Genomic DNA, 72,089 nt, shown 5'->3' with positions numbered 1-72,089 from the left:
TGTGCTATTAATGTACAAACAAGACAAATAGATTAACAATAATTTTCTAAAGTTACATATTTTATCTAAACATGTGATAGAAACTAATATATGTATGAGAATACAACTCCATGTTTATCTAATAGCAAAGACCTTTAAAATAATATACTAATTTAATTTTGTATACAATAAATAAATACGATGCTTAGCTTGATAGCGAGTTCTTATCCCATAATTAAAAGTATAAAGTAATTAAGCTTAAGTAAGATAAAGTATATCTTAAGAACAAAAATACTAAGTTATATCTCATACACAAATAATTTAATTATATAGACATAAAGCAAGATTAATTAAATAATATAATAAAATTAAATAATTGAAACTTTTCATATTAATATTACAATTAAAAAAAACTAAGATAATGAATATTCATTTATATGTTGTGATAAATCCAATTTAATAGTACCAATGATAACTCTTCATCTTCTAATTTAATAATACTAATGGAAACTTTTTATTTTCCCAATGAGAAAACATAAAAGAAATTCAAGTGGGGTTTTAAATTGATCGAACAATAAATATTCATAGTTGTAATGAAACTCACATCATATCAAACCGATCAAAATAACACAATAATAAAGACAATGAAAAGTGAAATATATATGCATTTAACCTTAATCTAATTCTAGAAACAAAGAGGTGTACCCATGTTGAAAGAGAAAAAAAACATACACACACTCTTAACCTTGATGATATTCAAAAGCAAATTGCATAACAGGAAAGAAAAGTTGCATACATAGATGACAGACTACTGGTTCATGTTTATAGGTTATAAATAAATGTTAAAATTTTGTATAAACCTAACGCGACCTCTATTAAATAAAACTTCGACTCCCTTCCCATAATCAAGTTCCGGTTTCTAATTTAAATCTAAATTATGCTTGCTTAAAATGTTGTATTGAATTATACACAGAGATAAAATCTCAAAGTATAAAATAGTTATGGCAACCAATTTATATTTATTTGTTAAACATTCAATAAAAAGAAACTTAATTGATAAATATCATGGTTGTTTAAATGGGCATTAATTCATGAAAAAAAAAATTGTGGAGGAGAACTAGTCGCCCAAGACCAGATTGTAAATCAAATTGAAAACAATTTTTGTTTAATATATTGTCCAGTTTCCCATCAAATCTTACATAATGATAAAAAAAATTACGATTTGGTGAATCATACAAAATTTATAAACGTATTAGAATTTTATAAATCTTAATTTAACCCAATATTATATGAGTTACAATATATATAAATTAGTTTGGTAGATTTAATAGATAAACAAAACAAATCTCTAACACAACCCAAAATGGTATGAATTACAATATGGTTTGTGTTTAAAATCATAAATAATAAGTTGATTAGACAATATCCACTTACCTTATGATGATGCGATTCGACTCCAAAGCAATTCGTGCTGATAACGTGTTGTGAATCAACAGCCTACTAGCGACTAGTATATGAACTAAAGAGTAAATATCAAAGGACCATAGAGAGAAAGATAGAATAGAGAATTGTTATTCATTGAGATCCCTACAACATATACAAATGCCACTATATATAGGCATATACATTAATACAAAAAACTTAAAGACATGGGAGTTATAGGAATTGTGTATGTGGAAAGTCACCTTATAAATGATGCATTTATAACACTTTCAAACTTATTTTCTTTGTTTTCCTTCTATATTTTTTTTCCAATAAACCTTTTAACTTAAATATTAGAGTAAATTACTTTTTGAGTCACTGTCTTTTAGTGGTTTTAACCATTTGAGCCTAAAATCAAAAAGTTTAACGTTCTGAATCCCTAACCACTCGTTTTTATAACGTTTTGAGTCCATTTTTTTTAACATTTGTACTTTTGATTTTGGACTATAGTGGTTAAAACTACTAAAACACAGGGACTCAAAATGTTACAAAATGATCAGTTAGGGACTCAGGGCGTTAAACTTTTTGATTTTGGCCTCAAATGGTTAAAACCATTAAAACATAGGGACTTAAAATGTAATTTACTCCAAATATTATACTTGTTTTCATTTTAAAATGACAACTTTTTAATCTATTTCTTTTATATTAAAAACAATTTAAACACAATTACATAAAAGTTATTAGGGTAAATTACAATTTTCGTCCTTTATGTTTGTATCGAATTGCAATGGATACCCTTGAACTTCAATAATTACAGTCACAATCCTTTATTTGTAAAACCCATTACGTCCTACGTCCTTTTCATTAACGGTTGTTAGATTTTCCAGTTAAATCAGGTCATGTGCAAAGCACATGAGGGTAGTTTTGTAATTTTACCCATTTATACATATCTTCAACACTCTCAACTCTCTCTCTCTCTCTCTCTCTCTCTCTCTTAACACTCTTTCTCTCTCAACTCATCTTCAACAACAGAAGTTTCTGGTCAGAATATTGTTGTTGATGCAAGAATAAAATCGGAACAAAACTTTATCAGATCAAAGCCAAAACTTATTGCAATCGACAGTGTGAAATTCGGAATCAAAATTCCAACATCAACATCAGTGTTAATTGAGAATCATGAATGTGAATAAAAAATGAAAATTGTTCTTTAAACTTGTTCTCTGTAATCATCATCGTTTCTACAAGTAACATCAATATAAATAAAAACATTAACAAGTGCATTCACATTCTCTGTAATCATCATCATCGTTTCTACAAGTAACATTAAAATAAATGAAAACATTAACAAGTGCGTTCACATTACATATAAAAACCTAATCTCCAAAGCGTAAAGTGAAAACTAGAATTAACATGAAATTAATGGATAACTTAAGTAAAACCGCACCAGTGTAGGTGAAGACAACAAGCGACTTTACAGGCTCCGACATCACCGGCGGCACCGACGGAGATGAACGGTTCAGATCTACCAAAAAAAAGCAACAGCTAGATCAGCTGCTAAAATCACGAACAATGCTCACAAACTAACTTTAACACTGTTGAAAATTTTATAAATAATATTATATTACGAGTTAATATAATGATTATTTAATAAATAAGCCAAGATTAATAAGAGATCTTGAGCATTAAGTTTGTGTGTTGGAACCATAAATATGTGGAAAATTGAGCTTGTCTCACATAGGTGGAGAGACAAATCTTTTGTGGATTTATAATTACATTTCTTTACACGAATGTATTCTTGTATGGTAACTCACACCCAATGGTAGCCAGGAGGGTGCGAAACACCCGACACGCGCACGCACCCACGCTCGGGCCCAGGGCGAGGGTGATGGGCGCTGTCACACCACAACCGATGGCGGAATCATCGGGGCGCGGCACTGAGCGAAACAGATTGTTCAGAAGTTTCCATAACAACTATTTTTATAATCCAGTTAAAGATACGTCCCATACCGTATCCCGAATAAACAAACATGTCATTACAGATAATCATCCAAACAAGAAATTCTGTTCCGACAACTCAGATTTTTATTACAGACAATTATTTATTGTTTCTAGACCTCCCTAGCCTCGATTTCATCACCATGCACCTAAGCATCCTAGCAACTTAAGCACCTGTCACATACGTTAAGATAAAGTCAATACATAAAATGTAAAGGTGAGCATACAAGTTTGATAATAGCATATAGAGTTCGAATAGTTTACGCATAACCAGCACGTACACAGAGGAAAACGAAGCATATTAATTATCGACATGGACCTATCGATACCAATGACTGCGGGTTGACCTTCCGAGACGGTTCGCAATACATGATTACCACCGTAATCCATGCAAGTAATTGTCCTTAACAACCCCCGTGTGAACGGGTGCTGAGTCCAAACTATAGTACTATGTCGTTAAGGCAGGTAGACAGCATTCCACGAGTAAACACAATCAACAAGCATTCATTAAGTCACGTAATACATGCATATTGGTTAGCGTTCAAATAGTTTGAGTAGTGTGATCGTTTGTGTTTTGATATAAGCAACGTATGTAACACCCAAAAGTGCTAAAAGGAAAAAGGGATCGAGTATACTCACAGTGATTGATTATGGATTGAAGGGAGTGCTGAGAGTAGGGTTAGCCTGAATAGTTCGATAGCACAACAATGAGTAACGTGGAAAATCAGACAAGTTTGAATGGATCGAATGGACTGGTCGATCGAACTGCAGGTTCGATCGAACGGGCTGTTCGGTCGGCTGGTATGTCCGGTTGGACAGTCCTGTTCGATCGGCCGGTAGGCTCGATCGGCTGGGCCATTCGAGTGGATTGTTTCTTCCTCTGGTGTGTTTGTGTTTGAGGATTTGAACTTTTGAAGTTTTCGTTGCAGCATTTGAGAACACTGAAGTGTTCCTACCTTTCAAGTCGGTCGATCGAACGGTATGTTCGATCGGCCGGCTTAGCCGATCGGTTAGGACTTCAGAAGTAGCTCTCTGTGGGATGTCACTCGATCGAACGGCCTGTTCGATCGGCTGGCACACCATACTACGAACGAGTTGCAAAAAAAATGATTGAGTGTTGAAGTATAGTATCTCATGATCCGAAGAGTAATGTTTACGAATCGAGTAGCGTATTCGATCGAACATCACTTCGTCAATAACATACTTCATGAAATTTGAAAAGTGTGGGGCCATGTGCTAGCCGATCGGCTGGCCCGGCTGTAAGACCCAGTTTATAACACTAGATTTAATGACATAAGACCTTGCATTATATGCTAAATTTGTAGTTTACAAAAACTTTCACGATAATAACCTACGAAACCATATTCAAGACAGAATCTACAATTGTTTTCATAGTTTTAAAACAAAAGAACAAGTGCGGAAGCGTTGGGTTGAGTGTTCGGTTTGGATATTATGCTTGATCATCATCCTTCTACTTGAATATCTGAAAAAAAACTGAATGTTTTAGACAAAAGTAAGTATTAAAGTCTTTGGACAATAATACAATCGAAACGATGTTTATAAACAATCTAGAGTAACCAAGAATAACGAAATTTCAGCTTTTGGAACTGGGTGCTACCGTAACTTACGGTAGCCACCGTAAGTTACGGTGGCCCCTGGAAGTTTGTGATCTGCCGTAAGGCAGGAAGTTCCCATCGTAGCAATTTGTTTGCTACCGTAAGTTACGGTATCACCGTAACTTACGGTAGACTCTGCACATGTTTTCTTGCTTTGTTGTTTTTGTCATTCTAATTCCATTTTGCAGTGGTTTAACCTTGAACATGTTTATCACCTACCCAAGGTTAATTACCCATATTCGGATTATTACCCACTATCATGTTTCGCTTTCCCATGAGGGATCACTTACGCAATAATCTACATGTTTAAATCCAAGACTTCGTGTTTGTCAACTATACTACTAGACATGTTTACCAATTCAGAACCTTAACTCCTGTATTAGGAGTTTAACTTCGCAACTAATTTAGCGTGTCCAACATACAACTTACACAATAATTATAACCATGCTTTATGTAATGGTGTCTAACTTCATGTTATTTACAAAACTTGTTTTGACCCGTTTGGGTACTGATTTAAGCACCTTACGGACATTCAATTTCCATGTTTATTACTTGTTTTAGACTTTAGTCGAGTTCATGACATAATGGTAACTCTCGATCATCATGTTTTGAATAATGACATAAGACTAACAATAAGTATAATGTAATGAAACGATAAATTTCATACCTTTAGAGCACGCCTTTTCCCCGTGAATTCTCTCCGGCTTGTCCGCTTGATGATCCGGACTCTTTGCCTAGAAAATTCAGTTTTTAACTTGTTTAGAATTCTTTTCATGACCATATTCACATCATTTATGAGACATGATCAAAATCTGCGTTTCCATCAAATTTAACATAACAATCCTCACTTAGGCATTTCAACAAACACCTAATGGGTCAGATTCTACTACGATCATTTCCAAGTTCATGACTTGCAATTTAACCTCAAATTTCACTTTAATTAGTAAACCTTACACATATCTTAGCATCAATATTACAGGAATTACTTCCTATGATTAAATTATACTAGAATTATCATTCAAAATCCTAGTGTTCATCATCATCTTATAGAACCCATAACCTAGCTTCAATGGGTTCATGGAATTTCCTGAATTTGGGCATGAATTCACATGTAGTTGTCTAGGTTTTACTCCTAGACACTATATCATCATTAATCTAACTAAATTACTATCATGCATCAACGAATTTCAGATTTCTTAAATTCATGAGGATTTCAAGTAGAGAATTCTCATCAAATTTTACATACCTCTTAACCCTCTTGCGATGAGGATCACAATTCTAAGCTCGAATTTCGTTTTGGATTGGATTTGCACCTCCAATTTAAGAGATTTGTGGATATTAGGGTTTGAAAGTGGGGAAGCTTTCCCCTGCTTGTTCTTGATCGACCAGGACCCCCAAAATGGGGTGTTTGGTTTTGTTTTTGTTACTATTAGTAACATAAGATTCATTTTTAACAACTTTGGTCCCTCCACTTTTGTTTAACACTTAGTTTTGGTTCTTTAACCCTATTTCAAGTTATTGTTAGCCTTGTAGTTAACTAGGTTAAATTTTTCCTAGTTAACTAGTTCTTGTTTATTTATGCTTTATAATTCTAATATAAAGTTTTATATTTTCGGGGTGTTACAAGTCCACCCCCTTAAAAAGGGTTTCGTCCCCGAAACCGAAGTACGTACCAAATAGTGTAGGGTGGAGACGTCGCATCTCCTCTTCGGACTCCCACGTAGTGTCTGACCCTTTTCTGTGCTCCCATTTGACCTTGACTTGATTAATCACCTTGTTCCTCAAACTTTTCTCTTTACGATCTAAAATCGCAATTGGTTTTACTGCATAGTTGAGGCTGTTATCCACCTCGATATCAGCGTAGTGGATATGAGCAGTTTCATCGGCCAAACATTTTCGGAGATGTGACACGTGGAATGTGCTATGAATCCCACCAACTCTTCGGGTAATTCAAGACGATAGGCTACTTTACCAACCCGTTCAGTGATTCTAAATGGCCCAATAAATCTTGGGCTTAGTTTTCCCCTTTTTCTGAATCTAATAATACCCTTCCATGGGGAAACTTTTAGCATAACCATGTCGCCAACCTGAAATTCAATTGGCCTATTCCTTTTATCCGCATAAGCCTTTTGCCGGTCTTGAGCCGCTTTCAAGTGTGCCCGAACTAAGTCGATTTTCTCATTCGTAGTTCGGATTATATCGGTAGGTGCTAGCCCTCGTGGACCCACTTCTCCCCAACATACCGGAGTTCGACACTTTCTGCCATATAACAGTTCATACGGGGCCATCTTAATACTCGTGTGATAGCTATTGTTATATGCAAATTCGACCAAGGGTAGATGGACGTCCCAACTACCTCCAAAGTCAATAATGCAAGCCCGCAACATATCTACCAACGTTTGTATTGTTCTTTCACTCTGCCCATCCGTTTGTGGATGGTAAGCAGTGCTAAGGAACAATTTAGTCCCCATTTGTTCTTGGAATTCACGCCAAAATTTCGAAGTAAACCGAGTATCTCTGTCTGACACAATGGATATCGGTACCCCATGCCGTGCTATGATTTCATTGGTGTACACTTTCGACATCTTCTCAGAAGTATAGGTCTCACGAATCGGGATGAAGTGAGCACTCTTAGTCAACCTATCCACGACTACCCATATAGCATCAAAACCACGGCTTGTTTTAGGCAGTTTGGTCAATAGGTCCATTGTAATTTGTTCCCATTTCCAAACCGGGATTTCTAACGGTTGGAGTTTACCGTATGGCTTTTGGTGTTCCGCCTTGACTTGTAGGCATGTCAAACACTTTTCCACGTATCTCGTGGTGTCTCGCTTCATTCCGGGCCACCAATAGTTTTGTTTCAAGTCATTATACATCTTGGTCGCTCCCGGATGAATGGAATAACAGGATTTATGAGCTTCATCAAGTAGAAGCTTGTTAACTCCACATGTGTTAGGGACCCAAATTCTATTGAAACGAGTCTTCAAGCCGTGACTGCCTATCTCGAGGTCTTTAACTTGGCCGATAATCCTTTCCTTTTTCAAATTTTCCGTCTTTACAGTTTCATTTGTGCTTCTCGAATTCGTTCTAGTAAGCTCGAAGTCACAATGAGTTGCAAGGATCGTACCCGTATCGGGGTATAATCTGCTTTGCGGCTCAACGCATCAGCCACTACATTGGCCTTCCCGGGGTGGTAATGTATTTCACAGTCAAAATCCTTGACCGTTTCCAACCACCGCCTTTGCCTCATGTTTAATTCCTTCTGATCGAAGAAATATTTCTAGCTTTTATGGTCGGTAAAAATCGTAAATTTTACCCCATACAAGTAATGCCTCCATATCTTTAAGGCAAACACCACCGCCGCCAATTCCAAGTCGTGAACCGGGTATTTCTTTTCATGAATCTTTAATTGCCTCGAGGCGTAGGCGATGACCTTGCCTCGTTGCATCAAAACACACTCGAGCCCCGAATGAGAAGCATCCGAGTAAACCACCATGTCATCAGTCCCTTCCGGTAATGTTAACACCGGAGCGTGGGTCAACCTTTCTTTGAGCGTTTGGAAGGCTTCCTCTTGCTTAACGCCCCATACAAACTTTTCCTCCTTGCGAGTCAATTTGGTCAATGGCAAGGCAATTTTGGAGAAATCCTGTATGAATCTCCGATAATATCCCGCGAGCCCTAAAAAGCTTCGGATTTCCTAGGGGCTTCTTGGAGGGTTCCATTTTGACACAGCTTCTACCTTTGACGGATCCACTAGTACCCCATCGGCACTAATGATATGCCCAAGAAACTGCACCTCTCGTAACCAGAAGGCGCACTTAGAGAATTTTGCATACAACTTTTCTCGTCTGAGTGTCTCTAATATTTCTTGCAAATGACACACGTGCTCAGCTTCATTCTTGGAGTATACTAATATGTCATCGATAAATACAATTACCGATTTATCTAGCATGGGTTTGTAAACCCGGTTCATGAGATCCATGAAGGCCGCGGGTGCATTAGTCAACCCAAAGGGCATTACAAGGAATTCATAATGCCCGTATCGCGTACGAAATGCTGTCTTCGGTACGTCTTCCTCTTTGACTTTCAATTGATGATAACCCGACCTAAGATCTATCTTGGAAAAACAACTTGCCCCCTGTAGCTGGTCGAACAAATCATCAATTCTTGGGAGTGGGTATCGATTCTTCACCGTGAGTTTGTTTAACTCTCGGTAATCGATACACATGCGCATACTGCCATCCTTCTTTTTCACGAATAAGACTGGTGCGCCCCACGGAGACATACTCGGTCGGATAAATCCCTTGTCGAGAAATTCCTGGATTTGAGACATCAATTCTTGTAACTCCGACGGCGCAAGTCGATACGGTGCCTTGACCATGGGTTTTGCGCCCGGAATCAACTCGATTCCGAACTCTACCTCTCGTTCTGGTGGTATCCCCGGTAGTTCTTCAGGGAACACATCTTCATAATCACGTACCACTTGTACGTTTCCAATTTTGAGGGGTTCTTTTTCCGTTTCGCTTGCATATACCATATAAGCCTTGCATCCATGTTTCATAAGTTTATGGGCTTCTAGCATTGAGCATATCACCGGGTTACCTCCTTTTTCACCGTATATCGTAACTTGCTTTCCGCTAGGAGACGTCAGTTTTATTTCCTTTCGGAAACAAACCACCTTCGTGTGGTAACGGGATAACCAATCCATCCCCACTATCACTTGGAATTCTCCCATCGACATGGGAATCAAGTCTATTGTGTATACTTCATCATCAATGTTCATTTTACAGTTTTCACATACATCACAAACAATAAAGCTTTTGTTATTACCTATCTCTACTTCTAAAGGCATAGGTAATTTTGTTAGAACAAATGAAGGATGCCGAATAAATCCATATGAAACAAAGGATTTATTCGCACCCGTATCAAATAACACACGTGCAGGAATTGAGTTTACAGTAAATATACCTGAGACTACGTCAGGTTCGACCTTTGCTTCAGCAGCGGTCAATTGGAAAGATCTTGCTTTTGCCTTCGGGGTTTCACCTTTCGAGTCTTGCCCATCTTTCTTTCCAACCAGTTCTGGGCATTCCGATCTTTTGTGACCCGTTCGATAACAGTTGTAACAGACAGTCACTTTCTCCAGACATGATATTGCCATGTGTCCCGTTTTTCGGCATATGGGACAAGGCTTATCTTTAAAGCGACATTCGCCCTTATGATTCTTCCCACAAATTTTACAACTTGGTGTACTACCTTTTGTATCCGATTTCTTCGCTGTTTCATTCATTCGTGCCTTCTTGTTAGGGCTTGGATTCACATCTTGTGCCCTTCGTTCACCCCGTTCTATGCTCTTTTTCAGTTCGATCTCCCTTTCCCGAGCAGCATTGACGATCTCGGTAAGGGTCTCGTACTTTAAAGGGGTTATAAATTCTCTATACTCCGCACTCAGCATGTTATGGTAGTAGTAGACCTTTTGTTCTTCATTTGTTATCAAATCATCACAGAACTTCATCTTATCCATAAACATCCCCGTGATCTTGTCTATGGATTCACCCTTGTGTCTGAGTTGCATGAACTCTTCCTTGATTTTACTTAGGACCGCTTTGGGACTATGGTGTTTAAGAAACGGCGTCTTAAACTCCTCCCATGTCATGGCCTTAGCCGCTTCACTTCCAATCTCCTTCTTTTTGTTATCCCACCAGTCTTTCGCTTGACCTCTTAATTGACCCGTACCATAAGCTACGTAGTCATTTTCATCACAATGAGTTCTCTCGAATACTCCTTCGATATCGCTTATCCATCGTTGGCACACAATTGGATCAACATCTCCATTATATATGGGTGGTTTACATGCCATGAATTCCTTGTATGAACAAGGCTTTCGTCCTCCAGATTTTTCCTTTGCTAGATTTGAATTATCCTCTAGCTTCTTGATTCTCTCGTCTACTATTTATAAAACCGTGTTTTGAATTTTATCAATGAAGTTCGACAGACTGTTTTCGATCGCCTTTCCAACCTCTTCGGCAATCACTACCCTCATTTGTTCGGTGACTCTTGGCACCGCATCATCGTCACCTCCGTCCGCCATCTTTAATACTGAAATGTTTACATATATTGTTAAACATTCCATTTATAACACATGTTTTACTTGTTTTGATTTAATCAAGTTCATGACTTGATTCAATCATTCTTGTTTCATGCCTTTCTTATGTTTGAGTGTGTTTACACACTCTTGATTCTATCGTTCTTGTTTCATGCTTTTCTTGTGTTTGAGTGTGTTTACACACTCTTTTCCATGCATATTTGTTCGTGATTTATTTCTATTTTATCAAAATTTACTTACACAATTAATTCTTACCGGATGCTTGATCAAGCTTGAACCGAACACTTATTGACAACCTTGAGCTCTGATTACCAACTTGTAAGACCCAGTTTATAACACTAGATTTAATGACATAAGACCTTGCATTATATGCTAAATTTGTAGTTTACAAAAACTTTCACGATAATAACCTACGAAACCATATTCAAGACAGAATCTACAATTGTTTTCATAGTTTTAAAACAAAAGAACAAGTGCGGAAGCGTTGGGTTGAGTGTTCGGTTCGGATATTATGCTTGATCATCATCCTTCTACTTGAATATCTGAAAAAACTGGACATTTTAGACAAAAGTTAGTATTAAAGTCTTTGGACAATAATACAATCGAAACGATGTTTATAAACAATCTAGAGTAACCAAGAATAACGAAATTTCAGCTTTTGGAACTGGGTGCTACCGTAACTTACGGTAGCCACCGTAAGTTACGGTGGCCCGTGGAAGTTTATGATCTGCCGTAAGGCAGGAAGTTCCCATCATAGCAATTTGTTTGCTACCGTAAGTTACGGTAGACTCTGCACATGTTTTCTTGCTTTGTTGTTTTTGTCATTCTAATTCCATTTTGCAGTGGTTTAACCTTGAACATGTTTATCACCTACCCAAGGTTAATTACCCATATTCGGATTATTACCCACTATCATGTTTCGCTTTCCCATGAGGGATCGCTTACGCAATAATCTACTTGTTTAAATCCAAGACTTCGTGTTTGTCAACTATACTACTAGACATGTTTACCAATTCAGAACCTTAACTCCTGTATTAGGAGTTTAACTTCGCAACTAATTTAGCGTGTCCAACATACAACTTACACAATAATTATAACCATGCTTTATGTAATGGTGTCTAACTTCATGTTATTTACAAAACTTGTTTTGACCCGTTTGGGTACTGATTTAAGCACCTTACGGACATTCAATTTCCATGTTTATTACTTGTTTTAGACTTTAGTCGAGTTCATGACATAAGGGTAACTCTCGATCATCATGTTTTGAATAATGACATAAGACTAACAATAAGTATAATGTAATGAAACGATAAATTTCATACCTTTAGAGCACGCCTTTTCCCAGTGAATTCTCTCCGGCTTGTCCGCTTGATGATCCGGACTCTTTGCCTAGAAAATTCAGTTTTTAACTTGTTTAGAATTCTTTTCATGACCATATTCACATCATTTATGAGACATGATCAAAATCTGTGTTTCCATCAAATTTAACATAAAAATCCTCACTTAGGCATTTCAACAAACACCTAATGGGTCAGATTTTTCTACAATCATTTCCAAGTTCATGACTTGCAATTTAACCTCAAATTTCACTTTAATTAGTAAACCTTACACATATCTTAACATCAATATTACAGGAATTACTTCCTATGATTAAATTATACTAGAATTATCATTCAAAATCCTAGTGTTCATCATCATCTTATATAACCCATAACCTAGCTTCAATGGGTTCATGGAATTTCCTGAATTTGGGCATGAATTCACATGTAGTTGTCTAGGTTTTACTCCTAGACACTATATCATCATTAATGTAACTAAATTACTATCATGCATCAACGAATTTCAGATTTCTTAAATTCATGAGGCTTTCAAGTAGAGAATTCTCATCAAATTTTACATACCTCTTAACCCTCTTGCGATGAGGATCACAATTCTAAGCTCGGATTTCGTTTTGGATTGGATTTGCACCTCCAATTTAAGAGATTTGTGGATATTAGGGTTTGAAAGTGGGGAAGCTTTCCCCTGCTTTTTCTTGATCGACCAGGACCCCCAAATGGGGTGTTTGGTTTTGTTTTTGTTACTATTAGTAACATAAGATTCATTTTTAACAACTTTGGTCCCTCCACTTTTGTTTAACACTTAGTTTTGGTTCTTTAACCCTATTTCAAGTTATTGTTAGCCTTGTAGTTAACTAGGTTAAATTTTTCCTAGTTAACTAGTTCCTATTTATTTATGCTTTATAATTCTAATATAAAGTTTTATATTTTCGGGGTGTTACACCGGCCGATCGGCTGGTATGTTCGATCGGCTGGGCTGTTTGTTTGAACAGCCTAGCCGTTCGGCCAGCATCTCTGACCTGGTCGGCCTTTCGTCTAACACTTGACTGCTTGATTTGATATGATTTAGAGGTATGTTGATAACGAGTTGAACCATAAAGCACGGGTTCTTACTTGTTTCACTAGTTCGGACAGGAATCACCCAAGTCCGGCCGGTGAACTGTTCGGAACGTTGGTTTAACGTTTAACCCGAAATCGATGAACCTCGTGGGTAGAATCCGAATCTTGAACCTCTTGACTGTTAGAATGGCTAGCCAGTTGGGTCAAGCTTCGTTTCTATCGGTTTTAAGGCATTGAGTGTAAAAGAGTTGAAAGAAAGTCGGGAAAGTCCTTCCTTCAATCCTTTCCACAGTGAGATATGTTAAGATTCCAGGGCATCCTAGTTTGTTTATGTGGAAATCGGTTAGATCTAAGCCATTCATGGTTGAATGATGCCAAAACATGATGTTCTTGAAGAACACCATGATGACATCACCCAAGAACACCTAGATCTTGGTGATTTCACGGTTAGAATCCAAGATTTGAAAGATAGAAAGGTGTAGAATCATGCAACGATAAAAAACGTACAAGAATTAGAGTGGAAACTTACCGGAGTTGAGAGATATCTGAGAGAAGGTGAAGGATAGGAGCTGGCCGGTCAGAACTTTCCGAAAGTGGAAATGAAGACAAGGACAGCCCTATTTATAGGCTTCCAAAAGGGGAAAGTGGCAGCCGATCGGCCAGGAGCTCCGATCGAATGGGCTGCTCGATCGGCTAGGAAGATGCTAGCCGATCGGCTGGCCTGTTCGATCAGGATGTCTCCTGTTCGATCTGCAACCCACTTTGAGTATTTCGCGACGATTTTCGATGTTTCGATTTCGATGGACGATGGTACGAATACGGTAGAGTTCCTAGTCAAATTACTTTCAGTCTCAACTACTATATCTAACATACAATCATCTATAAGCCGCGTTTCGATGTCGGTTTTAATTGAGTTTGATTGCTTTTCGAGTTTCGATTGATTCGCTTGAATACCACACCAAACATATAAGTAAACACACACAAGTAACACATAAGGCACACACACGTATAACAATACCAGAGTTCACATAGTTCGAGTCTCGAGTTCGATTGATGAGTCGATTAGCTTGATTATTGATTGATTAACTTTATCGCGTTGTTACTTCCTACCATGCACAGTCGTAAATCGGTCGCATTCGATCATTTCATTTAGACAACACTTACTCCACATAATACAAAAAGTAAAGAGAAACATTAACAGTCAAAGAAGTCAAAGTTGACTTGGACTTTGACTTTGACTTTGACATTCGAGAACACGGGGTGTTACAGCCTCCCCTTGTTTAGGGAATTTCGTCCCGAAATTAGGTCGAAGGCTACACAACGCCGTGATTTACCAATTTGATGCTTCAGATCTATTTATTTAAACAACTGCGGGTACTTGGCCTTCATGTCGCTTTCGAGTTCCCAAGTGAACTCCGTGCCTCGTTTGCCTTCCCATCGGACCTTCACGATCGGGATGTGAGAGCGTCTGAGTTGCTTGGTTTGGCGATCCATGATTTCGACAGGTTTTTCCACGAAGTGTAACGTTTCGTTGACCTGAAGATCGTCGAGCGGTACTATTAGATCATGATCAGCAAGGCATTTTCGGAGGTTAGAGACGTGGAAAGTCGGGTGGACGTTACTGAGTTCCTCCGGTAGTTCGAGTCTGTAGGCGACTTTTCCGATTCTTTCCAGAATCCTAAAAGGTCCCACATATCGAGGCGCGAGTTTCCCTTTCTTGCCGAATCGGACTACACCCTTCCAAGGTGATACCTTTAGGAGTACGTAGTCACCAACTTCAAATTCCAGGGGCTTGCGTCTTCTATCGGCTTAACTTTTCTGTCTGTTCCGAGCTTTTACCAAGTTGTCTCGAATCTGGTGGATTTTGTCAGTCGTTTCTTGTAGAATCTCGGGACCGGTTAGTTGCGAGTGACCGATCTCGTGCCATACAATAGGCGATCGACATCTTCTACCATACAAAGCCTCGAAAGGTGCCATTTGAATGCTGGCATGATAACTGTTATTATACGAGAATTCCACCAATGGCAGGTGTTTGTTCCAACTACCACCAAAATCTATGACACACGCTCGGAGCATGTCTTCAAGAGTACGGATCGTTCTTTTAGTCTGTCCGTCGGTTTGAGGATGGAATGCAGTACTTAGATTAAGCGACGTACCAAGGGCCGCTTGAAATGTTTCCCACAATCGCGAAGTAAAACGAGCGTCACAATCTGAAATGATGTCACGAGGCGTACCATGATTACGAATGATCTCGTCGGTGTAGATTTGGGCTAGTCGCTCCACCTTGTAGTCTTCTCGTATCGGCAAAAAGTGAGCTGATTTCGTTAGACGATCGACTATAACCCAAATACTGTCGTGACCTGATGGCGTGGGCGGGAGTTTTGTTATGAAATCCATAGCTATACTCTCCCACTTCCATATGGGTATCGGCGGTTGTTCGAGTAAGCCAGAAGGTCTTTGATGTTCAGCCTTGACTCTTGCGCAAGTTAAGCAACTTTCAACATAGAGAGCGATATCCCGTTTCATGCCCGGCCACCAGTACTTGTAGCGTAGGTCCTGGTACATCTTATCTGCGCCGGGATGAATAGAATACCGGGACTTGTGGGCTTCATTCATGATAATCTTTCGCAATTCGGTCCGCTTAGGGATCCAAATTCGGTCCAGATAATAGAATATCCCATCGGATTTGCTTACCAACTGAGCTCCATCGTGATAGATTCTCTCTTTCTTCAATGTACACTCGTTAAAGCAAGCATGTTGAGCTTCACGAATAAGGGTTTCGAGGTTGTGCTGGGCTTGGATGTTTCGGGTACTGAGCACGTAACTCTTTCTGCTGAGCGCGTTGGCAACCACATTTGCCTTGCCTGGGTGATAACGAATCTCACAGTCGTAATCGTTGAGAAGTTCTACCCATCGGCGTTGACGCATATTAAGCTCTCTCTGATTAAAGATGTGTTGTAAACTCCTGTGATCAGTGTAGATCGTACACCTAGTGCCATACAGGTAGTGTCGCCAAATCTTCAATGCAAGACATGAGCTTGAGACCTTTCGGCGTCGTTTCACCGTACACACACAATAGGTCACCATTCGCGAGCGAGAATCGAATCATCTTTTCGAAGCACACAACTTCGGCATGGTTTTCACGAAGAAAGTCCATGCCTATTATGACGTCAAAGCTTCCGAGTTGCATTGGAATAAGGTCGATTGGAAAAATGTGATTGTTGAGTTCTAGAGTGCAATCACGAAGAACAGAGTTAACTGCGACGGTTCTTCCAGTAGCGACTTCGACTTCGAATGACGAGGACAGATAAGAGAGCTTACGACTAAGGAGCTTCTCGAACTCAAACGACACAAAGCAGTTATCGGCTCCAGTATCAAACAAACATGATGCATAAATACCATTCACGAGGAACGTACCATTAACCACGTTGTTATCCGCCTGAGCCTGACAGGCATTGATGTTCAAGGTTCGGGCATGGGCTGCTTGCTGCTGTTGCTGAGGCTGCTGTTGTGGTTGTTGCTGCTGGGGCTCTTGCTTAACCACCCTGTTTGGGCACCTGTTTGCAAAGTGGTTAGGGTCACCACATTCAAAACAGACTCGAGCATTGGCTGCTGGTGCTTGAGCTGCTTGTTGGCCTTGAGGGGCGGGAAGTAGAGCTTGGTTGACAGTAGCTTGAACCGGGGCTTGACGGGGACCATAGCGACAGTTCGTAGTGAAATGCCCGTAGAGGTTGCAGTGAGCGCAGAAACAACAAGCCAGACCCACTGGATGGTGATAAGAGCATGTCGGGCAGAGTGGGTGAGGGCCTGTGTATGCACGCTTTGCTGGCGGTGCATTGATCACTGGAGCTGAGCGGTGGTGTTGCTGCTGCTGAGCTGGTAGAGCTTGTAGAGGAGCAGCAGCTGTTGCGGCAGCACAGCTCTTGTTGCTGGAGCTGTTGTTCTTCTTCTTCCTTCTTGAGGACCTTGAGGATTAAGCAGAGGTGGTGTCGGTGGGTGCTGTTGTGGCTTGGTGCAGAGACTTGGTTTGCTTATCCCAGAAGCCAGACTTCACTCGCTTGTCATTAATCTCAACGGCGAGTAGGTAGGTTTCTTCGATCGTTGCTGGTTTGGAGGCGTGAACAAAATCTGCTACACAGTCTGGCAGAGCTCGGATATACTTCTTGATGGTCATCTCTGGAGTCTTGACTTGATCGGGACAGATGATACTAAGCTGCTTGAAGCGAGCAGTGAGAGCAGCGTTGTCTCCGTCTTTCTGCTTAATGACCCAAAATTCATCCTCCAGCTTTTGGCGTTCATGAGGAGGGCATAATTCATCGATCATAATTGCCTTCAGTTCTTCCCATGTCAGCTCGTAAGCTGCATCATTCCCATGCTTGTTTGTTCAGCAGTCCACCAGTCTAGAGCACGGGACTGGAAGACGCCAGTAGCATTGAGAGTGCGGAGATTTTCGGGGCATCCGCTTTATCGCAGAGTGACTTCAACTGAGTCGAACCAATGAAACATGGCGGTAGGGCCATCCTCACCGGTGAACTCCTTCGGTCCGCATGCTTTAAACTGCTTGAAGCTAAAAGCAGTCTTGCTTGAATCCTTAGGGTTCTTAGCTCGGGATTCTTCAGACGTTTTGCTGGCATTTTCATACACCTCACTCACGGCTTTCGCCACTTGTTTGGAGATGATAGCAGCGAGGCGTCTGTCTCTCTTTTCTTGGCAAGTCAGACGGTGACGGGATCCAGACGACGACATGGTCTACAATAGACATCGTCACAGGACTCAACACAACGTAATCGAATCTCACCTCACACGTTTACTACTATCTAAAGCTTAGAATCACGTCGAAACACACGTCACGAAATCTCATAGACACAAAAGCACAGAATTCACATAGTCACAAAAGCACATAAGCAAGTAGAGCACAGAAGCACATAGTCACGAAAGGCACATACGCACTTAAGCACAGAGGTAGTCAGAAAACAGAAACCTATCCTTCAAAGTTCGCGTGTCGTTCGTATTGCATATCGAGTAGCATCGTATAGTATAGCCTAACTTTAGTCGCACAACATCATATAGTATGATATCATCTAGAGTTGCGACACTGGATGTCGAATTGAGATAGAACAGCGAATGCGAGTCGTGTGTGTTGATTGAAATGGCAATAAAATATAAACACGTAAACAGGTAAAGCACACAGGAACACATAAAATCAACGAGTCATCCGAGTACGCGACTGCGGTTCTCAGAATTGAAACACATAAAATCGAGAGATAGATTGTCTGCGGCTACTAGACATCGACTGCCCTAGGCAACTCGACTATACACAGTAGACTTGTCATCACTTTCGACTCTAGAGGTCGTGTTTCTGCCTCGATTCTTGGGCATTCCACACGCGTTCCCTAGGTCATACTTGTGAGTTCAGGTCGTTGGAGTCCGTCGAGGCCTTGGTGAGATAAATAAAGTCCAGAACAAACTGCCAAGGTTAGGGTTTCACCCCTTGGCTTAGCAATCTCTTCCTTGTTTTAAGAAAATTCAAGGAGAAATTTCGTCAAAATGGGGGTTTCACACCTGTTTTGGTATAATTCTCCTCGTTTATTGGCGAAAATGTCGAGATGAAGGAGTAAAATCCCCATAAGCCAGTCAACTTAGTCGGGAGTTTGCGGTTTTCACACCTATTCCTGACTGAATCATCTAACTTTAATTGAAAACTCGAGTGCAGTGATAGTGAAGAATTGCAGAATAAGGCACATAAACTGGGTCTGTTGGTTCCTAACTATAGTCTAGGTCTCTAAGACAAAGACCCGGACTAGGTCGTGTCTAACCTAATTCCCTATAGTTATGGCTCTGATACCAATCTGTCACACCCCAACCGATGGCGGAATCATCGGGGCGCGGCACTGAGCGAAACAGATTGTTCAGAAGTTTCCATAACAACTATTTTTATAATCCAGTTAAAGATACGTCCCATACCGTATCCCGAATAAACAAACATGTCATTACAAATAATCATCCAAACAAGAAATTCCGTTCCGACAACTCAGATTTTTATTACAGACAATTGTTTATTGTTTCTAGACCTCCCTAGCCTCGATTTCATCACCATGCACCTACGCATCCTAGCAACTTAAGCACCTGTCACATACGTTAAGATAAAAATACATAAAATGTAAAGGTGAGCATACAAGTTTGATAATAGCATATAGAGTTCGAATAGTTTACGCATAACCAGCACGTACACAGAGGAAAACGAAGCATGTTAATTATCGACATGGACCTAGCGATACCAATGACTGCGGGTTGACCGTCCGAGACGGTTCGCAATACATGATTACCACCGTAATCCATGCAAGTAATTGTCCTTAACAACCCCCGTGTGAACGGATGCTGAGTCCAAACTATAGTACTACATCGTTAAGGCAGGTAGACAGCATTCCACGTGTAAACACAATCAACAAGCATTCATCAAGTCACGTATACATGCATATTGGTTAGCGTTCAAATAGTTTGAGTAGTGTGATCGTTTGTGTTTTGATATAAGCAACGTATATAACACTCAAAAGTGCTAAAAGCAAAAAGGGATCGAGTATACTCACAGTGATTGATTATGGATTGAAGGGAGCGCTGAGAGTAGGGTTAGCCTGAATAGTTCGATAGCACAACAATGAGTAACGTGGAAAATAAGACAAGTGTGAATGGATCGAATGGACTGGTCGATCGAACGGCAGGTTCGATCGAACGGGCTGTTCGGTCGGCTGGTATGTCCGGTTGGACATTCCTGTTCGATCGGCCGGTAGGCTCGATCGGCTGGGCCATTCGAGTGGATTGTTTCTTCCTCTGGTGTGTTTGTGTTTGAGGATTTGAACTTTTGAAGTTTTCGTTGCAGCATTTGAGAACACTAAAGTGTTCCTACCTTTCAAGTCGGTCGATCCAACGGTCTGTTCGATCGGCCGGCTTAGCCGATCGGTGAGGACTTCAGAAGTAGCTCTCTGTCGGATGTCACTCGATCGAACGGCCTGTTCGATCAGCTGGCACACCATACTACGAACGAGTTGCAAAAAAAACGATTGAGTGTTGAAGTATAGTATCTCATGATCCGAAGAGTAATGTTTACGAATCGAGTAGCGTATTCGATCGAACATCACTTCGTCAATAACATACTTCATGACACTTGAAAAGTGTGGGGCCATGTGCTAGCCAATCGGCTGGCCCGGCCGATCGGCTGGTATGTTCGATCGGCTGGGCTGTTTGTTTGAACAGCCTAGCCGTTCGGCCAGCATCTCTGACCTGGTCGGCCTTTCGTCTAACACTTGACTGCTTGATTTGATATGATTTTGAGGTATGTTGATAACGAGTTGAACCATAGAACACGGGTTCTTACTTGTTTCACTAGTTCGGACAGGAATCACCCAAGTCCGGCCGGTGAACTGTTCGGAACGTTGGTTTAACGTTTAACCCGAAATCGATGAACCTCGTGGGTAGAATCCGAATCTTGAACCTCTTGACTGTTAGAATGGCTAGCCAGTTGGGTCAAGCTTCGTTTCTATCGGTTTTAAGGCATTGAGTGTAAAAGAGTTGAAAGAAAGTCGGGAAAGTCCTTCCTTCAATCCTTTCCACAGTGAGATATGTTAAGATTCCAGCGAATCCTAGTTTGTTTATGTGGAAATCGGTTAGATCTAAGCCATTCATGGTTGAATGATGCCAAAACATGATGTTCTTGAAGAACACCATGATGACATCACCCAAGAACACCTAGATCTTGGTGATTTCACGGTTAGAATCCAAGATTTGAAAGATAGAAAGGTGTAGAATCATGAAACGATCAAAAACGTACAAGAATTAGAGTGGAAACTTACCGGAGTTGAGAGAAATCTGAGAAAATGTGAAGGATAGGAGCTGGTCGGTCAGAACTTTCCGAGAGTGGAAATGAAGACAAGGACAGCCCTATTTATAGGCTTCCAAAAGGGAAAGTGGCAGCCGATCGGTCAGGAGCTCCGATCGAATGGGTTGCTCGATCGGCTAGGAAGATGCTAGCCGATCGGCTGGCCTGTTCGATCAGGATGTCTCCTGTTCGATCCGCGACCCACTTTGAGTATTTCGCGACGATTTTCGATGTTTCGATTTCGATGGACGATGGTACGAATACGGTAGAGTTCCTAGTCAAATTACTTTCAGTCTCAACTACTATATCTAACATACAATCATCTATGAGCCACGTTTCGATGTCGGTTTCGATTGAGTTTGATTGCTTTTCGAGTTTCGATTTGATTTTCGATTGATTCGCTTGAATACCACACCAAACATATAAGTAAACACACACAAGTAACACATAAGGCACACACACACGTATAACAATACCAGAGTTCACATAGTTCGAGTCTCGAGTTCGATTGATGAGTCGATTAGCTTGATTATTGATTGATTAACTTTATCGCGTTGTTAGTTCCTACCATTCACAGTCGTAAATCGGTAGTATTCGATCATTTCATTTAGACAACACTTACTCCACATAATACAAAAAGTAAAGAGAAACATTAACAGTCAAAGAAGTCAAAGTTGACTTGGACTTTGACTTTGACTTTGACATTCGAGAACACGGGGTGTTACAGGCGTACTTTGCACTTCGCATCGCCGCAAGCCGCTTGGAGACGCCTTTAGTATTTTTTTAGTAATACACGGGGTTTTAAGGATATTTTTTTATTATTTGGTAGATTTTTCAACCCGACTATACATAAGTTTTTAAAAGTTACGACGTTTTTAGTATTTAATATATAAAATTACATTTATTTAATCTGTGTAGTACACATGGTTTTTAAAGATATAACTTTTTTTAGATCTATTTAACACGTGTAATATATGGGGTTTTTAAGAAAGTAATTTTTTTTTATTATTTGGTAGATTTATTCAACCCGATTATACACGGGTTTTTAAAGATACGCCGTTTTTAGTATTTAGTATACAGAATTGCATTTATTTAATCTGTGTAATACACATGGTTTTTAAAGATATAACTTTTTTTTATTATTTGATATATAAAATTACATTTATTTAACCCGTACAATACACGGGGTTCATAAAGATCTAACTTTTTATTGTTTAATATATAAAATTATGTTTATTCAACCCGTGTAATACACGGGGTTCTAACCTAGTGAGTCATTTAAAAAAAAATATACCAAAAGGGATATGTCTTTTATATTTAACTAGTTGATGCCCCGCTCGCGTTGCGGGGCGATGGCCGAGTAGTTCTCAATCAATAAAAAAAACACTACTATAATTTTGCTAGGAAAAAAAAAACTAAAACGATATTTTTCGGATCAGGGCAAAACTGTAATTTTCCAGGACTAATGAGCGAGTGTTAGGCAGCTCCTTGACACGGAAAAAAATTAAATCGAGTCAACCAATTAAAAAAACGTTTTCTACTTTTGCTAAAAAAAATCAAAACGATTGGGAAAACGTAATTTTTAACTGAGGGCGAAATCATAATTTTAATTCCGGGATAAAATCGTAAATTAAATGGACCAATGGGGGAGTGTCAGGAATCTGTCGGCATGACTGTAATTTTACATTGGGGGCAAAATTGTAGTTTCACCAGGAAAACAAACAAAAACGATGGAGAAAATGTAAATATAAGTTGAGGGCAAAATCGTAACTTAGCTGTGAGAAAAAAACTAATGGCAAAACTATAAATTTACACGGGGCAAAATGGTAATTTTGAACCGAGGGCAAAATTGGATTTTTTAGCTGGGAGCAAAAGCGTTAATTTATTTTTAAGTGGGGGTAAAAAACATAACTTTGAACTGATGGCAAAATCGTAATTATAAGGGGAAAAAACTAATGACAAAACTGTAAATTGAAACGGGGCAAAGTCGTAATTTTTAACCGGGGTAAATTGAAATTTTTAACCGAGAGTAAAAACGTAAATTTATATTTAAGTGTGGGGAAAAAGCAATTTAAGCCAATTGAAGGCAATCACTGTTGCCGCTCATGGTTTTTGTAGAGATTGAATTATTATCGGAATACATGGATATATAATAACAAAATATTAAAAGAATAATACACACTGATTATTATACACATATTTATTTTGTAATATACAGGTTTCCCGCTGCATCTCCACATAGTCATACAGAAAACACCATTAGCTTCAAAGGAAACTGTCATACAAACCTGGGACTTGAATATCAACCAAAACTCAGATTCTCAATCACAAGATCAAAATATATATAAAATAAAAAGAAAAAAATATTGGTGCAATATCGATGATCTTTCATCTATAAAGCAATCTCAATCAAAAGAAGTATGGAGCACCAACAAGAAGATTAAAATTTCCATATGGAGAATTATATGGAACATGTAAAGGGAGTCGAACCGCAAAATGAAGGATTGAAGAAATTGATGTGATGAAGATAGACAAGAAGGTGGTGATTGGTGCCATTGTTGAGAGCTTGATGATCAAGTTTGTGTTTAGTGATTGGATTTTATATTTAAATTGGATGGTTCGGCTTTAACTAAAACATAAGGGGGAAAAGAACCTGTGGGGTTTGCTTTTAGTTTGGTATTTATGTGAAAGTTGTTGTTTAATTTATGAAGATGTGACATTGATTAAAGTTTGCATAGTTGCAAAGTCGTTTCCATTAAACTAAAATGGCGGTACGTATTGAATTATATTTTTCCTAAAGTATGATGTAAAGATTAGAGTGACTTACACGTTATTTATGGTTTGGGACGTATCACAAATTGCTTTTGTTCATTGTCTCTCACTGGGTTTAACGTGGTTTGTTAAATTTGAAGGTATATTGCTAGCGAGTTTGAACAGGAGCTTTGTTGAAAGGTTGTCAGTCACGATGTATTATTTAGAAATGTAAGTATGTAAATGTAACTGAAACGTGTAGTAGAAGCTCAAACAATCAAACAATGTAACATGGTGTAACCTTTAATATTATTTAATCGGGTCCAAATGGTTTGGGGTGACCGGTTTTCGGTCCTAACCATGTCTAGTTGTTGTAACACGTCTCTTTGCTTGTTAGCGTGGAGTTAATACTAACAAGTAAAGAGACGTGATGGTGGTTTCGTTTTAGAATAGAGATTAAAGTATATTTAATTTTTTATTACTTGAATGCAGTGGAAGAAACTTGAAGGGTTGCTGTGAGCCTGTGACCAAACGTTGAAAGTGAATGCCATTGATGCGTCAAATGTCAGAAAGCAGTTGAGAACTAATTTTTAAACTTTAAAGTATGCATTTTAATTTATTTTGGGCTTTAATTATTAAACTTTAAAGTACGTATTTTAATTAGTTTTTGGGGCTTTTATTTAAAATATCGTTTTAGTTTTTTTTTTATATTTTTTAATATATAATACTTTATATAACTTTAATATTGTTGTTACGATTTGATTATTTTTATTTATATTTTGATATAAGATATATGAAAACAAAACCATATAAAATTTATTGAGAAAATAAAATTATATTTAAAATAAAAACACATAAAATAATTAAAACTTAAGACCATCTGTTATAGTCTTACGAGTCACGCCTCTTTGACACGTTGGACTTCCAACGCCCCTTCTTTGTAAGACTGTGTGTTGTGGCTCAAGCTAGCTCCTGGATTTATCTTGTAATATTGTTCCATTTAGCGCTAACTGAAAGTTGACTAGGCATTAGAAAAAGCCCTTGCTGAAGTCACTTGACCATGTTGTGGCTCAAGTGAGCTGGTGCTTCAGCGAATTTCAATTTTTTTTTTAATTTTATGTTTATTTTTTCTAAATTTGTTAACTAATAATCTAATTATATAAATATTAAAGATGAATGTCGGTGGCATATGCCATTGACAAAACACCCACTCAAATTTCCAGAAATTACAATATTGCCATTAGCCTGTCTTTTAGATTTGACAAAAATCACCCTTAACTTTTTCAAATATACAAAATTCACTGCTCAAATTTCTAACTTAATAAAAATGACTCTCCTACTTTCCAACTTGACAAAAAGGCCCCCATACATTCTAACTTCTCTTTAACCCTCAAACTTTTAATATATAACCCATTCTACCCCCAAACGTTGCTATAATGTCAGAGGTAACCCTCCTAACTTTGAAAATGTCATTTTGACCCCCTCATATTTCTAAAGTTTCAAGCTTACCCTAAAACTAATTTCTTAAGTTTTTTATGGACATGTCGGTATAAAATTCGAGTGCGTCTACGCGTTAGCATAATTTTAATCTAAAAATGAGCCAGGTCAATTATAAAATGTTTTTATGTATGTTTTGAATTGGACTACGATTTGACGAAAATTCTATTTGGAAATAAATCGGGTCAAATGTAATACGTTTTGATTCGAAGGTATAAATTTGAGTTATCATACGACTTGACATTGACATAAATTTAGTTTGAAAACGAGTCTGGTTGATTGTAGTCTATATGTTTTCATTTCGCATATGACGCCGCCGCAACGCGCGGCGGGTAAAAGAACTAGTATTAATAGAAAACTAACACTAATAGAAAATATCACATTAAAATAAAAATACTACAGCCAACAAATAATACTAGTCTAATACAATAATCAGATCATCTTCTTCACAAGAATCAGATGAAGAAAATGTATTCATTTCCATTTTTTGTGAGTACGGATTATTTACATTTAGAGAGGTAAGAAGGCATTTAAAAAAAAATAGGGGAGAAATTTGGGTTGAAGTTGGTTATTTATAGAATTTTGGTATTTTTTTAATTTCAAACAATCAACACACTAATCAATGCGCCCCAACGGTCATCTCCAGCCGCGAGGGTGGTCACGCCACCTCGCTAGACCAAGTTGCGGTGTTCACGAGCCACGGTGGTAGCTGCGTGGCTGACGCCCACCGCTCACGGCACCACAACACTCAGTCTAAGACTATACGGAGTGGGGGGCTTGAAAAGTGGGCGTTGTGCGACATGTGGACGCCATGTCAGCACGCGTCAGAAAAGTGGTGTGTGCAAAAACAGAAGGAGTGAGACGGGGCGTGAAAGGGTGGCTTTCTTCGACAGGTGGCACACATTTTTTATTATTTTTAAAGAACTTACTGTTGACACACAACGGCTACTACCTACGTCCACTTACAACGTACCACATCGCCCTACATATGTTCTCCACGCCGATGAAAATCCTACCGCCTCAAACTCGACACCGCCCTCCACACCGTATCTGTAACTCACAACCACCAGCACAACACAACTTTGTGAGGCGTGAGCCCCTACACGTTGCAATGCAAAAAGAAGCTTCTTAGACCATGCGTCTACCCTTGGGCGTTTTCCGCCATGTGACAGTCCAGTAAGCAAGGGGGCATTATTGGACGTTTTTACAAAAAAAAGGCGTAGTGGGATAATGCTCAATAATGCCCCGTCAATCATTACACAATTATTAAATTTTTTTATTAAAACTAATTAAATTTCATTTAAATAAAAAACATTACTGATGACCCGTCAATCATTACACAATTATTAAATATTTTAATTAAAACTAATTAAATTCATTTAAATAAAAAACATTACATTCTTAAAAAAAAATTCAAAATTTAAATAGAAAACATTACATATCTAAACCACAAGGACCAAAATTCAAAAGTTTAAAAGTTAAATTTAAAACCATATCTAAACCACAGGGACCAAAGTTGTCAAAACTAAACTTTTAAAACCTTTTCTGCATTCCGTCGTCTTCTTCGTTTTTTATACAGGTTTTCCAGCGACACTTCCGGCCAACCACAAAACCATTCCGCCTCGAATTCGTCCCATTCCGGCACAAATTCTAGCTATCTCCATCTGATTGGCCAAAAAATTTGCCCTTTTGACGTGATTCAAAGCACGCCGGTAGGGTTTTTTTTTGCGAAAAACGCCGGATCACGCCGGAGGGGGTGGGGGAGGGCATTTTCAGGCGTGATTGGGAGAAAAACGGCTCAGGATCTAGTCCACTACGCATGGTCTTACTATTGTAGGAATTAATATAACCACCCAATGAAATACACGTCACCACTTTATCACAACTTTGTTTCCATTTCCTTTACAACTTAATTAATTTATTACTTTGTTTCCATTTCTTTTTTACTTAATTTATAAATTATTTTAATAGATAGTGTAAGTGAAACCAATGCACTCAAAAGTGAAAAATAAACAAGTAATAGTTCATGTCAACGTGACAATGATCTGGCAGAACATTTTTTGACGTGATAGTAAAACCATAACAGATAATCTCTGTCTCACAAACCAAAGATACAAAAGACAATTTTGAGCCAAACTGCTCTAAATGAGACAGGAAACCAAAACACTACTAACTTCAAAGCTACGGCTCATGCTAATTGCTAATTAAACAAGGACACCTATACAAAACAACTTTAACTAAAACAGATACTTCAACAACGTTGTAAAGCATATGTGGGGTTTGAAGCTCATCCCACATATACAATTCCGGTTGCTATATTTGGCGTACACTAACCTGATCATCACGTAGAACACGAAAAACTCAGTCGAAATGAAAATAGATATTACCATGAGGAGTAAAGGTAAGACGCAAAGGGTGTTGGCGAGCAAAGTGATAGAATGAAGACACTAAGGAGATGGTGATGAACAAGAAGTTGGTGATCGGTGTCATTTTGAACAATTGATGTGAGTGTGTCTGTCTGTTGATTCTTGAAATTGGTTATAAAGGAAGTGTTATAAGAATTAGTGGGTCCAATCTACTGCAACGTTGCCTTTCATAAAAAATGAGTTAGGTGAATAGGGTCCATGTATGTGTTTTCATTAGGATATTTATGGGAACAAATTAATTTTTCAAAAAAAAAAAAAAAAAATTAGTTAGTCATTATAACTACACTAAATGATCTTTCAAATTTGTTGTTACTAGTTAAGATGCATATAACAATTTTAATCCATTTGTTGTATCATAGATTATATATTTGCTCTCTTTGATTCATCATAGATTTTAATCCAAAAGTTTTTAAGTGTTATTTTCGACTTTAAATTCTCTATGTATCCATTCAGTTTTGCTAATGCGTCAAATGTATACTTTCTACAACGTGAAGGAATAGATAACCCTCATGATACGACAACCATACCTGGTAAAATCCCACTAATAGCAAAGTTACTGGTAGTGTTTAGGGAGGGTGAGATGCAGTGGCATCTCTGAGAATTCACGTACCCTGTTCGAGCTCGAAAAATGGGCCCATATGCTTTAACGATAAACAATATAATTACGAAAATGACAAAAAAAGCTTGTTTAGGAGCCATTAACGCCTAAAAATACGACAACACTTAATCAATACGACAATGTACGATACGGGTTCTGATGTTCATCAAACTTTCAAACTTTCAATATATCAAAGTTCGAACAGATTCAAAGTTTCAGATTATCAAACTTTCAATATATCAAAGTTCGATCAGATTCAAAGTTTCAGATTATCAGTATCAAATTATCAGAAATCAAACTTTCAGAATCAATATATCAATAGGATGTTCAATCGGAAATTCAGATTAAACTTTCAATTCAAAGTTTCAATTCAAAGTTTCAGATTATCAGTATATCAATCGGAAATTCAGAATCAATATATCAATCGGAAATTCAGAATCAAAGTTTCAATATATCAATCGGAAATTCAGAAACAAAGTTTCAATATATCAATCGGAAATTCAAAGTTTCAATCGGAAATTCACTTGATGTTCGGAATCGTCTCCTGCTGTTCGTCCGTTCAGTTTCCTGCGTGGCTAGCCGCTGCGTAATTCTTTTTTTTAATCATATTAGTATTGGATTGGGCCCAATAAACCTATTGTTAAGTTGGGTAAATTATAAAGAATACAAATGTATTTGATAATGGGCCTCTATATTAGATTTGTTACGTGTGTACAAATTTTTTTTAAATAACATATATATATCGAATTTTTTAAAAAAATCCCGTGCCCCTCAAAAAAACGGGCCTTGTGCGGAAGTCCTCCCCGCACACCTAAAGAGCCGCCCATGGTGAGATGTAAGCAAACCATACCTCTATCCTAGCGGATGGATAGAAGAGCCTTATGATGAATTGAGATATTTAGTTTAAAATTACCAATTAACTCATCAAGCTTCTTTTGACCAAATTTATTAAACCCTTCAGCAAAACACAATTTACCAACTGCAAATATTTATCAAGAAATTGATATTGATCTAGTCATTTATACATTCATTAGAAGTGGATAATCATCAGCATTCGCGTCTAACCATCAATGATCAACCCAATTACATACACTGCTATTTCATCTATGAAATCTGTTTTTTTTTTCTTTCAAAGCTGTGACCATGAGCAGCAGCTGCTAATCACCATATCCCTAATCAACACAAGCTGCAAGCAAAAGCTTACATGTTACAGATCACAAAATCATAGCTCAATTATAAGCAACTCCTTCACTATGCTAACCACATTATTCATAGTTACATACAAAACCAAGCCTGGCAAAACAGGCGGGTCGGGTTGAAACATGTTTGGGTCAAAACAGGTTGTTTCAGAAAGGTATCTATAAGGTCCTCTATTAACTCTCAATCGGCCACTTAGGTTATAGCCTAGTGGTCAAGAGGAATTATCTCTTGTGGGGAGACCAAGGTTCAATCCTTGGGAGGTGTAAGTATTTAAGGGGAAAAAAATTAGTCGTACAAAAAAAAAAAAAAACTCTCAATCAAAACGGGTTCTAACCAAAATAGGTCGCTTTATTCCAAAACGTATAAGAGTATTCAATGGCTTGGTTTTATAATGCGTGCAGCGATCCAATGCGTTTTGATCCCAAAATCCGATGCATGATGCGCAATGTGTAAAGCACACACATCACGTATGCGAGGTGTTCTTTATTCAAATATACCAAAAAAAATAGGCAAATTGGAAATAAATGATCCCACCTAACTCAATTTGGCCGATAATAATCCCAAGTCAGTTATTTGTCGATAATAATCCGAACTGGTCAATTTTTTTTAAAAATAGTCCGCCGTTAAAATAGCTTAACGGAGTTAAGTTTTTTTCCGAATTACAAACCGATGTTTAAGGGCTTTTGATCAGAACAAGGATACGAGTCGATTGATGTAAAACTTACCTTGAAATACTGCCCCAACCCACGAAAACGGTGCTTGAATTCATGTGTTTAAACTTCCAATTAACAAAAACCAAGTCATTTCGAGCACAATTTCGAGGTAAGTTTTACATCAATCGACTCGTATCCTCGTTTTGATCAAAAACCCTAAAACATCGGTTTGTAATTCGAAAAAAAACTTAACTCCGTTAAGCTATTTTAACGACGGACTATTTTCCAAAAAAAATGACCAATTCGGATTATTATCGGTCAATAACTGACTTGGGATTATTATCGGCCAAATTGAGTTAGGTGGGATTATTTATTTCCAATTTGCCAAAAATATATATAGCTAATAATTTAACTTGTGAACCTTTAAACACTAAAATATAATATATTCTCATCATCTATAGTCAGATTTGTTCAACTAAAGATATAATTTGTTCAAATACCAGTCAACTACATATAAAGCATTAGACCACATCATGTGATGCGCGCATCATGGAACCGCAACACGCGATGCGATCTCATCATGGCATCATGTGATGCACGCATTATGCGCTTCTGAAGCGCGCATTTTAAAACCAAGTTCCACGGTCATGTTTTTTTGTTTTTAAATATGAAGTCCGGTCAGTTTGTAGGTTAATTTGATTGAATAGGTTTGTGAAGTTTGATTGTTAACCCGGACCGGTAAGGGTACAAAACTAGTTATACAAGTGATCTATCTATCTTCAATAACTGCAGATTAATCTTCAGTGGTCCCTTAGTTAAATGATAAGAACCCTAGGTCTCCTCCTATCTACTTCCAGTCTATTTGCTCCTAATCAAACATTATTATCATCAATCAAAATGAGAGAAACTAAGTCATAAACCAAAATTACCTCCACAGCAGAAGCAACATGAGAAAATCATGAGAAGATCTCTAGCAACAGCAACGACACAACCGATAAAACGATTCTTTTTATTACAATTCTGAGCATCTGTTGTATCATCCCCCAATAATTTGTCCTCGTTACTGCTCTCTGCAGATTGATTCTTATTGTTTTTGGCAGTTTTCATCCTCCGCAAGTTCCATTCAAGATTGTTCAAGTAGCCCAGCTTGAACGAATCCCTTAATCTCTCCGATGGCCATAGATGCATCTCTGTACAAGATAGATAGATAGATGACGTTCTACTTCTATTACATTATTATTGATGATTACTGATTAGGCTGGCTGGGTTCACAAATTACATTATTGGTCCCTTCATTTTGTGATATTGTTTGTTTTGGTTTTTACTAAAGTTGGATATCCGCTTATTTTGTTTGATCTGGTTTTGAGCCATAACCATAACTAACACTAAGGTGGTGTTTGTTTTTTGGCCATAAGCACTTCTGGCCACTTATGTCTGCGCCGCGCAGACGCGCGCAGAGGTTTGGAGTCCGCAACTTGTTTGTTTTCTCGCAGACCTTTCATTAAAAAAGGTCTGCGAGACCTCTTCACCACACAGACATTCACCCATGTCTTCTTAGGTCTGCACAATCTGTTCTCCTGCACATTTTGAAAACACAGAGAACCCACACAAACCCTCCACCTTCTCCTCCACCCTTCTCCTCCTCCCACCCCCGCCAACCTCCACAGACCACTGACGAGCCTCCTCCACTCTCCACAGACCGCCGACGAGCCTCCTCCACTCTCCACAGACCACCGACAAGCCTCCTCCACGTCCCAGTGGATGTTGTTCTTGGTGACGGTAGAGTTTACGGCGGAGATGTTCAGTTCCGGCGACGGACTCGGAGATGTTCAGTTCCGGCGAGAGAAAGTGAAGAGATTGAAGTGAATCGGACATGATTGGGTGATTTTAGGTGTCGATTTTGTGTTTAAGAGAGAGAAAGTGAAGAGATTGAAGTGAATCGGACATGATTGGGTGATTTTAGGGGTGTGCAAAAAACCGAATTAACCGAACCATAACCGAATTAACCGACAAAACCGAACCGAAAAAACCGAACCAAATAAAAAACCGATCGGTCAGTTAATGGTTTTTTGAAAACCGAAAGTAGCGGGTCGGTTATGGTTATCATTTTTCCATACCCACCATAACCGAATCGAACCGACATGTAATAAATTTTTGTAGCATTTAGGGCATATCACCGTATTTTTAATATTTGATGTTGTTTATTGAAGATTTTTAGTATTTATAGGTTCTTCATATCATTTCGTGTTTTGGTTGGATGCATATTTGAAGTTATGGAATGTATAATATCACTCTATTTCAATATTCGATAATAACTGGTATTAATATTATAGATTATATGTAGTTTTTATACTATGTAATATACTAATATATACAAATATGCAATAACAATTTATTCCATGTTAAAAAAAATTAAGCTATTTTTAGCTAAGCTAAATACACGGTCAACCACCCATAACCGACCCGCTAAAACCATCAAAACCAAATAACCATAACCACCATAACCGATCGGTTGTTGTTATGGTTATCCATTAACCGACATCGCGGTTATGGTTATGATTTTAGGTCAAAACCGGCCCAAACCGACCCATACACACCCCTATGATTATTAATGATCGACTCCTAAACCAAGAAAATCATGACTAAATAGGCTAAAAGGCCAATCAGTGCAGCTAAATTTGAGTTACTCCTTTATTTATAAGAGTTTTCTTTGGTAATGTTTCTTAAAGCAAGTGATGTGGGACAAAAGGGTAATTACACCCTGATTTTAAGACGCTAAACTCTCTTAAATTTCTTAAAAATGCGGTAAAACACATTTTTTACCCATATCCTTAGTGATTTAGTGGTATGACGTTTGCCTCTACGAAAGTAGTGTTGGTTTAAAAATTTACAATTATAAGATTAGATGATATTTAGATGTAAAGAATTGCCGTTTAAAAATAAGAATATAAATATTTTTAGTTTTTATTTACTTCTTGAAAGTCATATTCGTTAATGTATATAAATTTGAAGGCCAGTAGCCTTTTGTTTCAATGACACCGTCTATGTATTGGTAGTAAAGTGGTACGGCTTCAAGTCCTATAAAATAGACGTTAGGAAATTTTAGAGTTGTATTCGTGGTTACAAAAGTATACATTTAGAGGGTTGTTAATTAATTAATTTTTAAATACTTATTAAAAGATAGTGAGAGATGTGATTGATGCAAATGACATCATTTATGTACAATAAAAGCTAATTATTTCATGGTTGACTAAGAAAAAAATAAAAGAAAGCTTTAACGTTCACTAAATATTAAAATTAGTTTATCTAATACATATGAGTAGTGAATATTAGTTCATATGTTATCATAGCTACGTCTTCTGTGGGTCTTGTTAATAGTTTTGGGCTAAATTACATGGGTTCAAGTCCATCAATTAGAAATAGTTGGAATTATTTAAATCTAGAGTAAACTGCCATTTTGGTCCCTGTGATTTGGACAGTTTTGCCATTTTAGTCCAAATCTCAAACTTTTTAAATCTGTGTTCCTGTGGTTTGCATTTTGTTGTCATTTTGGTCCAAATTTCAAAAACCCACTTTTTTTACTGTTCCAACCTGCCTATTTTGTCTTTTTGTGCAAGGGGATTTTTGTCCATCTAATTTTAATATAACATATTAATAATTAATAAACTAAATTAATATACCATAAACATCTGCATCTGCATATACCATTGCAGACCAGAGAACTCTCTGATGGACCACCACCTGCCACACCCCTCTCACACCACCACCCCCACCACCCTCTCGCACCAGCACCACCACCTGCCGCCACCCTCTCGCACCACCACCCCACACAATCTTTTAACAAATTCATAGATCTCGTTTGCGATAACAGATGACAACTGATTTATTTAGTGACATCGCTGCATAAATCAGATAAATTGCTGCTTAAATCAGATAAATCACCACCGGAAGACAGGAGACAACTGATAAAAGAGAGAGAGAGAGAAAGCCACCGGAAGACATGAGACAACAGCCACAGCCACCGGTGATAACGTAAATCGCTACATAAATTAGATAAATCACATAAATCACCATACTTTATACAACTTTATACGAATTTCTGCTTTCTCTCTCTCTCTCTAACACCACCGGAAGACAGGAGACCGTTAGGAATCACCGGTCGCTATAGCTTCAAAGAGAGAGAGAGAGTGATCGGAAGAGAGAGAGAGAGAGAGAGAGAGATCGGAAGAGAGAGGGAGAGAGTGACGGTGACAGTGACGTGGTGGTGAGAAGGAGATGGTGGTTGTGGTGAGAAGGAGGTGGTGGTAGCGGCTGTGGTGAGGAGGTAGTGGTGGCGGTGGTGAGAAGGGATGAGGAGGTGGCGGTGGTGGAGATCTCTGCATTTGTGGAATTAGGGTTTGGGTTTTTGCTTTGCATTTAGGGAAGATGACAACTGATTTATTTAGGAGGGTTTTTTAATTAAGAAAATGTTTTAATGAAATATGCTTGGACAAAACTACCCCTGCACAAAAAGACAAAAAAGACATGTTGGAACAGTAAAAAATAAGAGTTTTTGAGATTTGGACTAAAATGACAACAAAATGCAAACCACAGGGACCCAGATTTAGAAAGTTTGAGATTTGGATTAAAATGGCAAAACTGCCCAAACCACAAGGACCAAAGTGGCAGTTTACTCTTAAATCTATTAGTCCTTTTCCAAAACATAATATTCTTAGATACCAATATTTTTTAGACTAAAATCAAAAGTTGACACAGCTCTACCGGTCAGCATACGGTTGAGAACTTGGCACGGGTTCAAGTCCTTGCCCTGTCATTTTGTTCATTGGCCTGTTTTTTGACCCCTTTTATTTTTCATTTTTCTTATATCTTTGAAGCCTAAACAAATTATGTTTTTCTAAATTAATAGGACGTGATCTCGATAATTCAAACTGTGTTTACATATACCGTAAATAATTTGATCATTTAAATCGAATTCTTCCCTACTACTTTTCAGTTTAATTCTATAGTCCCTTGCTAAAGCACACACAATAAATAATATATTGTTTTTCCATAAAAGCTTGGAAAAGTAACCGTGTGATTAATAGTCGCAATGTTTTCATGATCTTAGAGAAGGGGATCCGTTATCTCCTTTTCTCATTGTGCTTGCCATGGAGTTTTTTTATAGGAATTATGAAACAAGCGTGTTTTCACGTTTTGTTGGCTTGTATCATGGCTTTTCATGTTTCGTGTCAGGTTCCGTAGGGCTGCAAACGAACCAAACATTCGGCGAACAGTTCGTGAACCATTCGGAAAGAAGTTCGTTTGTGTTCATTCGTTTACTAAACACACGAACATGAACAAGAAATTTCGTTCGTTTAGTTAAATGAACAGACATGAACAGAGGATACGTTCGTTCATTTATGTTCGTGAACGTTCGGTAACATGTTCGATGGTTCATAAGTGTTTTTAGCTCCAAAAGTCCTTTTGAGAAGGAGAAGGAATCCCAAACACCATATGAGAAGCGATTTTGAAGACAAAAGGAATCCCAAACACCATGAAAGTTCTTTTGAAGCCAAATTATGCCTTTAAAAAGAAGAAAATGAGAAGTTGAAAAGGAATTCCAAACATGCCCATTGTCAAGGGGCGTGGTCGGGTTTTTTGCCTAAAATATACAATAATTTTTTTTCAATGGGTACGGTCGCCCATCTTGGCCAAAGGGTGGGTCCACCCCTGATTAAAATGCAAATCAAACCAGTTGATTCTGTTTGGCAATTTATTTTGTGAATCCAAAGCTTCTTGAACCAACAAGATTCTGAAGACTATTTGGCGAAGAAGTAGATAAGATATTTACGGGGTGTTTGTTTTTTCTTCAAACATCTTCAAGGGGGCTGATGTCTGCAGGCGCGCAGACGTTATCCTTAAAGACTGTTTGATTTTTTTTTAAACAGATCTGAACTCAGCTTTTTTCATCTTAAAAAATAAGCTATGGACCCCTTTCTTAAAACATCTTCACACCTCTCTCTTCTCCTCCCTCAAACATCAGCCCCTCCCACCGCCGCTCCTCCTCCTTCTCCGACATCCCTCTTCTCCTCCGGCGACCTACCTCCTCCTCCGGCGACCTCCCTCTTCTCCTCCGGTGACCTACCTCCTCCGGCGACCTACCTCTTCTCCGACCTCCCTCCTCCTCCGGCGACCTCCTTCCTCCTCCGGTGACCAGCTCCTTCTCCGACCTCCCTCTTCTCCTCCACTGGATCGAAGCTGAATGTGAATGTTTCGTCTTTGTTTGATGCGCTTCAGACCGGTATCAACTTATAAAAACAAACAGTCTTATATTTTCAGCTTGCAGATCTTCAGACCACATCTTCAGTTGCAGACATAAAAACAGATGAAATCAGCTTGCAGACAATTTATGTCTGCAAAAACAAACAACACCTTACTCTACTAGAGTAATTATCCTACCTTTTTCTTCTTCTTCGTCTATGTAATAACGATGCATATATAAGTAGTGTAATTAATAATAGTATAGACTAATTATATTTACCATTACGCCATCACCCATTTTCTTGTTTTTACCCACTTCTCACATTTAGCATGAATATGATAAGTCCATTTATACAATTACCCACCACGATTTATATATTTCACCCTTGATCTATTACTAAAGCTCTATATGTAAAATCTGTTAGGTGAGAGAGACATGGTCAGATGCAAACCTTTGTTAGGTGAAACAAGAATAAACTAAGGTAGCGTTCGTTTCATGGAATGGAATGGAATGGAATTAGGAAGTTTTTCTTTATAAAATTGATCTTGGTTGGTGGAGGGAGGAATTTGAAATCCCATGAATTTCTTTAATCAATGAAATTTGTGACAATTTCAACATTCCATTCCATTCCTTCATTTGAGTGAAGGATTTCTAAGGAATGTTGAAATAGTCACAAATTTCATTGATTAAAGAAATTCATGGGATTTCAAATTCCTTCCTCCCCCAACCAAGATCAATTTTACAAAGAAAAACTTCCTAATTCCATTCCATTCCATTCCATGAAACGAACGCTACCTAAGGTGAAAACTTATATACAAAGTAACACAAAAGAAAAATTCAATGATCCCTAGTTACATTACAATTACAAACATTAATAATTACAAAACCCTAGCAATCATATATCTCTATACAATATAAAATCTTTCAATCTACAATAATAGAACATATTAGAAAGTTGATAATTATCTCCAGCAAACGATCATCTCAATAAACAACTCTTGATTAAAGACCGAAAGCATCAAGAGCGAGGGTGTAGCGTATGCGTCCGTCAAATTAAGGTACATTTCACACATAAAACATCATTAGATTCAAATGAAACTACCTGGGATTTGTAGGTCAACCCAAACTTTGGTTCTCAATCATTGAGACATAAAATAAAATAAAAGAAATTGATTGATCCAAGATTGTAGGCGTATAAACTCAAAAATAGTGTACCGCACCCATATGAAGATAGTAATTTCCAGGTGGATTATATGCTGCACCATGTGAAGGGCGTCGAAAAGCGAAATGAATGAATGAAGAAATTGAGGTGATGATGAAGAACAAGAAGGTGGTGATTGGTACCATTATAGAGAGCTTGATGATCAAGTTTGTGTTGTTGTGTGTGTGTATGAATTGATGATTATTACGGGTAGGTTTTTAAATTTGAATCGGATAGCTATGCTTTAGCTAAAATAATTAAACAAAAAGGAGTGGGGTTTGCTTTGAAGTTGGTATTGTTCAAGTTGGTGTTTTGAATTATGAAGATGTTGACATCAACGTACAAAGTCGTTGCCATTAAACGTAAAATGACGACACGTATTGTGAATTGTACTTTTTCCTAAAATATAATACCATGAAAAGATAAGAACAGTGTGTTTTTTTAATATATATTTTTTATCCTAAAATATAATACCATGAAAAGACAAAGAGCAGTGTGTTTTTTTATATGTATATTTTTTAATTTTCTGCAAGCTCAATCATAGGCTTTCCCACTCTTTGAACTTGATCTTTTAGTTTGGGCCTGCTTCTGCATTTTCATTGGGCTCGACAATTCTCTTTAGTCTTTACATATTTTCTTGAGTTCAATGCCAAAATCGTCCCTGATCTTTGTGCACGTTTGTCATTTTCATCCAAAATGATACTTTTGTACTAAATTGCCCCCAACGTTTGTAACTTTTTGCCATTTTCATCCAAATCACTAACTTAGTTTATTTTTTCTATTAAGTTGAGGATATTTGGATGAAACTGGCAAATATAAAACCACAGAGACGATTTTGGCAATTTACTCAAACCTTTTTTAATTTCTTTTTTTAATTGTTTTTGTTACATATATAATAAAAAAGAATATACATGGAGTTTTTAGAAAAACAAATTAATAGTTCTGTCACATAATTTTCATAAATTTTCATCCAAATCACTAACCCAGTTTATTTTTTCTATTAAAGTGAAGGATGTTTTAAATTTTATAAATAAAGACAGAAATTAATTTACAACTTCTTTATATAAATCAGTTTTATAAAGAGAAAACGTCATTGGTGTGCAACACATAACAATCGATTACAACTTTTAGTATTTATCAGTTGTAGAGATAGAAAAAAATTGTAAAACGTTACATATTTTTTAAATGTGTTGAGCACCTAGGAAATATTTTGGTAGAAATAAAATATTTATATAATTAAGATTATGAGGGTAACTAACTAATACTTATTCTGAGTGACTTGAGTAAAGAAACTTTTGGTTCATAGCATTATAATTACAATTTGGTGGATAATTTGAAGGTTAGGTAATGATACGTTGTTTGATAGAGGGGGGAGGGGGGCACTGACTTCTGTTTTTCTTTAGGAGCGAATTTAAAAGAGTAGAAGATGAGTTACAAACTTGGTACATATGATAAGATTTTTTATTTGACCTTTTTCAATAAGGTCACCAGCATTTTAGTTTTATAAAATTTAGAGGTTTAAGTAGATTTTATTTTTATAAAACTGATCTATATAAAAAATTAGGAATTAGTTTCTGTCTTAGTTTATAAACATCCTTCGCCTTGATAGAAAAAATAACTTAGTTAGTGGTTGGATGAAAATTTATAAAAATTATGTGACAAAGCTATTATTTTTTTCATATAAAAATTGCATGTATATTCATTTTTATTATATATGTAACAAAATTAATTAAATAAAATAAATTTAAAAGAGTTTGATTAAATTGCCAAAATTGTCCCTGTGGTTTTATATTTGCCAGTTTCATCCAAATATCCTCAACTTAACTGAAAAAATAAACTAAGTTAGTGGTTTGGATGAAAATGGCAAACCTGCCCAAACCTCAGGGACGATTTTGGCAGTTAACTCTATTTTCTTAAATATAAATGATACTAGGTTAGTTCCCGTATGTTACACGGGTTAAACAATTTAAATTATATAATAAATATTTCCTGTAAATGCAAAAACAAAGAAAGAGACATTTATATACCAGATTAACATAATGAACTGATATAAATGTAATGTTATATGATTAATAATAAAAATAATTGTTTTTAAAAATATATGCATTGCACGGTTGAGTATAGTGAAGGGGGGCGTTGACATGGTATGTGATTATTGGGTAGAGAAAATTCAAACACCCTAACTCACCTCAACCATACCGTCCACCCTTATATGTATAGATAGATATAAAGAGGAGAAAAACAGTTTGCGGAAACTAGCTGGACCGACTTGAATCAGTTCCGTTTCAGAACCTGTACAAGCCGAACCATCACATCAGATACATACACATCACATTAATAAAAAAATTATAAAAATTAATAAAAGTTTGGTTTTATAAAAAAAGAACAAATTGTCTTTTTTTAAATGTATGTACAAGAACTACTTTATGAACCAAAAACAGCATTTCAAACCGGTAGTAAAACCGATCCACCCGGGGTGGAAAACATGTTTGACTTGGAACCAATCAAAGTCAAAACCGGTTCCAAACCGGTTTGAGTTCAGAAAAAAAAAACGGCTTTTGCATCTCTATATATAAACATTTTCTAGTTTGGTTTACAATTGTTATTCTTCAATCCACATTTTTTTATATCAATCATATCATATGTGTGTGAATATGTCTAACCCCTTTTAGTTAACGGGTTGCATTTTATTTTCCATTAAAAATAAACAACTCAATTCGTAGAAATTAGAATAAACTTATATCTGTGTATATATAGTTTTTTTTTTTTTTTTGAAAGGCTAACTTCATTAAAACAAACACCGGGCTATCTCCAAGCCGGAGATAACCACAAACCAAAAACATCAAGTTACATCAAAAATACACCATTTGTTCCAATCTACCTTATCCTGTTTCGATCTACTATTAAACCAAAGAAAGCTAATAGCCTTAACATCCGCTATTAACTTAGAAACGTTAGCCTTTCCTTGTCTGAAGATTATCTCGTTCCGGTTCACCCATATCTTCCAACACATAATGATCAAAATGCCATAGATTATCTCCTTCCTACTAGTAGATATCGGCAAATCCTCCACACTTCGAAGAATGTCTTGGACAGAAAACAAAAGCAGAGGCGGGATCTTCATCCAAGCAACCAAGCCACTCCATAACCCATTCGCATACAAGCATGCCGTGAAGATGTGTTCTGTTGACTCCTCCATTTCCCCGCAAAAACGACACGACCCCTCTCCTATATTAATATTCCTACGCGCCAAGTTAGACGCCGTAGGTATTCTATCCAAGTTAGTTCGCCACATAAAAACGTTACATTTAGACGGAATCCACTTACACCACTTGTATATATCGCCACTCGAACTACCTTGATCACTGCAGAGCCACCTTCTGACTTCCTTGACTGTGTACATAACATTAGACCCCGAATTCCATCTCCACGAATCGTCTCTTTGTTGAAGCTGAATGGCCGAGACCATGCGATGGCAATCTATTAATTCCCGTGTCTCGTCAGACGTAGCCGGATACCGCTTCCATTCCCACTGAATAATACCACTACCATTATCATTGCCAAGCCGATCAACCACTTTGCACCACTTGTTTTTCTCAAGGCGGAACAAACTCGGAAAAATATCTTTTAAAGGTTCATCACTTACCCACGTATCTATCCAGAACCGTATATCCCACCCATTCCCAATCGACCCGCGAATCATGTTAATGAACCTTGTGCCCTGAATCTGAGTCGCATAAGCTGCCTTGACAATCTTGCTCCACGGACCACTAGATTGTTTGTTCCACGGAACCAAATCCCACCTACGATTGGAAGCATGGAGCGCCTCAATGAACCGTTTCCATAACACATTTCCTTCCACTTTATATCGCCATATCCACTTAAACATCAAAGAATAATTGCAATCCATTAACCGGTTCACACCCAAACCACCATGCGCCTTGGAGCGCACAACCTTGTCCCAAGCCACCCAATGTATTTTACCGATCTCATCTGTCCCCCCCCCCCCCACAAAAAGCGCTTGATAAGGCCTTCTAGATTATTAATGACCGTAACCGGGGCTTTGTACAAGGAGAAAAAATACGTAGGAATACTCTCCAATACCGATTTAACCAACACCAATCTACCTCCCATCGATAAGATACGAGCCTTCCATAAAGAAAGCCGTTTTTTAAAAACTTGGATCACCGGGTCCCAGCTATTTATTCTCGACATATTACCACCAACTAGAATACCCAAGTATTTAAACGGCACCTCACCATATCGACACCCTAGCCAGGTCGCTTTATCTTGAACCTCCATAATCGGCTTCCCAATCCCATACAACATGGATTTATTAATATTTATTCTAAGCCCAGAACACAAACGAAAAACCCACAATAACCTACGAAGGGAACGAAAGTTAGCTTGTGTCCATTCTCCCATAACCATCGCATCATCCGCATACAATAAATGAGACAACATCGGACCACTATTAGGCAAGCGAACCCCTTCGAACATACCCATACGACATGCACGGCGAATGATACTAGACAACGCTTCCATGACAATAATAAAGAGAAAAGGGGAGATCGGGTCACCTTGCCTAATACCTTTAGAACACGAAAACTCAAAGGTAGGGGATCCATTCACCAGAACAGACGAAGCAGCCGAAGCTAACACTCCACGGATCCAATGACACCACCTATCCGGGAATCGCATTTGCTTCATAATAGACATAAGAAACCCCCAATGCACATTATCATACGCTTTTTCGAAGTCAATCTTGAACAAAAATAATTCTTTACCCCTCCTTTTTGCCCAAGACATAACCTCACTAATAATTAAAGGCCCATCCAGAATATACCTTCCAGACAGAAAGGCTGACTGCGTCTCGTAAGTAACTGACTCCATCACCGTCTTCAATCTATTCGTCAAAACCTTCGATATCACCTTGCTGATTACCCCAATCAAAGTGATAGGACGATATTCTCCTAAACCCACCGGATTCTCCACCTTTGGAATTAAAGTAATAAACGAAGACCCAACCCCCTTACTTATTGTCCCATACTCGTAAAAATGTTGGAAAATCTTCATAAAATCACCTTCGAATAAATGCCAGAAACGTTTGATAAAATGAAAATTAAAGCCATCTGGACCCGGCGCCTTGTCACTACCACAATCAAAAACCGCCTCCTTTATTTCTTTTTGCGAAAATGGACACACCAGAGAATCAGCTTCCGCATCAGAAATCGTCTTCAAGTCATCGCAGACCAGATTCGGTCTGACTTCCATGTCTTCCACAAATTTATCCCTGAAAAAAGAAAACACTTCACGTTTAACTAAATTAGGTTTGGTTACCCAAACCCCGTTAGCCATAATACCCGGGATACAATTCGACACCCTTCTTTTATTAACCACTCCATGGAAAAAACTCGAGTTTTCATCTCCATCTCTAGCCCATTTCACCCTCGCCTTTTGTCTTAAATCTTTTTGTATGCCAATTTCGATCTCCCGTAAACGTCTATTCCCTTCACAATAAACCCATTGTTCGTCTTCCCGTAAATCACGATTCTCGACCTCCACATCTAACTCCTCCAAATCCACCCGAATACTTTGAAACTCCTCCTCCTCTAATTTTATAACCCGAAACTTCCACTCGCAAATAATTTTCCGGATATATTTCAACTTGTGAAGCAAAAATAAATCCGGACAAGAATTTTCAGTAAACCGATTAGCATGACTAGTGACCAACTCCTCGAACCCTTCTCGATCTAACCATGAATTATAAAACTTGAAAGGCTTCGGACCGAAATTTCTGTACTCAATTTTAAGAATCAACGGACTGTGATCCGATTTACCCCTAGGCAAAGCCCGATACTCCGCATTAGGCCATTCGTTCAAAAAGTTAGAAGATACAAAAATTCTATCAATCCGGCTACTATGATTTACTATGTATATATAGTTAACTTGTGAACTCATTTACTATGATTTTCTTTGATCAACAAAGCTAAATATATTAATAATCAAATCTAGCAAGAAGCTAGAAAGACCAAAAGACATTACAAAGGAACTTCAAAATTACATCAATATTTCCAATCTAAATCACCAAGTTTAGCTCTACTCTTAAGCCAAACGAAAGAATTTGCCTTTATCTTCTATGTCGCCCTTTTACCATTATTGGACACCCTATCATTTATTGTTTTCCAAAATGCACATAACGTAACTAATATAAAGGTCTGCCCCAATTTCTTGAAGACTTAACTCCCTGGATTACTTTGGTGAAATTGAAGCCACTCTTTTACCAGTTGAAGAAACACTGAACTAATTAAGGGAACTAATCAGTTTGGTTTATGTTTCTACCATAATGGTTAATCTTCTTATGAATATTTGAGCTCCGACTTGAGGTTCAATCCTGCAAAACAGAACACCGTTACTCGTTAAGAGGGGAATGTGGGGGTTTCCCTCTTAACCGGGCTCCGGCGTGAGAATAAGCGACTGCTTTGGGAGGATAATTAGGTGTTAAGAGTGAGAGTAGAGAGAATAGAATGTTTAACTTGTGGAATGAGGTCTCTATTTATAGCCGGAGAGGTGTAAGAGGATATGGGCTGATGGGCCTTGGGCCGGACATGGACAACATAACGAATGTGCTCTTTGTCTCCCTAGTGTCGACCGTTTAGTGGCTTCTAGAAGTTCTCCGGTGCTGACGCACCTTGATTGGAGCCACGTGTCATTGTTGTCGGCCCTGCTGCTCTTCTGCCATCAGCAGACAAGTGGAGATCGTGGGACAAATGTCTCCGTCCCCTGATTGGTGCCACGTAGGCGTCCTTACGTACTTCTCGTCAGACGATCGTGGCGCACGATTGACCAGAGCCTGCTGGACGCTCATTGGCTCTTTTCACTGCCACTTGTACCTTGTGTACCACTGGAGGTAGCCTTGCGCTGCCTTCCTATGCGGTTCTTGTTGAGCATCTAACTAACCCGCGTGGGCTAGTATGCCCATGTGCTCTTTTAGTATGCTAAGTGTTGATATCAGAACTTCTTGTGGGCGAGACCTCGCGCGACGTAGAGCAGAAAGTGGTGTATCTCGCGCGAGACTCTTGGTAAGAAGTTTATTAAGATAAGGAGTATGGTCCCACGCGCAACCTTGATGACCCCTGGCACGGATGTCATCATGCCGACTGCGACGGTTGCACTTCGTGTCAGGAGAGTGAGGCCCACGCGCGCGTGGTAACCGTCACCCCTGCTTTTCCGCGTGACGTGGCAGTCTCTCGTTGGCTAGTCTAGCGGCGAAAGCGGCACGTTTACCCATCGCATTAAATGCGATGGGTATATATATCCGAAGAGGTGTGAGAGGTTCTCACTTCTCCTCTTTGCTTTCCAACTTTCTCTCGTTATCTCTCTTTGAATCTTCAAGATTTTCTTCAAATCTTCAAGTGATTCTTCAAATCTTCAAGTTTTCTTCAGAAACTTGCAACTTTCATCACGATGACTGAGGAGCATCAGGAGGGTGTTTCTACAGAGGAGGGTCTTGTTCCAGTTCTCCGGTGGGATCTTGGACTCTTCGAACAGATTGTGAGGAGTTTCCGGTTTCCACCGGAGTGGGATGCTCGGTACCCGGCTCAGGGCCAGACTGCCGCCGACGCACCGCCGGGTTACATTACACTATTTGAAGACTTTTTTCTTCAAGGTAACTTTAGGTTACCAGCAACGAACTTCATGGGGCATATATTGCACCACTACAACTTTCATCTCTCTCAGATGAGCCCTCCTGGAATGGTTAGGGTTCGTCATTTTGAGTTTTTATGCCGAGCCCATGGCATCGAGCCGACCGTCGAGAAGTTCCTGGCTTTCTACCAACTTCAACGGACGATGGGCTTCTTTTCCTTTGCCAGCCGTGGTGCTGCAAAGAATATCTTGTTAAACCCTCCAAAGAGTTTTCACGATTGGAAACCCAAGTTCTTCTTTATTCGAGAAGAGGTGCTTCCGATTGCCATGCCCTTCAGAGACTGGACTGAGCCCGTGTTGAAGGAGGATCTTCCAATCCCAAAGCATGTACTGTGGTATCAACAAATTAACCCCTACCCCGAATCGGGTATTTGGGGAAAATGTGTTGGTGGCCGCGCGGATGAGTGACCAGTGGTCATCAGACAGCAAAGAGGTGCCTGTCTTGAAGATTGGCGATCAAGGTCAGTGATTTTCTTCCTTTTCTTTGTTTCATGTTTTTGTTTTATCATACTTAATGTATTTTGACGTGTAGAGGCGCAACTATATCAAGCTGCTTTCGCTACTTTTGTTGGATCTATGGGCGTGCGCCCACTGCGCGAGGATGAGGAGAGCTGGCATGAGCAAATTAGGGGCAATTTTATGTATCCGGTTGCTGATGCCTTTGCCTCGCCGCCTACTACGACTGAAGGTGCGCAATTCCCTAAACCTCGTCCTTTGCGCTCTGTGACTTCTGCTGGGAAAGAGGTTGTCTATCTTTCCAGCGAGGAGTCTGTAGGGTCTTCAAACGGCGAGCTAAGTCCGTGGTCTAACGTCTTTGCAGGTGTGTTGCGCGACCTGGGGGTTGACCCAGAAGAGAAGAAGAAGAAACCCTTGAAGAAGAAGAAGAAGGTAATTAACGTGGATCCCGAGGTGACCAGCAAGGGAGCTGTTAGTAGTCGCGCAACCGCTGCTGCTGGTAAAGGTACTCTTCGCCTTCGACAAAGTGACTTAAACGATTATGTAATCATTAGTGATTCACTTAAAGGCTTATCGTCCACAGCTGAGACAAAGACTGGAGCAGGTGGATCAAGGAGCTCTGGGAGCGCAGGTTCTCGTAACCCTGATGCTGGCGCGACTCCTTCCATTGCTGCGCACGAAGAAGAGGAAACTGAAGAAGAAGAGGATGTTGCTGCACATTTGGTCAGCAGAAAAAGGGTTAGGAGCGAGACCCCATCTGGTGCGGTTGCTGCGCCGCTAACTGGTGCGATTCCCTTGGTTGGGAAAACGAGCAACCTTCGATCTTTATATAAATTCTCCTGGTAAGCTTTTGATTTCTCTCCCTTAGTTATTTTCCTTGCTAAATTACTTGTTCTCTGCAGAGATCAAGAAGAAAACCCCGGAGAAGGGGGTTAAGTTTACTGAGCCAGAACCAAAGAGGCTGAAGATCACCATCAAATCTTCTCAGACTATTGGTGGTGAGTCTGCTAAAGAGAAGAATGTTGCTGAGAAAGATGTGGCGAAGGCTGTTGAGGCGCAGAGAAAGGCTGAGGAGCGCCAGAAGAAGGTGGAGGAAGAGAAAAAAAGGAAAGATGAGGAAGATAAGAAGAAGAAGGCTGAGGAGGAGAAGAGAGCCGAAGAGGCGAGGAAGAAGAGGGCCTCGGAGTTGGAGAAGGAGAGGGAACAGAAGAAGGCTGTGGAAAAGCCTGTCGATGTTCCGGAGTTTGAAATCCTTAAGGGTCCTGAGAGGAGGCAAGAGCCTGAAGTCACCAAACCTACCCACCCTGCGCATGCTGAGGCCCATGATCGTTCAAAGATAGTCACTTCCAAGGGGTCAGGTCGGTATGTTTCCAGTGGCGCGAGCTCTGGTGGGGCTGGGGGCTACAACCCGAATATCATTGGGGCGAAGGACACCGTTGGTCATATTTATTATAAGAGTTACACCGAGGAAGAACGTGGTAATGTTCCTCACCAAGCTCCCTGGGGTTTGAAGCAAAGGGACACTTTTCAGGAATTCGGGCCCTGCTGCGATTGGTTTTTAAACTCTTTTACTCCCGGCGAGGTTAACCGGCAGAGGGCGAAGACCCATGAAATGTTGTACCGAACTTATGTGATCGAGGAGGCCAATGCACGCGCCGCTAATCATCAGATAGTTCATGAGTGGCGAACGATGGTTAGGGAGCGGGCAGATTGGGAGGGTTATCGCGAGCGGATACTGAAGCGTATCACCGATTTTGAGAAGTCCAAAGCTGCCTTTGATGAGGAGAAGGCCAAGTTTGATGCGGACAAGAAGGCGGAGGAATGGGGGCGTGAGGGCCTGAAAAATAAGCTTCAAACTGCTGAACAGCAACTGGCCAAGGAGAAGGCCGAGTTCAAGCGCATATGCGAGAAAGATAATGAGCGCGCGTTCGCAGCTCGGAACAAAATTGTTGACCTTGAAGCTAAGATTGTGGAGCTTACTGCGAGGGTTGAGGATGCACAGGCTGAAAAGGCTGCCAAGCAGCAGATTGAGGTTAGCTTACCACTCTCTTTCTTGCTATGTTGTTTACGAAATAGCCTAAGTCTTCTCTTTTCAGGTTGAATTGGCTGACGTGAAGGCGCAATTATCTAGCAAAGATAAGGATCTGCATGCCAAGGATGTCAAGATTGCTGAGCTTAAACGTCGCCTGAATGATCAGATTAATAAGTGCGAGTCCTTGGAGATCGACCTCGGAGCGGAGAAGGTTAAGGCTGCCACTGCAGAAGAGGCACGCACTGTCAGTGCCGCCGCCCTTAATGTAGCGCAGACTAACTACTCTGAGGCGCAAGGTATCGTTGATACACTTGTCTCTGAGGCCGAGTGGATGCGCAATCGCGGAGTAGTGCTGGTAAGTTTGCATTTATAAGCTTAATTTGCTAAGGGTTGCCTTTAATACGCAGTTTTCGTTATAGGTTGCCAACTCTATCCTCAATGCTGGCGAGCTAGACCGCGCTGTTGCTGCTCTGACCGACGCTGCGCGCGCAGTAGGTCATCAAGGAGGGTATCTGGAATGTGCCCAACAGTTGAGGAGATGCTTGGACAAGAGTTTGATGTGAGTCATTGCTCGGTGACTGGCCAAGCTCCTATCAAGTTGACGCGTGCTGAGAGTGCTTATGATAACCTTTCCTTGCCCGTAATAGACTTGGTAGTGGAGGCTTTAAAGAAGGATGATTGGTGCCAGCGCCTCAAGGCCATTCTTGATCCACCGGTGACTGTTGAGTTATCAGATGAAGAGGAACCAGCTGGTGATGATGGTGGAAATGATGACGATGATGATGATGATGGTGGGAACGATGATGATGGCGATGATGATGGTGATCAACATGCACTCGAATAGGCTTTGTCGATTAGGTTGTGCCTTGTAATTTTTTGCTTTCTTTGAATGTACAACGTTGCGCTGACGCGCTTGTTTTTAATGAATGGATTTTGCCTATTCTTTCCGTTACAATTATTTCACTGTTGTTAGAAACTTAGGTTAAATTAGCTCGAATAAATGGAAGTCTCTTGAGTGAGTCGGACTGCCCGGTCTCGCGCTTTGTTCGCGGAGGACCTTGGAGGCGTTCTTGTTTGAGAATTTCTAAGTTGCTGGAGTGTTTTCGTGCTAATCAGAAGTTTTAACATGCATTTGTAACGAAAGAAGTAATGGAAAACATGTCGTATGCTTTCATTGCTTTGTAAACGGGCGCGTAGGCCAACATACATTAATTGTCAAGCGTATAGCTGACATAGGAAAGTAAAAAAGGCGCGTGGCCAATACTAGCGTTCGAAGGCTCAAGGCCGAGATAAATTACATATAGCATTTGCGCAGTTGTTGCACATTCCACGTTCGCGGTAAGATGTGGCCATCTAGGGTGCGTAGCTTGTAAGCCCCTTTTCCTAGAACTTCGTGGATCAGGTATGGGCCTTCCCATTTGGGTGTTAGTTTTCCTGGTCGTTCCGCGTTAGACGCTTCATTGTCTCGAAAGACGTATTCTCCTGGCGTGAAGGTACAGATGCGGACTTTTGTGTTGTAGTACCTTTCCAGCTGTGTCTTGTACTTGGCTTCTCTGATTCGCGCGATTTCACGCCTTTCTTCCAACAGATCCAAGTCAAGACGTCTCTCTGCCTCATTGTCGATTGCGTTGACTGCCGTCAAGCGCGGGGAGGGTAGGCCAACTTCAGCCGGGATAACCGCTTCTGAGCCATAGACTAGGCTAAAAGGGGTCTCGCCGGTACTAGTCTTTGGCATGGTTCGGTGAGCCCACAAGATGCTCGGGAGCTCATCTACCCAGCCTCTTCGCCTTGTGCCCAGTCGGGCCTTTATCCCCTCGACAATACATTTGTTCACGCTTTCTACCTGTCCGTTGCCTTGAGGGTGCGCAACGGATGTGAAAGTGTGTTCGATTTTCATCTCTTTCATCCAATTCTGGAAGTTCTCCACCCAAACACCCATTGCAAATGGTATTTCTCAATCAATGGACTGAATCTATGGGCTCTAGTGGTTTTGCAAAACAATGGGCCCATGTGTACGGCCTAGATCGAAGCATGTTTCGCGATGAACGATCCTAACAGTTGTGCTATGCCTATATAAACCCAACCCATTTTCTTTCATTCCTCACATTTGATCTGATTCAAGCTCTCTAAGTGGAAGTATATACTTCCTACCTGAGAGAGAATCGGAATCAAATCTTGCGGGGACCTTCTGTAAGTATTCTTTCGCGTTTTTCGTTCATTTTAGCATTAAAGTCAAACTGTGTTTGACTTTCTGCATTGACCAGTTTATGGTCAATGCGAACTTCGTTTGAACTTCATAACGTGAGCGTAATCACGATGGTTATAGTCCCTAGTGACTATACCTACTGATTACCACGTTATCTAGGCTCAGTGACGAGTCGTAGTTTCGGCCAAAATACGTTTTCTCACATATTTTGTAACCAAACTACTCTAGGGTATTAAAACCGTTTATTTTAATACCAAACCTGTTTTCTTACTTTACTAAACATGTTTTAGCATGTTTAGCTCGTCGCTTTTAGATTTGTGCTTGTTTAGGGTCGTAAAGGTAAGCGATCTAATCAATCACTTATACTTTCGAACGCAAAGTTAGTACCGTTATCGGTTACAATCTTGAGTGGTAGGCCGAACCTGCAGATGATGTGTTCCCAAATGAACTTGCGCACTATCATCGCTGTAGTCGACGCCAGAGCTTTGGCCTCCACCCACTTTGTGAAGTAATCCACGGCTACTATTATAAATTTTACGGCGCCAGGAGCCTCTGGGAAGGGTCCTACCATGTCGATCCCCCACTGCTGGAAAGGTCATGCAGTGGATACAGGGATAAGGTCGTTCTTGGGGCGCAGGGTTTTTGGAGAATGTCGTTGACAGGAATCGCATTTGCGGATCTCCTTCAGGGCATCGACATGCATCCCTGGCCAGTAATATCCGGCGCTCATGATCTTCGCGACAACCATGCGTGGTCCTGAGTGAATGCCGCAGATCCCTTCGTGGATCTCCCTGATCAAGTAGTTCGCATCTTGGGGGTCCACACAGCGCAGGAGTGGCCTCAAGAAGGACTTTCGGTACAGAATACCGCCATTCATTTCATAGTGCAGGGCCTTGTTTTGAACCTTCCGTGCCTCTGCTTTGTTTTCAGGGAGTATCCCCTCTTGCAAGTATTGGATTATAGGGGTCATCCAGGATGGTTGCCCCATCTCGATCACGTTTACCTGTCGCAACAGCACTGATGGATTCTTGAGTACTTCTATCCTTACATCTTTGGCAAGATGTTGAAAAGAAGTTGAAGCGAGCTTGCTCAAGGCATCAGCTGGTTTGTTTTCAGAGCGATTGATGTGGATTACCTTGTGAGACTTGAATTGTTGAAGCAATTCCCTTGCCTGCTCTATATACAGGGCCATGACTTCGCCCTTTGCATCGTATATACCATTGACTTGGCTGGCTATCAGAAGTGAGTCAACATGTGCTCGTAAACTTTTGGCTCCCATTTTGATGGCGAGGCGTAAGCCTGCCAGAAATGCTTCATACTCCGCCTCGTTGTTGGTGTTTTTAAAGTCCAACTTGATGGCGTAAGAAAATTCGTGTTTCTCAGGGCTCACTAGGCGCAATCCTGCTCTCGCGCCGTCTTCATTTGAGGCCCCATCCGTATAAAGCATCCAAGTCTCATCTGTCATGTCTTTTTCAGGAGTCTCCACCAGCTCACATTCTTTGATTTTATCGGTCGGCACTTCTGTGATGAAGTCGGCTAGGACCTGGCCCTTAATGGCTGGACGCGGCCTGTACAAGATATTATGGCCCCCCAGCTCAATGGCCCATTTTGCTAACTGGCCTGATGTCTCCGGCTTCTGCAGTATTGTGCCAATGTGGAAGTTGGTAAGCACAGTTATCACATGGCCTGTAAAATATCTGCGCAGCCTTCGGGAGGCGTGTAGCAGCGCGAGAACCAATTTTTCCATCGTTGAATATCTTGTTTCTGGGTCAGTGAGTACCCTGCTGACGTAATAAATTGGAGTTTGAACTCCGTTTCTCTCCACCAATAATACTGACCCTACTGCCTTATCTGAAGAAGATAAGTACAGTACGAGTGGTTCTTTTTCGAACGGTGCAGTCAGGGTAGAGAGTTCAATCAGACACTCTTTCATTTGCTGGAAAGCCGCCTCCGCCTCGGGGGTCCATTTGAATTCTTGTTTCTTCACGTAGTTGCGCAACGTGCTAATAAAGGGGTACGACTTCGCGGCGTGATTTAAGAGAAAACGATTAAGCGCGGCCAGTCGGTCGGCCAGTCGTTGCATCTCTTTGATGGTTCGCGGTGAGGGCATTCGCTCTATGGCCTGTACTTTCTTTGGATTCACTTTGAAACCGCCATTTGTGACAATGAAGCCTAGAAACTTCTCTTCTTCCATGCCAAAAGAGCACTTGGCTGGATTCAGCTTCATATTTACACTGCGCAATGAATTGAACGTTTTTTCGATGTCTTTCAACATTTGGTCCTCTTCGGGACTTTTAACCACTAGATCATCGATGTAAACTTCAATTTGCTTTCCGATGTCCCCTGCGAAGGTCTTGTCCATCAAGCGTTGGTATGTTGCGCCAGCATTTTTCAGGCCGAAAGGCATCTTTGTGTAGCAAAAGATTCCAAGATCAGTTCTAAAGGTTGTCTTGTCTTCATCTTCGAGTTTCATCTGAACTTGATGATAACCCTTGTAGCAATCCAAAAAGCACTTCCATCTATATGGTGCGAGAGAGTCTATCTTTTTGTCGATCTCAGGCAAGGAATAGCAATCTTTTGGGCATGCCTTGTTGAGATCGGTATAATCTACGCACATTCGCCATCCGCCGTTTGACTTTTCAACCATCACCGAGTTCGCAACCCAACTCTGATATCGTACCTCCCGCAAGATCCCAACCTTGAGCAACTCGCATACTTGCTCATTCATTGCTTTCGTTTTGTCTGATCCCAAGCTGCGCCTTCTTTGGACCTTTGGTTCAACAGAGGGGTAAGTGTTTAAGCAATGTTCGGTTATGTTGCGCGGGACACCGGTCATGTCTGCCGGGGTCCAAGTAAATATATCCATATTTCGGAACAACAATTGCTTTAAACGCGTTCGGATGTCTGACGAAATGGCGTGGCCAATTGTCATTGTTTGCTCTGGGTATTTGCGGTTTAAAACCCATTTTTCGGGCTCGGTCGTGGAAACCTTCGCCGCTTTCGCTGGGCGCACTTCTTCAGTTGACATCACTTCCTTTTTGGCATAGATGATTGCTACTCCCGTTTTGGTTGGGAACCCTATCGCAGAGTGGGGCGTTGAAGTCACCATGTTCAGCCCGCCCTGGGTCTCCCTCCCAATTAACACATCATGCCTTGATTTCACGGGCAGCACCATGAAATTCACATTTGTTGTTCTTGAATGTTTCCCGTCAGAAAGCGTGATGGGGAAACTGATCTGACCGAGTGGGAAAACCATCTCGTTGCAAAATCCGGACAGGGGATAATCGACTGGCTCGAGTCTCGCTTTATCTTCTTCATCAAATTGGTTAAAACACTGTTCGTAAATGATGTCAGCTGTACTTCCCGGATCAATGAATATGTACTCTGTTTCATAATGGCCGATGATACCGGTAATGACGACGGGTCGTGTGGCGCGAGGACCGCCGCGTACTACCGGGAAAATGACCTGTTGCTCTTGCCAAGAAGGCTCGTAGGGGCGCTTGCCCTTCTCTTTTGCACTATATCTCGGTCCGTTGACCATGTGGGTCTCTAGGCGTCGGACTTTTTTTGTGATTTCCTTCATTGTGGCGCTGGAGCTGGCGAGTTTCTTTGCGCACGTTCTTCACCAAGTGGCTTAGCTTACCACTTTTAAGTGCTCTCTCGATCTCTTGGCGCAAACTATAGCAGTCATCGGTTAAATGCCCTGAGTCTTTGTGAAAATCGCAATACAAGTTGGGGTCTTGCCCCTTCTTGTTTGTCATAGGCTTGGGAGCCTTGAAATCGTGATTCTCCGTCATCAATACTTCTTTTGGCGTTTTTGTGAGCGGAGTCCAGTGCTTGTCACGATTGTCATCTTTGACTGCTTTCTTGTAATCGATTCGGTCAATTGTTTCACGCGCGTCTTCCCTGTAGCGCGGTCTTTCGTCGTGGCCTCTCGATCTCTTGGCGCAAACTATGTACAAGAACTACTTTATGAACCAAAAACAGCATTTCAAACCGGTAGTAAAACCGATCCACCCGGGGTGGAAAACATGTTTGACTTGGAACCAATCAAAGTCAAAACCGGTTCCAAACCGGTTTGAGTTCAGAAAAAAAAACGGCTTTTGCATCTCTATATATAAACATTTTCTAGTTTGGTTTACAATTGTTATTCTTCAATCCACATTTTTTTATATCAATCATATCATATGTGTGTGAATATGTCTAACCCCTTTTAGTTAACGGGTTGCGTTTTATTTTCCATTAAAAATAAACAACTCAATTCGTAGAAATTAGAATAAACTTATATCTGTGTATATATAGTTAACTTGTGAACTCATTTACTATGATTTTCTTTGATCAACAAAGCTAAATATATTAATAATCAAATCTAGCAAGAAGCTAGAAAGACCAAAAGACATTACAAAGGAACTTCAAAATTACATCAATATTTCCAATCTAAATCACCAAGTTTAGCTCTACTCTTAAGCGAAAGGAAAGAATTTGCCTTTATCTTCTAGTCGCCCTTTTACCATTATTGGACACCCTATCATTTATTGTTTTCCAAAATGCACATAACGTAACTAATATAAAGGTCTGCCCCAATTTCTTGAAGACTTAACTCCCTGGATTACTTTGGTGAAATTGAAGCCACTCTTTTACCAGTTGAAGAAACACTGAACTAATTAAGGGAACTAATCAGTTTGGTTTATGTTTCTACCATAATGGTTAATCTTCTTATGAATATTTGAGCTCCGACTTGAGGTTCAATCCTGCAAAACAGAACACCGTTACTCGTTAAGAGGGGAATGTGGGGGTTTCCCTCTTAACCGGGCTCCGGCGTGAGAATAAGCGACTGCTTTGGGAGGATAATTAGGTGTAAAGAGTGAGAGTAGAGAGAATAGAATGTTTAACCTGTGGAATGAGGTCTCTATTTATAGCCGGAGAGGTGTAAGAGGATATGGGCTGATGGGCCTTGGGCCGGACATGGACAACATAACGAATGTGCTCTTTGTCTCACTAGTGTCGACCGTTTAGTGGCTTCTAGAAGTTCTCCGGTGCTGGCGCACCTTGATTGGAGCCACGTGTCATTGTTGTCGGCCCTGCTGCTCTTCTGCCATCAGCAGACAAGTGGAGATCGTGGGACAGATGTCTCCGTCCCCTGATTGGTGCCACGTAGGCGTCCTTACGTACTTCTCGTCAGACGATCGTGGCGCACGATTGACCAGAGCCTGCTGGACGCTCATTGGCTCTTTTCACTGCCACTTGTACCTTGTGTACCACTGGAGGTAGCCTTGCGCTGCCTTCCTATGCGGTTCTTGTTGAGCATCTAACTAACCCGCGTGGGCTAGTATGCCCATGTGCTCTTTTAGTATGCTAAGTGTTGATATCAGAACTTCTTGTGGGCGAGACCTCGCGCGACGTAGAGCAGAAAGTGGTGTATCTCGCGCGAGACTCTTGGTAGGAAGTTTATTAAGATAAGGAGTATGGTCCCACGCGCAACCTTGATGGAGGTTTGCGCGGTTTTTTGGGACCATACCCCTTCACCAGTACACCTTTAACAACCGACAACCGACACCATTCTGGAACCTTTTTCCAAGCCGTCTCTGCTACCGAACACGAGATGAGCATATGATCAATAGACTCAAATGCCAAGCCGCGAGTATAACATACCGTTGATGATACAAAGATGTTTCTTTTAGCGAGTGCTACCTTGGATGGGATATAACGAGACTGGCTCTCCATCCATGGAAATTTACTTTTTGTGGAAGCCATTAAGACCAATCAAAAACCGATTATCTATTCGAAATAATTGTTTTTTTGATAAGGGATCTAATCGATCTTACTAAAAATTTTGCCAAAGCATCACCCAGCCAAAAGTTGCAATTACTTAAGCTTTTAAAAAGGTAAAATTACCATTGTGTGCTTCTTATATGTGTTATAATATAGCATACATAATAAGGACAACTTAATTTTCATTAAAAAATAAAATAACAAAAATAAAAATAATAAAGTTAACGTGGCCCACCTTTAGATTTAATTTTTTTTACTAACAACCGTAACCAAACCTTAACCCTAAATATACAACAATGCTATGTCCTTGGTCTCCCTGTCCTTGATTACGACATAAGCGTTATTGACCTCCCATTATAGAGGGTCTTACAACCCAACAGGTGGTGTTGGGGTTGTTACATGATTGTGAACATGTTCATGTAAGGTTTTCATGTATATGATATAGTTAAATATATGATTTGTATCAGGACTATCTGTTTTAACTAATGATTGACACCCATAATTTGATGTACTTAAAACTTAGAATATTACTAAATTTTCGACAAAGAATAAACTCACTTCATTTCAAATCAATTGTACGTCAAATTCACAATAAAATTATTGGTTGTGCTTAGGTACCGCACGCTCAATATTTTACTATACGTACCCCCTCTACATATCACATCAGTTATTCTAGCTTTTCAAATCCCTCACTCGTACTTGAATATTGCTAAGTTTCCGGCCGAAAATTCAGGTCAATTTGTTTCAAATGAATTGTACATTCAAATTCACAGTAGACGAAATGTTATACACATCACAATAACACCAAGACAAACATTGTGACAAAGGTATAGGAATCATCCACATGCACAATGACCCTCAATAGGTATCTCACAAGGGTAAAAGGGTCATTATGACCATGATGTAGAAAACATTGAAAGAGTAGTGTGTGGCTCACATCAAAAGTGGAACCATTTGTGAAAGTGATGGATGGAAATATAAAACCATAATTAGTAACACAAATCACAAATGGATATGTCTTACCATGTAAGTTGTAACCAACCAATAACATTGTGAGTCATCATGTGCCAATTGTAGTAATAGATTTGATGGTACTAAAACAACTTCAAATAATTTTCTATTCAACCATGTTTTTTTTTTTAATTTAGCAATTTTATTTTAAACAGGTTTATTATAAATAAATAAAATCAAAATAAAGTGGAGGTAATTGTGCAAGTGGTATTGTCCTCATGGGTGGGGTTTAGCTTTACTTGCCTTCTAAATCAAGAAGTAATGAGTGAGTTCTAGTTAAAGTCGCGCACACAGAATATGAGAATATGCTTTTCAACATTTTTGTGTAAAAAACAATTATTTCTTAAGATTCCATAGTTATAATTGGATAATCTGACTTTACAAATATAATTTTCTTATTAGAAAATCATTAATTAGTTTTTTCACGTGTTATGGGATGAAAAGCATGAAAGACAGAATTCCTTTTTTCATCAATAAACGCAAATAAGTTGTTAAATAAACATAAATAATAATATTATTTCATTTTTTTTCAAATTTTGGGGTACAACAATTGATAAATTCATAAATCTCAAACATGAGTGCTGCTTCTGAATGATCCAAGAGCTTTGACTGCACCTGCTCTCAGAATAAATTGGTGGTAGAAAGCTGCAATAGCTGCTCCAACGAACGGACCCACCCAGAAGATCCACTGTCAAAACCAAAACACATGTTCATCATAATGTACAACTTGTAATGCATGAAGTACAACAAGGCATTTAAATCAATAAACTTTAAATTACACGTTTATTTCCATTAAATATTGACTAATAGACAAGCAATGATTTTTTTAAAAAAGAAGCAAATTGCTTAAAAGGGACTGTTTATACAAGGTATTTATAAATAATTATTGTTGTAAAGTAACATATAAATAATTGGATGGATTCTTTACCTAATAACTATTTAACCATTTGACTAATTGAATGTTACATGTAACAATGTAACAATTGTGTTAGTTCTAGATTTTTTTTTCTCGCTTCTCTTGTTTTTATAAAAATATTTTTCTTCAAAATATCATTTTATACTTTTTAAATCTTTGTTACTAGCTATTTAATATTTACCTGATCGTCCCACGCCTTATCCTTGTTGTAAATGACCGCGGCTCCAAGACTCCTGGCCGGGTTGATACCGGTTCCAGTGATGGGAATGGTGGCAAGGTGCACCATGAACACGGCAAACCCTATCGGAAGCGGCGCCAAAACCTACAATAGCAAACCCGAATTCAAGTAAATTTTCACATTCTTTACACTTAAAAAGAGTGTAAATAAAAAGGGTAGTGTTCGTACAGGAACATGTGAGTCTCGGGCACTTCTCTTGGGGTCAGTGGCGGAGAAGACGGTGTAAACGAGGACGAAAGTTCCAATGATTTCAGCGCCCAGTCCTGTGCCGGTGTTGTAGCCGTCCGCCAGCTCGTTGGCTCCTCCGCCGTACCTGTTGTAGAGGCTTTTGTTGAAAGCCTTGACCAAGCCCACACCACAAATGGCTCCTAAACACTGAGCCACCATGTACATAACGGCTCGGATCAATGACACTTTACGGGCCAGGAACAGACCAAATGTCACCGCTGGGTTAATGTGACCACCTACAAAATTTAATAGACATTATTTACCAACGGTAAAAAGTAAAAAAAGAAGTCACGCAATTATTCAACATGCTTTTAACTTATTTATTATAAAAAAAATTTAGTAACTACGGTTAAAAAAAATAAAATATAGATTGTGATGTATTTATTCTAGAAAATTTAAAAATTACTCACCAGAGATACCGGCGGTGCAGTAAACAAGAACAAAGATCATGCCACCGAAGGCCCAGGCGATGCCGAGGATACCAACGCCACCGCACTGGTCAGCGTTCAATTTAGGGTCAGTGGTGCTCTTGTAGCCGATAACGGTCAAGACGGTAATATAAAGGAACAAAAGAGTGGCAATAAACTCCGCGATCAAGGCGCGGTAGAACGACCATTTCGTGAGCTCTGCTGGGTCGATAAACGGGGCGGGCGGTGGGTCGTGGTAGTCCTTAGCGGAGAAAGAACCTTGCTCAGGCACATCTTTTGTCATGGTTGCTAGAGACTGAAGAAAATTGGTGATAAAACAAGTTAGAACTTAGAAGAGTGAGTGAGATGGTGTAGTAACGTTAAGAGGGAGGGGTATATAAAGGGAAAAAGATAAGAAGGGTGTAGAATGTGCAACGGCTATTTTATGAGTAGGTGGAATGTAATTATGAAATTGTGGAAAAACTGCCGTCTTGTGTAAATGTAAATTTCGTTTTCACTGACCAACCGACCCATTTGATGTTGTCCCACCACCTTAACAACACAAAACTTTTATTTTGCACCTTTGGTTTTTTGTTTTGTACGAATGTCTTTTGTAATTCTAGAAATGTGCAAGTACTTGGGTAACTTGACGGTAAAAGGAAGTTTTGTCTTTCTTCAGGTTAACACGTATTTTAATGAGTCTTTTCTGATGTTAAGATTTTATCTGTATGACGCATTCAATTCATGAGTTGGATTAAATCGTGGAACATGATTACAAGTACTTTCTTGTCATAAGTTTTAATGAGAATACGATATCAAAATTCGAATAAGCGGTTTTGATATGCTTATTGTGATCTTCATTTTGGTATAAGTTTTATATAGAAATAAATATATTGTCACAACTTATTCGAAGTTATAAATGAAAATTCAATTATACTTCAAATGAAAAAAAATGGGTGTGATTGGTATTTTTTCCTGGGAGCTCTAATAAACACTTGTATATATTGTTTTAATTTTGATATATGAGATCGTATTTAACCACTTAAATACAAAAATGATTGCCATGACTTCAATACAGAAATAATTTAAACCAGTGAATTCTAATAACTATATAAACACTTGTATATGTTGTTTTAATTTTAATGCATAAAATCGTATCTATCCACTTAATTCACTCTCGTTCGCATTTTTCTTTATCATGTACAAATGTATTATGTCAATCTCAATATTCTCTACATAAGATTAATTATGTATAAAATTTAAAAGGTTTCGTTGCTTCCCGTCTAAACATTTGTCTTGTTGATAATGAAATATCTTAAGTTAAAGTACTTCACCTAATATGATTAATTAAACACTAATTGAACTTTTGCATTATTATATACTTTAACTGTTTTAGTGGGTATGCTTTAGCAAGATAATGAATCTAATTTAAACCAACTTGTTATAATTAAAAATATGACACGATGATAGTTCACGGGAGTTTGGTGGTCTATATCACATGATGGACACCAAAATTCCCTCTTTTCTCAATTCAGTTTTGGCCCCTTTAAAGGTGTGGTCCTTACTTTGAACTTTTGAATGATTCACTGTGGCACAAAACATTGTATTTTTCAAGTCATATTCATATATTATTGATTATCTTTTTTTTTTCTCTATAAATGCATGTAATTAGGCTGTCATGCACAAGTGTACATATCCTTTTTATAACATAATTATATATATATTTTTTATACAATTGAATTAGAAGCCAGCAAGAGGCTGGAAGATATATCGGAAACAGGGAAACAAACTCCTACATGAAAAAAAAAAAACGTTTTAGTGAAAACAATGAGGGCAAGAACTCCAATGACGCCAACCCAACAAACAATATTTCGACATGTTCCAGATCTAAGAACAAAGTGTTGTACTTTTATATTCTCAACCAACGTCGAAGTTCTTGGCTCTTTGTAGTCTTAATTATAAATCAAATTATTCATTACGAGCCTTCAAGATAAGCCAGAATGTTGCATTCGAAATGGGATAGCCCCGTTTCCTCTCCTCTTTTGGTATAATTATATTCGTTAAATTATGTGTGTTTATTTAGTGGAGAAGTATATTCTACGTGACATAAAGATATTAAATACAATGATTATAATGACATAAAAGTGCTAAGAAAATGATTGAAATTATAACAGATTTGGAATTAAGTTGGGAAAGAAATGAGTGCAATAATTGAAGCCTGGACAGGAATCATCACTACACCTCACGACTATGGCCAGATCATTTCTTAACACTTCTCTTCTGTCCCAAATGCACTCTTCCTATTGGTTGACAATGATTTCTATTCCAAAATATATCTAAAATATTTATAAAAAATGTATAATGATGCAACACCTCTCCTCCATTTCGAGATTTCATTCACATGCTCAGTTTTTTTTTTGTGATCATGAAGTTGATAACTATTATTTTATTCTGATTTATCAATTAATGATCAAAGCCTTGTTTGAGTTGTTAAAATATAAAAAATAATAAAAATTAATGATTAAAGACTAATTCGGGTTGTTAAAAATATAACATATAAAAACTATAAATTTTATGCCCATGGCATTATTGTCTAGCGGCATTTTGGATGAAATAAGGCTTAGAGACCACTAGGTCCTGAGTTCGATTCTCACAAGCGAGTTTTTTCAGATTTATAGGGTTTTCTCTTGAATTGGTGTATAGACATAGCCTGGTGGAGATGAATATGATCGGGTGATTCCACTGATATTTCAGTGGTCTGTCAGTGATCCAAATTTGCAGTTAAAAAAAACTAAAATTTTGTAAAAGAAATATACGTAACCAATGTTAAAGATAAGAAAAATATAGTTACACTTAGTTTTATGCACAACAACAAAATTTGAGAAATATTTAAAAAACACAATAATAAAAAAACAATCTTTTTGCTCCCATGCGTTAGATGTGGCCGGTAATAGTAATTTTCCGCGCAACTTACCTGAGCCGGGCCAGTTAAAAAAACCCATGAGAGTTTATGGTCTAAGATGATTTGGCAGTTTATCTGTACCGCAAAAAGGTAACATTGCTAACACCGTCATAAAACTTTTTTGTCAAATGCGAATGTACTGTTGGTAAAGCGGCTGGTACAAGAGCATATGTTAGTTAAGCTCATTCTAGAAAACAAAGGTGTCTTCGATCTTCATGATGCTCTTTAGTCTTTGATGACCGTTGTGGACCTGTCGATAAACGGAAACTTGAACAAACCATCACGGCCTAATAAACCGTTGCCTTAATTTTTTTTTCAAACTTGACAAACTATTATATTTTTCTTATTTGGTAGCTAACTATGGTGTTGTTTGTTTTTTAAGAGTAAAACTTCTGCAGTCTGTGGACCACATATACAGACATCTGTAGATGAAGAGTTGGACCAAACCTTTGTAGTCTGCAAAAAGAAAGTTGTTTGTTTTTTAACGTATGTAGACTTCTAAAATAAATTGGTGGTAGTGTACAGACGATGGCGGTGGTTGGTGGTGCTGCTGCTGGACGGTGGGTGGTGGTAGGTGGTGTACGTGGACGGTGGATGGTAATGGTGGGCGATGGTGGTGGTAGATAGTGGTGGTGGGTGGTGGGTGGTGGGTGGTGGACGGTGGACAATGGTGGTGGTGGTGGGTGGTGGTGTTTAACCCTCTGCAAAACTTAGAAGATCTTAGAAGTGGCTGGGCCAAGTCTGCACCAAGAAGAGTTCGCGCAGAGGTTTTTTTAATGAAATGTCTTCGGAAAAACAAACAGTTTGCAGATGACAATGTATGCGCGTGATCTGCGCAGATATTTTTTAGAAAAACAAACACTATGTGTATGAATCTAATTATTAAGATATGGTACATGAATTTGTATTTCGCTAAATTGCACAAAGACTTCTTCCTGAATTCATCGTTCTCACCTTTTCCTCATCATCCTGAACAATAAAGAAATGGCTTTGGTATCAGTTCTAACAATTGGCCACTCATATTAAGTTATTAATCATTACTTTCTTGACAGATGACACATGACTTTTTATGTGGCTAACCATTTAAAGACTTTCATGAACGTACTCACTCAGATATCATTCCTACCAAGTACGCGTAAATGCATAATTGTGATATTATTCTCTTATCCGCAGAAAAAAGTGCATGAACGCGTTAGTGGCATTTAAGGTGAGACATTCATTGCAAACTCAATTTCTTTTACGTCTGACTAATATGAGATTCGATATCATAATATGTTTTGTTTTAAACACAATATGATAGACTAATAGACCTTTAAGCAATGTAGCCGAAAGTTGTTAAACTCTACTTAAAATTACACACCATGTTTAACCATTCTCTAGTTATTAGTGGTGCTCGTTGAACTAGCTTATGATTTATCACAAGGAGTTTACTTATTAAAGTGTAGGGGTCCACATGAAACGCAAAAATCGCATCGTGCTCGATATGAATGTGTCATGATAATGTATGTTTTCGTATTAAACATATTTTCGTATTAAAAACCAAAGGCATGAGACAAAAACAGGAAGAGTAAAGGACATGAGAATCACTATCTTTAAGGAAAACTAGTTTTATTCCCCGCGCGCGTTGCGCCGCGCAGCGGGGATTCCATATTTCATACGAAGAAGTGTTAGTTGTTGGTTCAATGCGAAGAAGAGGGGTTTGTTTAGTCTGATTCAATGTGAAGAAAAGGTGTTTAGTTGTTGGTTCAAACGTTGTTACATTAATGTTGTTTAGATGGACATGAGAGCAATATAACAAAGAGAGAAATATCTATAACCAAATCTTTGTCGAGAAAAATTTGAGTAAGGGCTAGGGACACTTAACAAATGGTTGTGCGTTTTCAATAGCTTCAAGTAGTCAAAACTACATTCTTACATGATATATGTTCATAGAGTGTTCTAATACTTCAAGCACTATATTACTATAATGCTAACTTGCGTATTTTTCTTATCTCATCAATTCTTCATTACAACTTTCATTTAGTTGCTAGAAGAAATTACATTTTCTTCAAGAAAGAACAAATTACCAACATAAATATAACATTCATTCTAATTTCTAAATAAAAAAACAACATAGTTGCATATCAAACACTTCTCTGCTTACAGCCAATCTCTCTAAAGGCTTATTCGTCATCATAGAACCCGTCTTGTCGGAACCCAAATCCAGCACCCTTGTTGAAACAAAAATCAAAATAACGAAAATCAAAACTGGGTTTTTCAACCTTTGGGTTACATACGAATTGAAACCATCAACGGAAAATCAAGTACAAACCTGGTATCGCGACCTGATATCATGATGTATCGGTTGTTCACGTTTAGATCACCGTAATCCGTGTTATTGTATGCAAAACATGAGCTAAATACAAGGAAGTTTAGTTGAAAAAAAATCAACCTGCAAAAAATAAGCATAACTTTAACTTAAACACGACGATATTCCATCAGTTTAAGTTCAAGCTGTACAAATTCTCTAAAGTGGTTATCAATAAACTTCATTTTCTGCTTGAGTTATAGAAAAATCGGGAGATCTGGAGGTTCAACACTGTTATCTCAGATCTTGATCTTGTGGTCTAGTCGATTCACAACACAATGAAAACAGTTGAGGGGTCCTGATGGTCTTTTAACCCAATCCCTGGTGGAGTGTAAAGGATTGGGTTGCCGTCATATTTGACCCACTCTACAAGAAGTGGGTCAGATATGTTGACCGGCACCACTTTGCATTGAAATTTGAAACTGGGAAAAAATATTAGTGTTTCCCGTGTACAATGCAAAGATTTCACCGTTGAGGAGGACGGTGGTCGACCCTGATAAAAAACCTCTCAATATCGTACCATTCGGATGGGCTGACAGCAACAGGAAGCTCAAACCAGTTGATCAAGTCTTTCGCCACGGAGTGACCTCATGACATGTTCCCCCAAACCGGTGCATACGGGTTGTGTGGATAGAATAAATGATACCAACCCATGTGAAACAACGGACCTGATTTGAGGAATTTGTCAAATAAACTAAATTGGATAATTTAATGTGTAGATTAATGCTTAAATACAAATAAAACTTATTTTATCAGATAAACAGTTACAATAGTATAATTGTTAGAAGAGATTATTTAAGTAAGCATTATTTAAACGACACTACTTAAAAACACAATCACAAATTTATTTATTCACTTTAAAAGTGCAAAGTAAAATTGGAATGATGACATACCGTTAGGATCTGAAGCAGAGTCCAGCCAAGAATATTATCAATAGCCATGAAATAAACCAACAAAAAAAACAATTAATATTGAAAAAAAAACAAAAATAACGAATTCGATTGGGTAATTTTACTATAAATGAAATTTTTCGCCAGAATCTTCGCCTGCCCGTTCACCGAATCTTCGCCAGAAACTCACCGGACGTTACCTACTCATCCAATCAACATTAGTCGTCGGATTAGGTTCAGGGACAGCCGAAAAATGCCAATGTGAGAGCCCCATCCGATCATCATAGCCTTATCGTCTTTGATCTTTGTCATATTCAAAATCCCACTAATTACATTCTCCATTTCAAAATTTTTAATTCAAAGCCTGTGAAATCACCACTAAACTGTGAAGTTCAAATCTAATTCGGAGTAATAATTTTAAATTAAACAAAACCCATATCACAATGGATATTAGAAGACATTCATCAGTTTCCAAAACAAAGTAAAAAATAGAGATATCAGTTGTTTGCAATTATAAGTCAATTCACATGCTTATTTAGGTTACAAAAGCTTAATTTAAGTCACTTTTCACTATCCCTTAATTGGGTAGATTGATGTTTCTCATAATTTCATCACATCTTAATCCACCATCATATTCCTAAATCACACAACCCAAACTTTCAAAATTCCTTATATCCTTTAGACTAAAGGGTATGGAGAGGATGGGCTTGGAGGGGATGAGCCGCCACGTAGGCTCGGCTTGAAGGGGATGAACCTAGGGGGGTGGGGGATGAACCCCTTTATATATATATGTATGTATGTATAGATGTATGTGTGTTAGGAGAGAGGAGAGAGGATGGGCTAACCCGGCTGTGGGTAGCCGCTTGAGCCGGGCCGGACATGAGGGGGGTGGTGTGGGGGACCGGCGCCGGTCCTAGCCGGGCCTCAGCCGCCCCCCGTACCCATTAGTCTTAGGGATAATTTAGAAATACAGTGGTGGATTAAGCTGTGAAGTTATGAGTAACATTTTTCTTTTTAGTGAGTGATCGTGAAAAGCGACTCAAGTCACGCCTTTGCAATCCGAATAAGTTTCTAAATTCACATGTAACATATGCCGGTACTTATTTTTCATCGTTTCTCAAAAATAATAATAATAATAATAATATATATGGTGTACGGGCGTCAAACAAACCAACACGATCTTTTAAAGATGATTCTCATACACTAATAAAACAGTTAAAAAAATAGAAACCAACCTGCCAGTCAGAAGACCACCATTCCATCGATTATCCTCCTGCTGACAGAAAACCACCATTCCATCGATTCTCCTCCTGCTGACTGAGAAGACTACCATTCCATCGATTATTCCCTAGACTGCTGTTGTTCGTAACAATTATGAAACTCAGCAATCATAACACATCAGAATTACCTTGCTGTCTTGTAATTGATCAACATCATTAAGTAATTCCTCTATATGATGTTGATCAATTAGAAGACAACATGAAAACGCTATAAAACTCCTGGTCTTTTGAGTGGCACTAAATGCTATAAAACATGTTGACTTCTCCTTCAAAAATGCGGTTCAAATACCAAGTAGGTAATCGCTACAACTGGTTTTCACCCGATTGACCATACCCGGATCTGAGAATCAAAACTTACATTATATTAAAATGTGTAAACAACATCAGTCGAAGGTTCAAATTAAATCACACTCAAAGTTCCTTCGTTTTTTGACTTCCCTAAACAAAACATTGATTATGCAATTAAGACTTTTGTAAAGCTGAATATGTATTTAAATATGAATGATAATGGAAGCAAACTAATTTTTTTAATTGGTATTATTCTTTCTGTTGTCATTCTCTTTAGGCAGATTTCCAGTAGTGAAGCCAAACGTCGAATTTTCCAAATTTCAAGAAAATAAAGATTCAAGAAACCTTAAACAAAGAGAAACCTGAGAGGTTTGTGCAAACTGGAGACCAAAATTAAAAGATGGGCTTTATCAAATTTTAAAAGAAAATTGATCATGCTTAAAAAGTTAGGGTTCATACATATAATTGTAGGAGAAGAAGAATTAAATTTTCAGACAACAGAACCGTAGGAAAAAAGGTTCGCTAACCTGGGTGAATGCAATAGTGTTTCAAATCAGCAATTAAACAGCCTAGGTAGGAGGCTTTCATGAGGATCGATTGCGAAACCCTTAAAAACCACCATCGTCTGGCGGCCTGTTCTACTGCCGGCATCCATCTCTTCAAAATTGACGCGTGCGGAACTGCAGATGATATGGCAATGGGGGTTTAAATTCACTTTCATGTCGTGGCATGGTGTGGGGATAGGGCTGGGAGAAATTGACGCGTGGCCGTTCAATTCATTGTTAATTCAAGAAGAAAACGCAGAGAAAAAAAAAAGGCAGGCCATGGATCGAACCTGTGCGGGTGAAGTTTTATAACAAACAGAGAACCACTTTACCAGACGCACAAATATGATATATCTTAAACAATATATGTATATATACACTAACTAAAAGGGGCAAAAAAATCAGCCAATCAAGATGTGACTCGTGACACATGATACTGTTCACAAAGTCTTAAAATTAATAGATTTATAATAGACCCTACAATTTTGTTGATGGATATCTGGCTAGACCCGTAACCTGAATGCATTGATTATATAGTTGTGTTTGGTTCCAAGAATGTTAGAAAGATATTGAAAGTGAGAAAGAAATTAAAGTATTAAGAAGACTAGAATTAATTCTATACAAGAACAATCTATTGCTATGAACATAAACATTGTATTTTGAAAGTATGTTTTAAGTTTTATTTATAACTATTAACTCAAATACGTCTAAACCTAATCTTAAATCTACACCAACGTTCACCATAGGACTAGAACTCTCAATGACATAGAGTGTAAACTTTTACCCCACACCATAATACCGCTAGGCTACAAGTCATGTAACATTTGGCCTCCGGTATTACAAATATTGTCTGTTTTGCTCTTGATGAGCTGACCATCCAGAAACTTACGGATCTGTTTTTGGTTGCCCCGATGGATCTTCCTATGAGGTCACCCATCCTGACACCACTCACACCGGAGCACACTTAACCGTGGAGCTTTCATGTGCTCCACAACCATTACGCCCAAAACGTGTAGGTGATTTAAGTGGCATTCTTTATGAACCAAGAATCTCCCATATGCATAACCACTGTATGATTTGCCTAGAGTGTTACAATGGTTCATGTTATTCTTCTATGTATTATTACAAGTCATTTGGTAGCCATCATACCTTATCGGTTTTGGTGGTTAATAATAACCGAAATTACTTGCTAAAAAGGTTTTCCTCCGAATTAGAATATGAAACCTTCAACATAATTCTTTTGTTCTCCGAATTAGAATATGTATTATTACAATTCATAAAAAAAAAATCTGAATTTAATTGTCAAAATAATTTAAAGAAGTTTCTAAATACAAAGAGTGTTAAATACAATATCAATAAAGTTTTTGTAAGCATGCTCAAAATACACTTTTACAAATGTGCCATGTGATAAGAGATAGAGACATATATAATGTGATCATTTTCTTTGGATCCAAGCGAGATTGTGGGGATCTTAAAAACATATGTTTAACCATCAAACGGTTTTGGGCTGGACGTAGATACGTAGAGGACCTCCAAACCACAAACTTTTTGTCCACGTAGTCCCCACTGGGTAAACAACACTTATTGATTCGTAATGAATTTTCACAAGCGTCTAAAGGGTTGGAGCATACTTTAGTCAATTTGTTGTTATTTTTGTTTATTCTTAAAGTTCGATCTTATTATTTATTTCTTTGAGTAGTCAAGCACGTTTAGGATGGCGATTGACGAGGAAAACCCATAACCCACGGTTGCCCCACCTCTTAACGGGTAGTGATGGAACAGGGGAAAATGTTCCTATGGGTGGACCACTATGGATATACAAACATAACCATTCAAGTTATTTTTAATTAATTAACATATAAACACATAAAAAAAAAGAAGAAGAAGAAGAAGACATAAGTTACAACTAAGAACATATCATCACCGGAAAGTTGTTTTGTTTCAAGATAAAGCATGTCTTAGAATTTATCGTTAAAGAGAGGTAAGGGTGTAAACGAGCCGAGCTTGACTAAAAAAAATTTGAAATGAGTTGTGTTTTAACGAGTTTGAGCAAAAGTCTAAAAACAAGCTTGATTAGTAAATGAGCCCGACCTTCATTTATCGAGTTGGAGCCGGCTCATAAACGAGCCAATTATTTATATAATTTTTAATAAATTTATTTAAAATAACAAATATAGTTATTAATAATTAATTAAAAAATAATAAACGAACCGAGTCCGAGTCTGAGCCCGAGCCGAGCCGAGCATAAGCACAAGCTTTCATATATTAAACGAGATCAAGCTCGGGCTTATACCCCTAAAAAGAGGTTAAAAAGACACAACGTCATCAGTTATATCATCATAGTATGTGGTTTATGAGAAAAAAAAATATATTTATGTTATCTAATTTGATTTCAAGCATAGAAGTGCAAGATTATTTCATTACAAACTCTGTCTATATAACCTATAAAAAATCTTTTGTTTAATTGGTAGAATATTTTTAATAAAGAGAGACAGAACTAGGCCTGTAAACGAACCAAACGTTCATGAATTGTTCATGAACTTGTTCGGCGGGAAGTTCGTTTATGTTCGTTTATTTAATAAACGAACGAACACGAACAAAAAAATTTGTTCGTTTAATTAAATGAACGAACATGAACACACCTTATGTTCGTTCATTTATGTTCATGAACGTTCGTTTATGTTCGTTCATTTATGTTCATGAATCTTCGTTTAAATTTTAGTAAATACATAAATAGTTAGATTTATATAAATATTAGGTTTTCAACTACTTATATTAATATGACTAATTAGTATATTTATGAACTCTAATTTAGATGTGTTTTCAGATGAATTGTGATATATTAGACTTGTTTGTTCAATCATGTTAATTTATGTTTGTTTATATTTATTCAAATATGTTCAGTTTATGTTCGTTTGTGTTCATTAATGTTCGTGAACTGTTCGTTTAGGTTTTAAACGAAAGAACATGAACGGACACGAACATGCCCGATTTCTTAATGAACGAACACGAACAAAAAAATGTGTTCGATTATATGTTCGTGTTCGTGTTCGTGTTCGGTTAAACTTAAATGAACGAACACGAACATGCCTATGTTCGTGTTCGTTCGGTTCGTTTACAGGCCTAGACAGAACTCAAATATGTTTATTTATTTCCGCGAGTTAAAAAAAATGTTCATTTTAATTTATAATACCTAATTTTAAGAACTTATGCTTCCAATCTAAAACAGTAAAACACCTTTTATTATGTTCACGCTTTTTCAATCACTTTAAACTCATAAACTTAAAACTTGGTGAAGTGTTTTATGCTGTTCATAAAATAAAAAGGTGAAGTGTTTTATACCACACAATAAGATGAGGATAACAGAGAAGAAATTAAATAAAAAATAAAATGCGATGATTTTGAAAATTATCCAGCGTGGAAGTTGGTGGCTGTTGGTGGGGCCATCATGACAGCTCAAAAGCATCCGACCCCAAAACACCTTTCGTATGTTTTGGGTAAAGTTATTTTACAAACTACAATACAAAATCTTGAAAATGTAGAAGACATGATGAATTGAAAAATACAACATGCCGAAAAATATAAAACTATCTCGAGGAAAAAATGACACAATAATTCGAAAAAGGACAATGCATAAATAACGAAATGACTTAATTTAAATCAAAAGACACAATAATCAAAACAAAAATCATAAAATCTAAAAGCTAAAAATCCAAAAGCGAAAACTTAAAATATCATATCGTAGAGTTCAATGAAATAGTTACATTGCCGTTTGAAATAAGTTTAATCGGAGTTTGTTTGATACAATTTCTATAACTTTCTATTTTTAGAAAACTATTTGTTTGAACCTTACCCTGATTTAAAACATATCATAACCTTAATTTACTTAAAAATATTAGCGTGGCATACTTTTTATTATAACATTTTTATATTATTGAAATCATCTAAAAACTCTCACGCGTAGATGTGATAACATACCGTTTGCAAATCGATGCAAAGTCGTCCATATAATTCTCTTTCAATTTTTGTTATTAAAAAACATATTTTTACTATATGTTATTCTTGTATCACACACACACGCATTATGCATGTGCGTGACGATGCATGTATTGAAACGTGAAGAGGTATGGTCCTAATTCCCTGCCTACATGGCAGGGACCACACCACTTTTGTGCACACAAGACATCCATGTCACCAGAACCTTCTAGAAGCTTCCAGAAGACATCTAGGCGGTTCACAGCTGGCATCAAAGATGCTTTGCCCAACATAAAGGACAACACGTGTCACCATTGACAGAAGGCCACATAGGCCTGCGGCAATCCAGGGAGCAGGGCTGACGCGACCAGTACGAGGTACCCAGCACAAGCGAATACAAGGACGCCACGTGTACCACTACACCCTTCGCGACAGAGCAGACCAAGAGGATATTCCCCTTGGTCGGACAGCTGGCGCGCACCCACAGCTGGCACAGCTGCTTCCTCCTTCTTCACCCTCCGGCTATAAATAGGACCCTTCATCATTCAGGTTCATCATCTTGGCTCTCTTTACTCACTCTATACACACATTGTTTTATTCATCTCAGAGCAGTACTTATTCTCACGCCGGAGCCTGGTTAAGAGGGAAAACCCCCTTCCCCCTCTTAACGAGACTAACGGTGTTTACTGTTTTGCAGATCTCAGGCCACCGATACGAGCAAGAGAAGAGGTTGAACCCATAAGTGAAACAACCCTATTGGTTATCCTTGTGTTAACCATTGTTTCAACATTGGCGCCATCCGCTTTTTTTACAAAACCACTCTCACCTCTTTTTCTCTTCTAAAAAACACTCGTGAAAATGGCAGACCAAAATCA

At 38.7% G+C, this 72,089-nt stretch overlaps 2 protein-coding genes and 1 long non-coding RNA gene across 5 annotated transcripts; all 3 read right to left on the bottom strand.

Annotated features, from left to right (window-relative positions):
* Positions 1 to 29,630: 29,630 nt before the first annotated feature.
* On the bottom strand, positions 29,631 to 31,747 carry LOC110868892. Its single transcript, XM_022118157.2, has 2 exons — positions 31,442 to 31,747; positions 29,631 to 29,845 (listed from the first exon to the last, which is right to left on the bottom strand). Exons 1-2 carry the CDS (start codon positions 31,698 to 31,700, stop codon positions 29,832 to 29,834), a joined length of 273 nt encoding a protein of 90 aa, XP_021973849.1. The 5' UTR covers positions 31,701 to 31,747; the 3' UTR covers positions 29,631 to 29,831.
* Positions 31,748 to 57,626: 25,879 nt separating this feature from the next.
* On the bottom strand, positions 57,627 to 59,305 carry LOC110868884 (probable aquaporin PIP2-5). The gene is made up of 4 exons (XM_022118151.2): positions 58,931 to 59,305; positions 58,461 to 58,756; positions 58,236 to 58,376; positions 57,627 to 57,826 (listed from the first exon to the last, which is right to left on the bottom strand). Exons 1-4 carry the CDS (start codon positions 59,229 to 59,231, stop codon positions 57,707 to 57,709), a joined length of 858 nt encoding a protein of 285 aa, XP_021973843.1. The 5' UTR covers positions 59,232 to 59,305; the 3' UTR covers positions 57,627 to 57,706.
* A 4,542-nt stretch (positions 59,306 to 63,847) lies between these two features.
* Positions 63,848 to 67,492, bottom strand: LOC110868874. 3 transcript variants are annotated; one of them, XR_004879741.1, is made up of 7 exons: positions 67,222 to 67,492; positions 66,362 to 66,482; positions 65,317 to 65,490; positions 65,130 to 65,138; positions 64,757 to 64,904; positions 64,201 to 64,320; positions 63,848 to 64,099 (listed from the first exon to the last, which is right to left on the bottom strand). It is a non-coding gene; the product is annotated as an uncharacterized LOC110868874 (long non-coding RNA). The 3 variants fall into 3 exon arrangements; XR_002552850.2 differs by having other exon boundaries at positions 65,130 to 65,490; positions 66,362 to 66,746; XR_002552849.2 differs by having other exon boundaries at positions 65,130 to 65,490.
* Positions 67,493 to 72,089: the final 4,597 nt, after the last annotated feature.

This window comes from Helianthus annuus, chromosome 14 (assembly GCF_002127325.2).
Source record: "Helianthus annuus cultivar XRQ/B chromosome 14, HanXRQr2.0-SUNRISE, whole genome shotgun sequence".
Lineage (NCBI taxonomy): Eukaryota > Viridiplantae > Streptophyta > Magnoliopsida > Asterales > Asteraceae > Helianthus > Helianthus annuus.
Note: the sequence above shows the minus strand (reverse complement) of the source record. Positions and strands in the feature narration are given on the sequence as shown.

What these genes read in the sequence shown, in the direction of transcription:
- LOC110868892 (XM_022118157.2), bottom strand. Translation starts at nt 31,700, where the DNA reads ATGCATCTATGGCCATCGGAGAGATTAAGGGATTCGTTCAAGCTGGGC.
- LOC110868884 (XM_022118151.2), bottom strand. Translation starts at nt 59,231, where the DNA reads ATGACAAAAGATGTGCCTGAGCAAGGTTCTTTCTCCGCTAAGGACTAC. An exon ending in CTGCACCGCCGGTATCTCTG is followed by an intron (nt 58,757 to 58,930) that starts GTGAGTAATTTT and finishes TAAATTTTGTAG; the next exon opens with GTGGTCACATTAACCCAGCG. An exon ending in ATAAGGCGTGGGACGATCAG is followed by an intron (nt 57,827 to 58,235) that starts GTAAATATTAAA and finishes TGGTTTTGACAG; the next exon opens with TGGATCTTCTGGGTGGGTCC.